Genomic DNA, 72,089 nt, shown 5'->3' on the forward strand with positions numbered 1-72,089 from the left:
CAATTTAGATTAGAAGAACTCGGGCTGCCTTAATTCCAAAGCCTACGTTTTAATCAACCGACCACAGCTGTTCCCTGCATCCATCATCGCATAAATTACAGGGCCAATCACTATTAGAGAACTTAATTCTTGAAAATTTGGGAAGACAGCTGGGAGTTTTTTCACCATTCATGGTCACATTCCACACAACTGGAAAATATGTTTTTGTTTAGTGGTGACTAGGCGGGGACGATATTAGCTTTGTTGAAAGCAGTAAGAATAAAACGTAAAAAAATCATAATTTTCAAGTTAAAAGTGTAGACACTTCATATTGCAGTGCTGTCTGGGCATGTCATGTAAGAACAAGCATTTACAGTTCAATAGGTCTTGCATTATTAAAGTTTAAGCTATTGGCATTGTAAATGACAATGCCTTTTATTCATTTGCATCGGTGGGTAAACAAGCACTTTGTACTTATAGTCAATGCTAATGAGAAGCAAGGCTGGCAGTCTCTTTTACTGCCAGCCTTGCTCATCGTAAGCAAGGACTATATGTTCAAAGTGCGTGTTTATGCACTGATTGCAGGTTTTAAAAACAAATTAATAAAAGGCATTGTCATTTACAATGCAAATAGCTCAACTTTAATAATGCAAGACCTATTGCATTGTAAATGCGTGTTCTCTTTGTGTTCTATATAATAGGATTGCAAAATGTTTTCAATTATGTAAGAAAAGTGCATTTAAAATATTCTACTGGTCGGTTTAGAACCCTGGATAGCAACCACGCAGCTTCTTAGTTCCTGTATTTTGCCTAAAGGATTTTGCATCAAATAACATGAGCGAGGTCAGTTGCTCAGTTGCTGTACGCTATCCCATTGTTTGATTTTATGATGTTCGCTTTTTAACTTTTTAACTGGTGGCTAATTAATGCTTACTTTTGTATTTTTACTTGACAGGCTTCCACCTCCACAATTTCTCTTCCTTCCTGGATCTGCCCCATTCCGCCGCAGCTGTGTGCTGATTGGGAGGAGGGCGTTCCCGAACCAGCTAGACTTGCGTCTCACGGCATTTCTGGGTTTTTCCTATTTAAACCCATGTCATGTGCGCCACTGGTGCGCCAAAGGCGCACCTAAGGCAAGCCCGTCTGCGTCCGGCCGGGGCCAGCGGCCAAACCCCTGATCATTTTTGCTTGCAACCTCAACTCACTTACTCCTCTCAAGATCTTAGGAGTTTTAAACCCACTAATGATGTTTGTCAGGTTCTTGCCCCTGATGCCAGCGTCAGCTTCTGCTCTCTTTGTTTATTTGATAATATCTTCCCCACCTATTCCTGGCCTGGGCCCCACCCTTCTTTCGGAGGAGACACACCTATGCAGAGTTGACAATTCTGGCTCACATTCAACTAAGGTTTTCCGATGTTTCAGTCTCAGTAGTTGCTCCCTTCCCAAACACCAGTTGTACCCATTTCACTTCCTAGTTGACATGGATCCGGATGTTTTGTGGAGACCTGGCTCCACGACTGGTCCATACCAGATGTGATTGCGACATTACCACAGTATTTTGCTCTATTATGTGTAAATAGACCTCTTAAAACTGGTTTAGGAATTGCCATTTAAAAAAAAATCTATAACTGCAAAATTGAGGCATTCACGATTCCCAACTGTGAAGCTCTACTTTTCTCTATCCCATTCTCACCTAATCTTACCTTTTATGGTGCCCGCATTTATCGTCCCCTTGGTACATCTAAAAACTGGGGTTCCCTGTTGACCGAATCACTTGCCCCTCTTATTCTCCGTGCTGTGAATTTTCTGTGCATTGAGACGTGAATATAAATTTTGATGACCCTAGTAATAAATCTGCTCGAGCTCTTGTGGACAATCTGTTGACCCTGACTCTTTCACTCATCAATTCCTCACCTTGCCATGTAGCAGGTCATCTTTTGGACCCTATTTTTCGAATCTCCCTACTGTGTCCACTGCTCCTCCCATTCAGCTAGGCTGGACTGAACAACTTGCCATTCATTTCTTTATTGAATTATCCTTGGTTCATTCACCGCTCCTTCCTGCCTAGCCAAAGAAAACTCAGAACTGGCCTATACTTGATATGAAGGCAATTAATGAGCTGCTTAAGCAGACTGTTCCTTCCATTCCATCTCAACTAGACACAGACCAGCTACTTGTTGATCACTGGTTGTCTGAGGCTGTCGATTCCATTCTTCCCCTTTCGACTAAATCCAAGTCTAGAGTGCTTCCCCCGCTCCGTGCTTTACTGACTTCCTTAGAGCTGTAATGAAAACAATGTAAAGTTTAGGAGAGACTGTAAAGACAGCATTACGCGCCAGAGGCAAAAGCCACTTATCTGGAGGCACCAAAAAATATATCATGCTCTTTGCAGCGCTCTCTGCAGATCTGCTCGTGCCTCCTTCTATACGGATAAAATGATGTCCGCCCAAAATTGTCAGAAAACCCTATTTAAAGTGGTGTCCTAACTTTCTACATCCATTATGTTCTTGCCATCCCCCTACCTTCCATTACATTTTTGCAATGAACTGGCACAGTTTTTTCACATTAAAGTTGTGTCTGTTCATCGTGCGCTTGAGTTGGATTCCTATTCTCATGACAACTTCATCTTTCCCACAACTCAAATTTCTGACCAGGTTGTGACTGTTCACACTGATTTTCCATCTGATGAATCTTGTCAAGTTAAGCTTGGCTCCCAATTGATTTAATTCCTTTGAGAAATATACTTGGAAACATCAAGTCTGGATCCCCACTTGATCCTCTCCTTACTTCCAAGCTCAGATGCCTGGATGACCCTTCCCTTGAGGTGATTTCTCAGCTTCTTAATTCCTCCCTAAATCTGGGACAGTTGCCTTGCAGTAGGAAGCACGCTCTGGTGCATCCACTGTTGAAAACGACTGGTTTAGATCCCCTCTGCTGGTCTAACTACAGGCCTATATCTCTTCTCTCAAAATATTGGAAAACACATTAACTCTCAACTTTCTGCACATGTGACGAAACATAAGCTATTTCATCCATCTCAGTCTGACTTTCGTCCTGTCACATTACCGAATCAGCTCTGTTGGGGGTCATGGAGGACCTCAGGCAGCAGCTTGAATGTGGGGGCCAAGCAGTGCTCAGCCTTTTGAATTTGAACGCTGCTTTTGATTAGAGCTCCCATTCCATTCTGGTGGAGGGCCTCGTAAGCTCTGGTATTGTAGGTGTAGCATTGCAGTGGCTGATTTCTTTTTTGTAGGATCGCTCCTTTCAAGTCTTTTCTCACACCGTGAAATCTAACCCCTTTGCCTTGACATCTGGAGCTTCAAATGGTTCGATCTTGAGTTTACTGCTTTTTAATCTTTATGTTCGCCGTTTGGCAGGCATTGCGGAAAAAAATCTGGGTTGACTGTCTGTTCATACGTTGATGATATGCAGATTATTTTTTGCTCAACATCAAGATCCTTCTTCACTTACAAATGGTATGCATCTCCTTGTGGATGCCCAGCAATTCATTAAGGCTGAATAGTTCTACAACGGAGGTAATCATACTGCGGATCAATCCTGAACTTTGGGGGGGCAAACCACTGACCTTTACCTACCCCGGTTCCTAAGGTTAGGAACCTGGGATTTTCCATCAATAATTTAATATTTGTGGTCCTCAAGATGTGAAAAAAATTATCTGGTTATTTTCACCTGCTGCTCAGTGGACTGTCCTGCAGTCTTTGGTGATCTCAAGGCTTGATTAAGGTAATGTATTGTATCTGGGTGCGGACAAGACCTCTGTGCGCCGTCTCCAGCTCTTTCAGACTGCAGCTGCCCGTCTACTTTACAGGTTGCCTCGCCACTCCTCTGTCTCCCCTTTGCTCTATCAACTCCACTGGCTCACGGTTGGCAAGCTTATCGAATGTAAGGCTCTCTGCTACATGTTTGGAGCTCAGCACGGCCTGGACCCCGCATACATACCATATCTTGTCAAGCCCTATCGACCTTCTTGCAATCTAAGGTCTGCTAATCTTTTCTTTTTCTCATTCCCGAAAGTATGGCTGGCCTGTATGGGTGGGCGTTTGTATTCCTTCCAGGGACCAACATTGTGGAACTTCCTTCCGCTAGAATCCCGGAATGGTCAATCCCTCTTTGCCTTCCGTAAAAAGCTCAAGACTTTTCTTTTTAGCCAGGCCTAATGCCAACTGAGCTTCTATCTTGCTTGTTCTGCTGTCAGCGCCGAAAAAAACTGTTGGGTAGCTGCGCTCTTTATAAATCTTTAAATTAAAAAAATACTGCAGTCCCTTTTCTATTTCAAGTATTAGGGTAATTCATTGATATGCCTTCCTCTATGCCATGTGACACCTCTGTTTAGCTCTAGTTATTTTGTGAGGTTGTTTTCAAATATATTACCAAACAGTGGAATAATCTACCTCATCAACTACCACTTCTACCAGGATTCTGACATAGCCACTCCACATTTTGCCAAAAAGACAAGGTAAGCAGAAGCATGGGCTGGATCAAGGTCTGTGGTGTCTTAAAGATCATTGGTTAAAACCTTCCAAATCACCATGTAGTTTCTGTGTTATATGGCAATGTCCTAAATGTGATCCTATCAAACGAACACTGAAATGTGCTCATCAGTGCTTATTTTAAGTCTGTTGCATAAGGTGTGGCAGAAAGCGACTCTCTTTTTGGTGAAAAGGACAATATTTTTAATTGGTCTTTGGCCCAGAGAGAAAGGTGAAAACCCAAGGAAGGAAGAGAAAGAGAGGAAATAGTGAGAAAGGGATAAAGCAGAAAGGAAATGGAACCTGCAAGAGTGAGACAAAGAAGCATGAAGTGTATGTTGGTATATGACAGATATGACTTACATCAAATAATCATGTGAGAGAATGGACACTGGTAACTATATAACCATAGGTTAGATTGAATCATCCTCATAAACGCTATGTTAATTGTGCGGTGTATATCTTTCTTCCGCCCAACATATGCGTTAAGGCATTATTATTGGGTGTCCAAATTCGTGTTGTATGCCAGCCTCAACCCGAGGCAACCTCTGGTTTAGATAGTAGTGTCCAGAGACGGAGAGGCACCCCCAAAAAAAGAGGTAAAGAGAGTTGTGTCTAAAAGCAAAATTCCACCACCAAAATTTTTTAATATAAAACGGTGAGATTTTGTGGTTAAAAAGATGGTGGGAATAACTACGGATCGAGTTAATGGATCTCTTTATACCACATGGTTGATAAGGGCGACAAGTTTCTGCTCCATTCCGCCCAGCCGGGTCTACGGAGCATTCGTCAGGACAGACAAGACAAACAACAAGTTAATTACTTACACAACTTGTGAAGTATTCATTAGCCTTAATTTTAACACTTAATTTCTAGCTTGCTCAGGTTTCCTAGAGTAAAAGAAACACAACATACATATATAAAAGGGGGTGCAGATTCAGCACTATATAAAATCTACATTTTGAGATTTTGCAAAAGGGTGTGCCAGTATTAAGCACTACATTCAGAAGGGTGGTCACACTAAGGACCAACAGAGTCTGCGCTACAACCGAAACAAAATCTCTTAACACCTTCCATGCTATGGCTTTTCCCCTCCTGTGCTGGAAAAGCTCGAAAGGCATTATTTCATGACGAGCTCACTTTGTCATAAGCACAGCTCCAGTGTGCTTGATGACGAGCTGAGCTCGTCATGAGCTTGGAAGGGGTTAAGTACAAGAGTGCACACAGGTCACATGGTCTTACTGCTTGTTTTGATCCGAATAGTTAAGTCTATGTCAATCGCACCATAAAGTTAGGCTTTATTATGTTGCAACGGTAGTATGGCATGCTATTGTGAATAAATTCTGTGTTTAACAAAACAGCCTCACACTCTCTGTTATGGACCTTTTGCGTGGTGGTTATGGCTCGTTGAAAATTCTGTGTTTTATCAAAATAGCCTCGCACTCTCTGTTTTGTGGCCTATTGCGTGGCGGTTAAGGCTCGTTGAGCTTCGTCAAGGTAACAAATGCTGTTTGAATTAGCGTTCAGTGCACAACGTTGTGAAATACGCTAACATGTTCATAGTTCTTTAAGCCTCTGTAAGGTAATAAAAGCTGTTTGTATCAGCGTACGTTCAGTGTGAAGCGTTATCAATAACGTTAAATCATTACTAATTTATTAAGCATCCATGGTAATGAATGTTGTTCAAGGGGACACATAAAGTATTCCCTGGTTATAGAAAACTTCCTGCTTTAACAGGGGCATTGGGACTCTCTGGTCCCGAGCTGGTGGAAGCGAAAAAACCAATGGTTATAAGGGCATTAATCTTACCGCTCGATGAAGCCGCTGAAAGTGTTTACGGAAGGCGCCATTCTTACCCGCATATGGAACGGTCTCCGCGTCTTGTGCTGGCTCTGCCCCCGGACGTCGGAGACCAGTTTTTTGTTCCTATTTGAAATGTCAAGAGTAGAAAAGGGACTCTGTGTAGTTTTTCATTGAAAAGCAAAAAACGTTATTGTGTGCCGAATTTAAACGGCTGTATTTCGCTAAGATTAGCTGGTTAGAGGCGGCAGACCCGAGAGCAGAGGATGGCCCGGGACCAGGGTTCGATTCCCGGCGCGGCAGGTTTCGGGACCAGGGTCAGCGGACTCGATAATTCTCTCGCCTCGGTGCCCACTCTGATCAGCGATCACACTCGGCAACTCTGGGCATTAGCTTGCCTCATCTTCACTAACGGCCCCACCAGACTGCCGGGGATGCCTGGTCTCACCCTGGAGATACCCATTAAGGGACCATCTCTCAGGGAAGCCAGGAAGGGTTTCGCAGCGGTCGAAGTGCCTTGGGACCCTCCGGGTAAGTAGTGCGCTATATAAATGCCTATACATTTACATTTACATACATTTATTTGCCGCATATATGTAACAGAGATTAACCTCTCCTATTTACGGAGTTCAGTAGAAGATGACAATTTAAAAAAAATCAGTTAACACTCAATATGTGGTTGTAAGTTGCCATAATGCTGGTATTGGTGTCACTGAGTGTGGTTTGACTTACGTTGTTCCATACTCATGGTCTCCGTACAATTGCACATTTGTGGAGGAGGTTACTCAACATATGTTATATATTGAGCAAATAGTGGTAGTAAAGGTGATAGTGTGTGCATGCTTTGAGTCTATACAATTTTAGCGATATTAATAGTAATGCTCCCTTACTTCCTCAGAAGGTGGTGAAGTACCCCCTCGATAATGGTAACATAATAAAGTAGTGAATGTAGACACACGTTCGTAGTAAACAGTCATAGTTACATGGCCAACAGGGATGTGCTACAGTTGGTTATTCCCATGGTCAAGGAGAAATAGACTACAGTTAGTGGTTCCCATATTATTCATTCCCAGAATTTAGATGAATTTCCATCAAAATAATACGTCTATTAGGATGGTGTTAAGTGATCTTTCTCTAGTGACTGGTGGTTCTCAGAGCTAATGTAGCTAACACCTAAGGTTGTTATGGTGTGTGAGTACTTGAAAATGGTTCATTGTCTTTGAAATTCTCAGATTTTTAAGCAAATTGATCCCACAGTATATTGTCATTTATTCCCGACAGGTGTGTTTGTAGACGGTTCACCCATCTCTGCTCTTTCTCAAACAGTATCTTCTCAGCATTCATGGTCTTGTCCGTGAGCATTTCTAATACCGTCCACCTCAAGTCTTCACAGTTATTGCCAATTTCGATGATGTGGAAACATCATTTTGTGGTGTTCTTCTTTAATCTGATATTACTTTTATGTTCTCCAATCCTTGTTTTTATTTTCCTACAGGTCATTCTTATGTATTTTTTGTCACATGGGCAACATATCATATACACTACATGGGTAGAGTTACAGTGTGTATGTTGCCGTTGTGTCCATTTTAGGGACTCTGTTAGTTGTAGTGTTTTGGATGAAGTTGTGAGTTTACATACTAGGCAGGTTCCACACGGGTGGTGGCCAGTGACAGGCATCATGTTCATATTTCTCGTTTATGTAGATTTCTATTTCTTCACTGGGCATGTGTGAACTAGCAGGTCCTTGAGGTTTTTTGTCCGTTTGTTTGCAAATCTGGGTTTAGGCCAGTTGTATTTTCCAGTTGCGAGGATCCGCCAATTTTTATTGACCAGTTTTTGTATATCATATGTCGCTGAACAGTATGTAGTGACACATGTGACCAGATCAGGAATAGGCTCTTTTGCATTTGATTGCAGGAGGCACTCTCTCGGCTTGTGTTTTGCTCTCTTACGGCACTTAGATATTGTTGTGGGTGTGTAGTCTCTGGCTTTTAGTTTGTGGCTCAGTTCCTGTGCTTGCAGTTTATAGTCACTGTCTTTACTGCAATTTCTTTTTAATCTCAAGAATTGGCTGTATGGCAAATTGTCCCGTAGGGGTTTCGGGTGATAACTTTTGTAGGACAGGAGCCTATTCTTTGCCGTAGTTTTGGTGTATGTTTTTGTCTCCATTCTGCCTCCTTCAATAAAGATTGTTAAATCAAGAAAATCCAATTGTTTGTTGTTGGATGTGAATGTGAACTTCAATCATTTGTCTCAGCCGTTGAGCCAATCAATAAATAAATTGAGATCCTTATCAACGTGCCAGATCAATAAGATGTCGTCCCCCGAGAAGGTCTCGCAGGAGTCCTTCAAGCTCTTTAAAATACGAGTTTGGGACAGGGTCAGCTGAATTATGCAGGGTGTACAGGAAACGAGGTAGAGACATCATTTTAAATAAAGCTGATTTGCCCAATAGCAGAGTTTGAGTGACTTCCAGTTTGCTATGTCACTTCTGAGTCTCTACAGTGGGGGGACTAAATTACGGTTGTATCGGACAGGGGAGTCGAGAGAAATGAATATGCCTAAGTATTTGTAGCCTTCTGTGACTATTGGAATTGGGCAATTTAGGGGTAAAGGGGGGGTTTCCCCAGAGGATATACAGAAGCGATTTTTGCCAATTGACGCGAAACCCAGAATACCTGCCAAAAATGTTCAATATGTCAAAGACTGCTATCAGGGATCTCTTTGGGGATGTGAGATAAAGAAGAATATCGTCCACATATAAGGAGATCCGGTCCTCCCAGTCTGCCGACCAGCGCAATCCGCAGATCATTACATCCTTACGGATCCATGCTGCAAGGGGTTCGAGGGCCAAAGCGAACGGTAAGGGAGAAAGGGGGCACCCCGAACGGGTCCCTCGGCTGAGTATGAAGGGCTCTGACTTCCTGTTGTTCACGACTATCTGAGCCATTGATCCGCTATATAACAGTCGCACTCAGCACCAGAAATTTGGCCCATAACCGAGTTTGGAAAGTACTGCGAAAAGATAAGGCCAATCCAGTGTATCAAATGCCATAGTGGCATCAAGGGAGACTATAATTGCATCCTCACGTATTGTTGATATTCTGCCCAGGACCCCGTGCCTTCTGCGCAGGTTAAGAGCAGTGTTTCTTTTAGGCATGTACCCTGATTGATCTGGGTGTGCGAGGTCCCCTATCATCTTTATCAGCCTCGTGGCGAGCACTTTAGCGAAACTTTTTGGTTCCGCATTTAGTAGTGATATAGGCCGATAGGAGGCACACTCCGTTTTGGGTTCCCTTCCTTGTGGATTGTAACAATAGTGGCAATCCTCTGGTCATATGGCAGTGAACCCTGCTTAAGGCTGTCCTCGAACATGGACTTCATATAGGGGGCCAATATATCCGGTCGAAGATTGTAAAGTTCAATTGGAATGCTGTTTGGACCTAGGGCCTTTCCTGAGTGTAGTGCACTTGTAGTTTTCCATAAACGTTCGGTCTGTGTCTGATAGTGTGGGATGAGACACATCTTCAGCACTTTGCGTTCTTATCTCATCAGATTGGTCGGGGGAGGAAGACCTAGAGTTAGCTGGGACACCATGTCCTTACCATATGAGAGAGGTGGTTTTGGGGTCCCCAATCTTCAGATCTACTAATTGGTTGCACAGTGCAGTTTCGCACAATCCTGATATCACCCAGACACGCAGATCCACTACACTAGACCACAGCCTGAGCTGGGGCTCCCGGTGCCCCTATGTACTTTGCTGCCGCAGGGCTTTGCCAGGGATCCTGGGGATATCCAAACAGTTTGCACCACTAGCTGGGCCTGGCATAAGTTGACAAAAGTGTCTGGTGTTGGAGATCTATACTCATCGGAGATCCCTGTCAATGCTAACCCCTGGATCCCCTTTGCGGAATAAAAACTGGCACAGCGTACACTCACTACATATTCAATAATTAAGATTGGGGATCTGTTCCCAGGGAGCTATGTTTTTTCTAGCACAGAGGGTGGGAGGTTCAGTGAGGCAGGATTAATAGATCCATTTGTATTTAGCGGGATATGGAGGGTGCTCGGAGCTAATATTCCGGAGTACCCGTTGGAGCCCAAGTACTTCCCTCCACTTACTCTCTTAATCACAAGTTCCGGGGCAGAACACCTAACCTCGAAGCTATACAAAGCATGTATGTCATTAGTCCCTAGCAGGTAGGACAAGTTACGGGAGGCATGGGAGCGGGACCTTGGGCACCCAATTCAAGACTCTCACTGGTCCTTTTGTTGTGCACAAATGATAGATGTCTCCTTAAACAGCAGACATAAGCTGATACACTTCAAATATTTGTGGAGGGTTTATATGACCCCAGTGAAGGTTCACTCCATTGATCCCAATCAACCACACACTTTTGTCCTAAGTGCGGTTGCCCGCAAGCCGATTTTGCACGCCTGACTTGGAACTGCACTAAGATTGGGGACTTCTGGACATTCATTTTCAGAATAATAACACAAATGACCCACCTTGAGATGGTGCGTACACCTGAGGTTGCCTTGTTGCGCAAATTCACAGCCATTGCCCCTTTGCTTGCAAAAAGGGAAAAGCTCTTATATCAGGAAGTAGGGCATCTCCCACAGTGAAAGATTGGCTCAATAGCCTCACATACTGTAATACTAATTGTGGCCTTAATGCTACGACTCAACCTTCGGCATCCAGGCAAAATTATATTTCGGAGTCTCTTTAAAATTACTTATTGGAGATTAGTGCTGCCCCTTTCTCACAACAGCCTGCTGGGATAGTCCCCACTCAATCAATCAATCAATCAGGACACTTGTAAAGCGCACTACATACACGTGAGAGTCTCAAGGCGCTGGGGGGGGGGGGGGCGGGGGGAGCTGCTACTGATCGAAGAGCCAGGTCTTGAGTAGTCTTCTGAAGGCCAGTAGGTCTTGGGTCTGCCGGAGGTGGGTGGGGAGGGTGTTTCAGGTCTTGGCGGCGAGGTGGGAGAAGGATATGCTTCCGGCTGTTGTTCTTCGGATGCGGGGGACCGCAGCGAGGTCAGTAGAGCGGAGCTTGCGGGTGGGGGTGTAGAAGCTGAGTCATCTGTTGAGGTACGATGGGCCGGTGTCATGGAGGGCCTAGTGTGCGTGGATGAGGAGCTTGAAGGTTATCCAGTGTAGGTCTCTCAGGTGGGTAGTGATGTGGCTGTGGTGGGAGATGTCAAGGATCAGACGTTCCGAGGCGTTCTGGATGCATTGCAACTGTCTTAGGAGCTTGGCCGTAGCTCCAGCGTAGAGGGCGTTACCGTAGTCCAGTCTGCTGGTAACGAGGGCCTGGGTGACTTTTCTTCTTGTTTTAGTGGGGATCCACTTGAAGATCCTACGCAGCATTCGGAGGGTGTTGAAGCAGGAGGGGAGATGGTGTTGACCTGCTTAGTCATGGTGAGGGTGGAGTTGAGGATGCCACCTAGGTTGCGTGCATGGTCTGTGGGAGTCAGAGCAGTTCCCAGTGCGGTCGGCCACCAGGAGTCGTCCCAGGCTGAGGGGGTGGACCCAAGGATGAGGACCTCCATTTTGGCTTCAGTCGGCTGTTCGTCATCCAGTTGGCTATGGCCCTCATTCCTTCGTGGAGGTTGGTTTTGGCTGTGTGAGGGTCTTTGGTGAGGGAGATGATCATCTGGGTGTCATTGGCATAGGAGATGATGTTGAGGTCCTTTTGACGAGCGACGTGGGCGAGGGGTGCCCTGTAGATATTGAACAGCGTCAGGCTGAGGGACGAGCCCTGGGGTACACCGCAGATGATCTTGGTGATATTGGAGTGGTAGAGGGGAGGCGGACACTCTTAGTTCTGCCGGAATGGAAGGATGTGGTCCAGTCCAGGGCCTACCTTTGGATTCCGGTGTCGTGGGGGCTTGTGCAAAGGGTGCGGTGGCAGACCGTGTCGAAGGCGGCTGATAGGTTCAGGAGGATGAGGGCTGCTGTTTCTCCATTGTCTAGCAGGGTTCGGATGTCATCTGTGGTGGCGATGAGGGCCGTTTCGGTGCTGTGGTTGCTGTTGTAACAGGACTGGGATGAGTCCAGGATGTTGTTCTCTTCAAGGTAGCAGGTCAGCTGTTTGTTGACGATTTTCTCGGTGATCTTAGCCAGAAATGAGAGTAGGGAGTTGGGCCAGATAGTCTTGAGGTCCTTGGGGCCCGCTTTTGGTTTCTTGAGTAAGGTGTTGATCTCGGCGTGTTTCCAACTTTCCAGGAAGGTTGCTGTCTCGAAGGAGATGTTGATGGCCTTGCTAAGGGGGGGTGCAATGGATGCGCTGGCTTTGTTGAAGATGTGGTGGGGCATTGTTCTAGCGGTGAGTGGATGGTCTTCATGTTCTCGCTGGTGTCCTTGTCGATGACACTTGTCCAGCAAGAGTAGATGGTTGGTGCGTGTGGTGTGGTGAGGGCGGTGGTCGTCGGGGTGGTCGTGGCGCCAAAGCTGTCATGGATGTCGATGATGTTGCAGTGAAAGAAGGTAGCCAGTGAGTCGCATAGATCTTGCGACAGCGGGATGATGTTGGCGTTGGAGCTGGGGTTGGAGAGTTCCTTCACGATGTTGAAGAGCTCCTTGCTATTGTGTGCGTTGTTGTATAGGCGGTCCTTGAATGAGGCCCTCTTGGCTCTGATGAATTGGTGATGTCTGCGGGTAGCGTTCTTGTGGGCGGTGTAGCTGTCCAGTGATCGTTCGCGGAGAGAGTTCTTCCCCAGTTTTCGGCATGTTCTTTTGGAGGCCTGGAGGTCTTCGATGAACCAGGTGGCTTTCTTTCTGGTGTGGCTGTTGGAAGGTGGCTTGAGCGGGGCGAGGGTGTTGACGCAGTAGTCGGTCCATTGTTTGAGATTGCGGGAGGCGGTGTCGGGGTCAGTGGATCAGCGGGTGGGTTCTGGGCTAGGGTCGTGGTGAGCTGGTCATTGGTGACTTTGCTCCAGCATCGTCGAGGCAGCATTTGGGTGCGGTGGTGCTTAGTGGGCTTCCTGAAGGTGAAGTGGATGCAGTGGTGGTCGGTCCATTGGGGTTTGGTGATGTAGCTGAAGGTGATGTAGGGGTTTGCGGAGAAGATGGGGTCGAGCGAGTGGCCGGCGATGTGGGTGGGTGTTGTCACGAGCTGACTGAGTCCGAGGTTATCGAGGTTGTTGAGCAGGGTGGTGGAGTTGGTGTCATTGTTGTTCTCGAGATGAAAATTCAGGTCTCCTAAGAGGATGTAGTCCATGGAGACGAGGGCGTGCGTTCTGATGAAGTCGACGATGGAGTCGCTGAACTGTGGACGGGATCCGGGGGGTCTGTAGATGAGGATTCCTCAGAGGGTGGTGTTGGGATCAGTGTGAATCTGGAAGTGCATGCGTTCGGCAGGACTGTGGATGTCTTCGGTGTTGGTCGATACTCTAGGGGTATTCCTGTGGACGATGGCGTTTCCTCCTCCTGTTCCATTGGTGTGGTCCCTCCGCGTGATCTGGTATCCTTTCGGAATGGCGATGGCAATGTCAGGTGCGCTTCGGGGTAGCCCGGTTCCAGGTGTGTCCTCGACCGGGGTTGAGTGCGTGGAGGGTGCTGGCGTTGTAGTTTAGTCTGGCGTTGTGGCGTCTCAGGGGTCCAGGGGTCATGTGCTGGCCGTGGTTCAGGCGCGGACAGGCGCAGATGGGCTTGCCTTTGGAGCGCCCATTACGCGCGGCCACCATAAGAAAGGGAGGTTGGAGGGAGGAGCAGCTGGGAGGGGGGAACGTGCGAATGGGAGCGGGCGGGTGGGACTGTAGGGGACGCAGCGGCGGGAAGCGGGACCAACGAGGGAGCGGGGATGGAAAACAGGCACAGGTAAAGGCAAAACAGGCAGCAGGAGAACACAGAATAAGCACAGGCAAAGGCAAAAGAAGCTGCACAAAATTCAAAGCAAGGACAGGCAAAAAGGCTAAACAGGCAATTAGACTACAATACAAGTCACAAGGCACGAATTTCAGAGCACACAAAAAGCGGGCAGAAAACAAGCCTGAGGCCTACCACTGGCCACCAGGGATGAGGCACAGGTAGTAGCCTGCGGGTGGAGGTGGGCCTCGAACTCAGCAGCAGCTGGGTTCTGGGCACAGCTCACTCAGGTTGAGCTACGCGGCGTGGGGAGTGACCTCCCTTCAACAGGGTCAAGGGTCTCTCTCACTGCTGCGCAGCAGCCAACATAAGAAGGGGAGGTGGGAGGGAGCAGCAGCTGGGAGGGGGGAACGGGCAAATGGGAGCAGAGGGCGGGGACGCAGTGGCGGGAAGCGGGACCGGCGAGGGATCGGGGGAGGAAAACAGGCACAGGTAAAGGCAAAACAGGCAACAGGAGAACACAGAACAAGCACAGGCAAAGGCAAAACAAGCGGCACAAAATACAAAGCAAGTACAGGCAAAGAGGCTAAACAGGCAATTAGACTAAAATACAGGTCACAAGGCATGATTATCAGAGCGCACAAAAAACGGGCCACCCCACTGGGGTAGCGGAATTCATGTTCCACCCAACTGCTCAATTGTTGTGTTTATTATGTCAAGGAAAGTACAGGCCGGACAATGAGGATGAGCCAGCTGGTCCAGCCCTTTTAGTCCATGGCGATGGCGATGTCAGGTGTGGAGGCAGAGTCCAGCCAGGTCTCTGTCAGGAAAGTGACGTCAGGGGAGGTAGAGTCGAGGAGGTCCTAGAGCTCGACGGTGTGTTTTCAGGCGGAGTAGATGTTGAGGAGGATGCATTTGAGGTAGTTGGGTTCTTTGGTCGGCGGTTTGGATGGCCAGATGCTGGTGAAGCTGCAGTTCCGGCAGGTGAAGGGTCCTTGGGTGCGCTTTGGGGTAGCCCGGTAGCAGGTGAGTTCTCGACCGGGGTTGAGTGAGTGGAGAGTGCTGCCGTTGTAGTTTAGTCGGGCATCGTGGCGTCTCTGGGGTCCAGGGGTTCTGGTCCTGGGCGTGGTTCTGGTGCTGGGCGCAGTTCAGGGGCGTACGGGCGCTGACGGGCTTGCCTTTGGCATGCCTGCTGCGCGCAGCCACCATAAGAAGGGGAGGTGGGAGGGAGGAGCAGCTGGGAGGGGGGAACGGTCAAATAGGAGTGGGGGGCGGGGCCGCAGGGGGCACAGCGGCGGGAAGCAGGACCGGCGAGGGAGCGGTGGGCGGAAAACAGGCACAGGTAAAGGCAAAATAGGCAGTAGGAGAATACAGAACAAGCACAAGCCAAGGCAAAACAAGCGGCACAAAACACAAAGCAAGTACAGGCAAAAAGGCTAAACAGACAATTACACTACAAAACAGGGCACGAGGCATGATTATCAGAGCACACTAAAAGCGGGCGGGAAACAAATCTAAGGCCTACCACTGTCCACCAGGGATGAAGCGCAGGTGGTAACCTGCGGGTGGAGGTGGGCCTCGAACTCAGCAGCAGCTGGGTCCTGGGCACAGCGCACTCAGGTGGAGCTACACGGCATGGGAGCAACCTCCCTTCAACAGGGTCAAGGGTCGCTCTCACTGCCGCGCAGCAGCCGCCATAAGAAGGGGAGGTGGGAGGGAGGAGCAACAAGTAGGGGGGAAGGGGCGAATGGGAGCGAGGGGCGGGGCTGCAGGGGACGCAGCGGCGGTAAGCGGGACCGACGAGGGACCGTGGCAGAAAACAGGCACAGGTAAAGGCAAAACAGGCAGCAGTAGAACACAGAACAAGCACAGGCAAAGGAAAAACAAGCAGCACAATATTCAAAGCAAGTACAGGCAAAAAGGCTTAACAGACAATTAGCCTACAATACAGGTCACAAGGCACGATTATCAGACCACACAAAAAGCGGGCAGAAAACAAACCTAAGGCTACCACTGGCCACCTCAGAGATGAGGCACAGGTGGTAGCCTGCAGGTGGAGGTGGGCCTCGAACTTAGCAGCAGCTGGGTCCTGGGCACAGCACACTCAGGTGGAGCTACGCGGCGTGGGGGGTGGCCTCCCTTCAACAGGGTCAAGGGTCTCTCTCACTGCTGCACAGCAGCCAACATAAGAAGGGGAGGTGGGAGGGAGGAGCAGCTGGGAGGGGGGAACAGGCGAATGGGAGCGTGGACAGGGACCCAGCGGCGGGAAGCAGGTCCGGCGAGGGATCTTGGGCGGAAAACAGGCACAAGTAAAGGCAAAATAGGCAGCAGGAGAATACAGAACAAGCACAGGCAAAGGCAAAACAAGCGGCACAAAATACAAAGCAAGTACAGGCAAAAAGGCTAAACAGGCAATTAGACTACAATACAGGTCGCAAGGCATGATTATCAGAGCGCACAAAAAATGGGCCACCCCACTGGGGTGGCGTAGTTCATGTTCCACCCAACTGCTCAATTGTTGTATTTATTATGTCAAGGAAAGTACAGGCCGGACAATGAGGAAGAGCCCGCTGGTCCAGCCTTTTTAGTCCGGCCTTTTTAGTAAAGCCAGTGCATGTCAGACATTTGGGACATGCTGTGGCATGTGGAAGGGGGGAAAGGTTTGCGATTAAAGAAATACCTTCATTTGTGAAATGAGACTTTGGGAATGGTTATGTAAGAAAAAGAAATGATTGGGGCAAGTCTGAGAGTGAAAGAAAAGAAGGGCTATATGTATATAAATAACAAAAATCAAGTGTAAATATGTGGCATGTGAAAGCAAAACGACATAAACATAGAAGATGGACAGCACCCTTTTTCAATGACACTAAAGCTTTGGACAATAACTTTTTGTGTAGAACTGGTGGTCTAGTGGTAATTAACAGGGGCTCTCAGTGCTTTTTGACAAGAATTCAAACCCCAGCTAGTAAAATTCGATTTCTATAATTTTTTCTATTTTCTTCTATTTTACCCAAATGAAAGATGCCTTATTGTAAATCAGTATCTGTGAGATTTGTGGCCTTTTTAGTGAAGCCAGGGCATGTCAGACATTTGTGGCATGCTGTGGCATGTGGAAGGGGGGCAAGGCTTGCTATTAAGGAAATCCCTTAATTTGTGGAATGAGACTTTGGGAATGGTTAGGTAAGAAAGAAAAATGCAAGAGGATAGTCTGAGAGTGGAGGAAAAGAGTAGCTATTTGTTTATAAATAACGAAAATCAAGTGTAGATTTGTGGCATGTGAAAGCAAAACAACGGACATAGAACAGGACAGCACTCTTTTTCAATGACACAAAATATTTGGACAAAAATTTTCTGTGCAGAACAGATGGTCCAGGGGTAACAAACAGTGGCTCCCAGTGCTTTTTTGACAAGGGTTCAAACCAGCAGTGGCTCCTCTATATGGGCATAGGGGCTGCACCCCCTTTACTTTCATGACTTCTGGAAACAAAAGCTTAACTCCTGTAAAAAAAATAATTTAAGTTATGGTTACTATACTAGGCATTTTTGAAGGGGTTCCCCTTCGTGACGACGTGCCTTATATTCTGTACTAGCAGGGCTTATCCATGCACAGCCCTGGCATTTTCCTCAGAGCTTGGTGACGTTGCTCTGATTTTTCCACCTTCCTCCAGTGTATCTTGAAAAACAGCCTCGGGCGTTTAGTTGTCGAGCCCGGTCTCCACAAACTTGCATATCAGTCACTAGTGATGTCACAGGGTGAGGTGGGGCAAGCAAGCTTGACTGACCAAACTCCACCCCGTGACAAGATGTGAATAGGTGCGTTTACAATTTTCCAATTCCAACAGCCGCTGCAGACAAAATTATTTTCTTCGGTCTGTGCTGTTGCGCTAGATTTATTGAATGTACGAGCACATTCTTGCTCCATACAGCACATGTGAGACGCCTGAACAGGTCGAGTTCCCGCTATATTAAACTGTAAGAAAACAAAAATTAAATAAATCCTGTTAACTGTGACCTAACTCAACCTTTACAATCAAGAGGAGCAGATCAGCAGCTGCCTCAAAAAAAAGAACGGCAAAAGTAAGTTTGGAGAAAAATAATGTTCCTTCTCTTGCCTTTTTACTTTCCATTCTAATTGCTGACTCATCTGCAGTACTAATTGGGCCAGTGCAAAACATTTTGCTGACACAACTGCATGTTGTTTTTTTTTTCTCCATTGTAGATTATATTTTCCTATTGTGACACTATGTGTAATCTGCAAGGAGAATAACACAAGTAGTTACAAGGTGCAACTGAATGACCGTGTGAATCTTGATGCTTGATGGGTGAATATGAGTGGGTAGGTGAATGGGGGGACACGCCGGGAGGCGTCACCAGGCGCTTTACAAACCCCTTTAATAATAATAATAATAATGATGTAAAGTGGGAGAAAGTGTTTATGTTGTTACACTCCCGCCCAATTGAGGGATCTGAATCCAGGTTTCACCGGTAGACAATGTACAGCTAGGCCCCCCCCACCAATGTGGCCTACACTCCTGCCCCGTGTCCTGGGTCTACCTTTAAACTGCCCCGACCTAGCCTATCTAAGCACTGTACCCCCTGTGCATTGCGTGCCTCTCTCTGCCACAGCTTTGAAGCGCCACACAAGCGCCAATATCGGGCAGCACTTATTAACACGCGCTCTCTTCCCAGTTATAGTTTACAGATTAGGGAATGTATCCTCAGCCAGGACCTGGACATTCTTTTTGTCACGGAAACCTGGGGGGATGCTGCCTCGGGACCAGACTTCTGTCTAGCTAGCCCGGAAGGCGACAGTGTGGCCAGGCATGACAGAACCATAGGAAGAGGCGGTGGATTAGCTATTATTTACAGGGACACATATCGCTCTAAACTTGACCCTATCCAGAGTTCAAACTGTGAAGCTGCTACCTTTGCCATTAACCTCAACCTTAAACAGGCTTTAAAAGGGATCCTTCTGTATCGACCCCCTGACCCCCGCAGCTCTTTCTTAGCCACACTCTCTGAACTTAATGAGCATATCATAGGATCACCCGAGTATGTGATCTTGGGCGATTGTAATTTTCCCCTTGAAGATCAGGATAACAATGACACTGCACAGCTCACTGCCGATTTGCAGATCATGGGACTGCAGCAGTTAGTGAAGGGTTCTACCCATCAAGCCGGGCATACATTGGACGGCATGTTTACCAACAACCCCGATATCACCGTGGTGGATGTACTACCACTAGTATGGTCTGATCATAGGGCCATCATTTTCACCATACAAACCCGTGCCATTAATCCCCCCAACCCAAACATCGAGTTAAGATAGGAACACGGGCATGGAAAAATGCAGACATCCCCCAATTTGCGGATATTTTAGCCTCCTCTCCCTACACAGGATCCGATAATCCTGATGTATTATCCTCTAGATTCCAGGACTGGATCTGGAATGCAGCTAACCAGGTGGCCCCGGAGAAATTTGTTCTCACCAACAGAACCTCTCCCTCAGCACAATGGTACACTGAGGAGCTCAGGCTCCATCGGCAGCATTGCCCGAACCTGGAGAGGTGTTGGCGAAAGCAGTACTGCCCGGTGGCCAAGCAATCCTACAAAGATGCTCTCTCAATCTATAAAAAGGCCATCGTTGCTCAAAAAAGTGCCTTCTTTTCCGCCCAAATTGAGACTGCCGAGAATTCGGCTAGGGAATTGTTCTTAGTGGTGAATACTCTTTCCACCTCCCCTTCAGGTTCAGGGATCGAACCTTCACAAATACTGTGCAATTCACTGGCCTCTTTTTTTTCCACTAAGGTCGCCAACATCTACTCATCCTGCTCTGGGAACCTTAGATGGGAGGCTACAGAGCCAGGCTCTGAATTATCCATCTGTCACACTGCCTTCCCCTCCTTCCATCCCGTCACTAAGGACCAGATCAGCAGGCTCATTGCTGCTACTAAGTCGGGCTCCCCTCTTGACCCCTGTCCCCTGCAATGATGAGTGCTATAAACGAGGCGATCTCCTCTCCTCTCACAGATATCTGCAATATCATCTTTCAAACAGGTATCTACCCAGAGGTCTGGAAGAATGCGGTCATCAAGCCTCTGTTGAAAAAGTCGTTGCTGGATCCCACAGTTTCGGCCAACTATAGACCTATTGCCAGCCTCCCCTTCCCGGCCAAAATATGTGAAACGCTGATGAACCAACAGCTTTCAGAGTTCATTGACTCGCACCATCTTCTTGATGATACTCAGTTTGGGTTCAGGAAGGGCTATGGGACCGAGACTGCACTAATAAAAGCCTCTGATGAGATCAGATCCATCATGGACCAAGGAGGAGCGGCAGTCCTCATCCTTTTGGACTTGTCCGCGGCTTTCGGCACGGTCGATCACGCTATTCTGATCAACCGTGTCACAGCCTTGGGGGTTGTCGGCCTGGCCAGAGATCTCATTTCATCTTTCCTGGCTAGTCGAACGCAGACAGTGAAATTGGGCAACTTCTACTCCCCCGTCTTTACGCTCCCCTGTGGGGTCCCCCAGGGCTCCTTGCTAAGTCCGACGCTATTCAACATCTATGCGACGGACTTAGCGAGGGTGATAAAAGCCCATGGGTTGCGTCTGACATCCTATGCAGACAACACCCAATTAGTCCTGGCGGTGCACAAGGATGGTCCAGTGGTGGCAGCAAAATTCCAGGAAGCAATGCTTGCTGTCTGCTCCTGGATGTCTACGAATTGTCTGAAGCTCAACTCGGATAAGACCGAGGTTATGACCTTTGGCAACCTTGTCCCGGATTGGTCATCCATCTGGTGGCCCAGTCAGATGGGTTCCCCGCCTGTCCCGGTTGCCAAGGTCAGAAACCTGGGAGTTATCTTCGACAATAAGCTGTCTTTCAATCACCACGTAAACACAGTTGTTTCATCTGCCTTTTTTATCTTAAAGAAAATCAAGAAACTCATGCCCTATTTTCCGACTTCTGCAGGAAAAACCCTTATTACCACGTTGGTATTCTCTAAGATGGACTATGGGAGCGCCCTTTTTCTTAACACTCAGAAACAAGTCCTAAATAAACTTCAGTCCATACAGAACGCGGCAGCGAGAATTCTGCTAGGCATTCCAGGACGTCATCCGACCACCACAGCCATTCGTCACCTCCACTGGCTTAAAGTGGAAAATCGCATCAAGTTCAAGGCCCTCTGTATTGCTTACAAGGCTATCCACGACATGGGCCCCAGGTTTCTGATAGAGGCCTTTCAGATTTACAGCCCTAAAAGACAGCTCAGATCCGCAAACATTTGTTTGCTCCCAGTTCCCCGAACCAGAACTGTGACCTGGGGGACCGGCGTTTCATGGCAGCAGCACCTAAACTATGGAATGCCCTCCCTCTGACTATTAAAACAGCTCCGAATCTTGTCAGCTTTCGTAAGCTTCTTAAAACATGGTTATTCAACCAGTAAGGCTTCTGGGTATTGGTCCTGAGACACCTTCGGGCAATTGTCGCGCAATAAAAATCTCAAAAATAAATAAATAAATAATGAATTGAATTAATGCAACCTGTTGCCTCCAATAACATACTTTAATAACTGGAAATACAACAGTGAGCAGGTAAGGCAATGTGAATGAGTGGGAGGATAGTTTGATGAGAATGTATGATTGATTGTGTGAATGAGTATGAGTTAGTGAGTAAACAGCAGACTGGGTGAGGGCGTGGATGGGTGTATATAGTTTAGTGGGGAAATGAGTGTGTATGGCTGGATAGATATATGTGAGTTCATGAGAAATTGGGCTGAACATATGCTGGAAATATTGGTGAAGGTTTGAATAGATTCTTATCAATCTCAGGCCTCTTGCCTCCTAGCTGGGTCCGAAGGCTCATTGGACTAATGCATCCACTAAGCCTTCTGACAAAGCTGATGGGTGATCTGTATTTGACCCCACAGTTTGAACTGCGGCACTTAACTCAGCCTTTCACCCTCATGGTTGATTAAAAAGAAAACTATTGAGTATGTAAAAATGAACATCTCTCCCCCTCCCCCCCTTTCTCAGCCTGGCTCTCGGGGAAATTCAGGCATCAGGTTTGCTCGCTATGCTGAATTGTGTGGTGCAATGCTCTGTATGGACTTCTGCCTTACCACTTTTTCCAATCACCAGCCGCCACTGGTAGACAGAGTGCATGCAGTGTGAGCATGATGGTATTTTGATGTACGGTGTATGAGTGTTAGGGGAATCAGTACAGGTTGAAAGCATGGGGAGTCAGACTTGGGAGTTTGCAGTTGAAAGCGTGTAGAATGGAAGTAGGAGAGAAGATGGGACAGAGAATTAATCTCTGGGTTGAGAAGGCACGAATTTGAAGAAGTGTGATACTTGGGGTAGCATACATCATTAATTGAGCAAAAGTTGCTAATATTGAGAGAACAAAAGGTTTCATTTTGTTTGTAACATTCATTAAGTGACTTTGGGTTAATTATCAAAATATGCACAACACAGATTATTGTATAAATTATTTTACATGTTAAATGAAGGATAATGGAGTAATGTTGACCTTTTTGATATTTGTAGTTACCCCCGAAGAAGGCCTCTTGAAGCCCGAAATGCATTGGGTTTAAATTATGCGTTTCTTTTCGTGTTCTTGACAGAGGCCTGGATTGACACATCCTGAGCATTTAATGCTTTCAGAAAACATGACATGAGTACCTACATGTGGATTATATTATGGAAAAGCAAAACGCAAAAACCGGAGTTAAATACTGTGTAAATTGAGCAAAGTGAATGATGAAATTTGAGTATTATTGTCAACTCAAAATGTGCCTGTGCGACTGGGCTTGGGGTGAAATCTGTCACTCCATATAACATGGTATACCTTGCAAAGGCCAGAGGGGCTGGTATGAGTCAGTCACATGCCAGGCACATACTGACCCGGGAATGAGTCTGCATGACTGACGTAGGCCCATGGCTTTAGGTGCGCCGGGTCCGTCTGGCCGCAGTCTCGGTAGTAATTTAAAATGCATACTGAAATGGATTGCTATGGAACACTATTATTCATCGTCTCACAAACAAACTGATCAGTTTGTGCACAAGGAATGTAAACGGTCATACCAAGCAGTCACTGTTTTTTAATTCACGTTGTTCTTGCATTCCCCAAGAATGGTATTTCCTGTGGTGTTTCAGTATTTTTTCGCGTAGCATATTACTCTTGTATAGTGCCTACTCTGAACGGAGTTGCCTCCAGGTGCTTCTAGTCTTACGGCTGCAGCTGCAGACCTTGGAACTGGGGACACAGGTTTGAGCCTTGGCTTGTTTTTTCAAGTTTCTTGTTTGAATTTGCTTTCAGTAACAATGTGGATCCTACAATGATCTGGGTCGGCGTAAAACGTATAATGGGTGATGCACCTTCCCCCCCCCAAAAAAAAGAAAAGAAAATTAAAGATCAATTACTGACAGGACGACGGATTATCAGCAACCGGTAAACACTAGTAAAATGTAGCATAGCAGGACGGTGGAGGACATTAATTGTCTATCACCGCACATCTAATTGCAATGACTTTCAACCTTTGGATGCTAGGTTTGAAGAAGACGTTTATGCAGTAATTTGAACAAAGAGGTAGATAATATGGAATAAGGTGTTTATGTGGACGAGTAGTAATACCTTATGGCTTAGGATAACTTTAAACCCTTCCACCAGTCTTTGTATTGTTTCTTTTTATCAATTCTTTTAATAATTCTTGAGAGTATTCTCTTTTATATGAGCACAGTGTTGAGGTTATAAGGTGGCACTTACGGGTATGGTATGATAGTTTGATGTGTGTAGTCCGTCTCTTGATTGTCTCACTAGGTTTTCTCAAATTCAGACTAAATTGGGCATACTTGTGAAATTTTTCTTGCAGACTATAAATCCAGGTTACGAGACACCCTGTTGAAATTGCCCCTGGCTGGTCCTAATGAAGGTGGTCTACATCGCAGTTTTTTCCACCGAAACGCGTCGGCTATTCCTTTACTTACATCTAACCTCTTGGTTTTAGTGGACAACTGGTGTAAAACAACATGGTGTGCTTTTGGTTGTAGTTGAGTTGTGTATCAATAGGATGTGTGAATGAGTATATGTGGTTGTGGTTCTGGGCATGGTTTATTAACACTGTTTTGTTTTTTAAAGAAAAGAAAAATCTATGTGTAGACAATGAAATTGTTAGAATGAATTTTTGTACATGCATTTTAAAATAAATTATATGAAATACAGCTAATGATTATCTGTTTTTCAGAAAAAAGAGAAAAAAATTACTTAATGAAGTATGATAAGCTCTCTAAAATAAAAATGAATAAATAAATCAAAAAAATGATGTATATGTAGTTTATGTATGCCTGTCACATTAGAGGTTTCCCAACAGTAAAGTAGTTATAGGTCAAGAGGGAGCTCTTTTTTTGCTAATTCTGGTTGTTTTCCCCTCAACTCCCTGACCTGAAAGTATATTTGGAGGGGGTCCCTATTGTTAATCATTTGATATCGCAGTTTTTTAACTGTGGGATTTCTCTAGAGCGTGCTTTCGCCACTTTGAGACAATTGTGTGCGTCTATTTGTTGGTTGAATGTGTTGTTCACACTTTATATATATTTTTTCGAGAGCACTGGGTGTTTGGGGTTACATTGTCAATTAACAAATCTAGTCTTGTTTCTAGCAGGGTATTTCCTGCCTTTCCTTCTTTCTCTTCCTCCATGGGTTACATCTATTAAAATGGAAGGGATAAAGACATTCGGGTTTACGGATGAAGACTTTACAGCATTGGTAGGTAGAGCCATTACAAATGATAGCGTAGTTCCCCCATAGCATAGTGAAAACACTGAAAGGAACAACCTACTTAACATGAGAAAGAAATTGAAGCGTATGGAGTCACACGCACACTATATGTTGCAGTATCTTTGATCTGGAGTTATTCCATCTGGCTTACGAGTTAGAAATGTCCTAGCTCTATTTATTGAGGTCAGAAAGTTCCTGGAGCGGTGGTCGCTTATAGCTAACCGCTGCTCCAGGGACTGGATGATGTTAATTATTGAAACTGCTAGGGACATGATGGAGGCTCTAAATAAAGACATTCTTGATTTAGATGAAAAACTCAATTCCTCCACGGCTCTTGATGAAGCCAAGGCTAGATTGGATTGAACCAATACAGATATGAAGGATTTTGAGGTGTACCTAACGAATAAGAAAACTGAAAAGCTGAAAAAGGACATTAGGTGGTATACTCATGAGAAGGCATACCCCTACTTACAAACTTCCTTTTATCAGGATAGTAACTATAATCAAGCTCAACAGGTGAACTCTAATAGATACCGAAGACGTGGATATAATTACTCAGATACATTTTCTACTGACTCAGAAAATGATATGGGTCAGGAGAGTAATGATCCACAATACGATGGGCGTCCATTTCGAGGTAGACCAATGGGACACCAACCATATCGAGGACAATCATCTCCTTTTTTAGTAAGAGGTCAGTATTGTGGGAGGAAAAAACGCTGGGAATCAGACAGGAGGGAGCCACAACAGGGGGCCCCTCAACATCAGAAACCTTATGTGAAAACAAGACACAATCAATATTGGCGCTGAACACTGTAGACATGACGAGGGTGGTAAGGGAGGATGACTTACCAATATTCAACTTGTCATCCACACAGTTAAATAAGGAGGAATGTACTATGCTTAGCAGAGGCCTGTCCTATGTCCCTAGCACTCGCCCCAATGCATTTAAACTCTACCAGGATTTGTTTGCCTTCTTCAGAAAGGTGCGACTGAAGAAATGTTTTCAAGAACGTCCATCCTTGCCCAATGAGGAGAATCGCTCTGGTTGCAAACCCCCGTCACAATTTACTCCCACATTAGATATGTTGGGTCCCGAAGTCCAGATTTTTGAACAATCTGTTCTTAAAGAAGTGACCAGATTAACAAGAAATTCTCCATCAGTCCAGAGGAATCTTACCACTATGGAAAATGAGGCCTTACAAAGTTTTAGGACTAACAGAGAGGTGATTGTAAAGCCTTGTGATAAAGGCAGCGGCATTGCCGTTTTAAACAAATCTGAGTGTGACGATAAAGTCAATAGAATGCTGGCAGTGGAACATCATTACAAGAAGGCATACCCCAGGGACTTCGTGAAGTTAAAACAAACTATCGAAGATATGACAGGGAGGGCCTTAGAACGAGGAGATATTTGCCAGCAGGAGTTCAATTTTTTGAACAAATCTTGCCCGGTTACGCCTACACTCTATGGACTTCCCAAAACACATAAATGTGTAACTGATCCACCAATGCAACCTAATATTTCGACGATAGGCTCCAGCACTGAGCCATTGTCGAAATACGTGGATGCATTTTTGTGCCCACTCACTCGTTCATATGTTTCTTTTATTCGTGACACAGGTGACATTATTTCCAAACTAGAAGGCATGCCATTCAATGCTCAGACTGAAATATTGGTAACGCTTGACATTGAGGCGTTGTATACCAACATTCCTCAATGTCAGGCGTTACAGGCAGTGGCGGACCTTCTCTCTAGGACTCCAGGTGACAGACCGGATGGATTTCTGCTGGAGTGCCTCGAGCTAGTTTTATTTAACAATTGTTTTGAGTTCAATGGTGCCCTACATCAGCAAATTAAAGGTACAAGCATGGGAGCTTCCTGTACTCCCAGTGTCGCTAATATTTGTATGGGCGAGTGGGAGAGGAAAAATGTTTTCAATGAGGCGGCTACATTTTTTGACCAGGTCATTACATGGAGACGCTTCATTGATGATATTTTTTTCATTTGAAGAGGTGACAGCAACTCTTTGACTGAATATGTGCTTTGGCTAAATGCAAGTGATTCTAATCTTACCTTCTCAGCCTATAGCAGTACACATAGTGTAGAATTTTTGGATATTCTTATCTCTGGGACTAATGCAGAGTTGGAGGTAAGTCTACACCATAAACCACAGCAAAAAATACAATTCTCCAATACCACAGCTACCACCCCAACATCCAAAAGGATTCAATCCCATTTGGGGAGTTTCTTTGGATTCGAAGAAATTGTACAAACATGGCAGACTTTCACCGAAATGGTGATGCCCTTAAATCTAGACTTTTGGCCAGAGGATATCCGAAACGATTAGTTCGCCATGCCTATAAGAGGGCAAAATATTACAACAGAGATGCTCTATTAGATGGTCACAATCGTACTGTAAAGGAACAGGTTGTCTGCGTTGTCAATCACTCCCCTTTCAATTTCAAACTGAAGAATATTATCTAGAGAAACTGGAAAATACTCAATTCAGGAGAAGAGGACCTCAATTTGGAACAACCGTTGGTAGCATTCCGCAGGAATCGCAACCTTCGGGATATCCTAGTACATACCCGGTCTAGGACGGCAGAGAGAACAGTTCAAACTACCATCTCTGCATTGCCTTTAGTGTTAGGCAATCATAAATGTGGTTGTTGCCATGCGTGTGAGACAGCCATAGTTACCGACTTGTTTGTGTACCCAAACAAACAAATTAAACTCAGAGATCTCACTAACTGCCGTAGCAAGAATATTATCTATTGCATCACCTGCCCTTGTAAAATGGTTTATGTTGGCGAAACGTCTCGTGAGTTTAGAGTTCGCTATAGCGAACATAAATCTGCAATCCGCAACGGTCGGATGGAAGCCCCACTTGTCAATCATTTTCATGACAAGAATCATTCTGAGAAGGATGCCCATTGGTGAATCTTGGAAAAAGTGAAAGGAATGAGTGGCACAAACATGGATATCATCCGCAAAAGACGATTCAGTTAAGCAGGGATTGAATGAAGAAATCCAATGGATGATAATAACAAATCCTTGGTAACTGTTTTGTACTATAGGGGTTTCCACTGTAGAGTATATCTATGAGTAGGACAGCTGTCATCTGTTTGGATGGCTTTTTGAGATGATTGTCTCACTACCATCATACAGAGGTTTTTGTTTTTTGTGTGTGCAAGGAAGCTTACATTATGCCTCCTGCTTCTGAGAATACATTTTTAATGTTGGTTATCAATAAAATATAAAAATATCTTCAAACATAACTATTGCTATTTTAGACCCCACACTTTGGTATTAATTCTGTATGATTCTATACATACTGTTTTATTTTTGCTGAATACATGATGGAGCGTGGTGTGGTGCAGCGCTTTTAACGCCCATTTCTAACTCTAATAGAGCTTTGCTATAGGGCTTCCGTTTCCTTCCATAAATAGAGGAGCGTAATAATTCTTTCTCTTGTCAAGAGATTTCATTGTCCGGGGGCATGCATTTTTGACATCGTGAGTTGTGTTTTCTATGCCCTGTTGCGGCGTCTGACTATAGGATCGCTTCTCTTTGATGTATACATACGGTGGACAAATTGCACCTTCCAGATGGCGGCGTTATATTTGGTCCGTCTTCTATGTTGCTGACACTATCTGAGAGTGATGTTACCGGATATGTGCTATAGGTCACGGGGCTACTGCCGGTCAGGTGTCAATGATTACACCAGTGATTCACTGGGTTTAAAAACGGCGTCCTCCGAAAAAATTTCACTGCGACGATCGAGGATAGCAGGGTTGTCGGTGGACCTCTGGGATGCGTGCCTACTATTGGAATTCGGTAAGATTTCTAGTATAGTCTATCTTGCTGTTACGGTGACGGATAGCTTTACATAACGGGCGCGGTATATACCTCATGGTAACTGTAGGATATCTGTTGGGTTTCCATACAGCGCATGACTTTGTTCTGTTCGGTTGGATACAATACTTGATTAACTATCGGAATTGTGGGATGGCGGTTAGAGATACAATGTCACACACTTATGCTGTGTTGTTGGCTACAGGCTTTGTGTGCTGACATGATGATTGAATCGCTTGTGGGATTCATAAGTAGCTCCTTGATATTTTGTACAAACTGCCGTTAGCCCACTCCTGACTTAGTAACAGGAGTTTGGTTCTCTATTTTGCTTATGACACACTATCACCTAAAGGGACATAATTTAAAATACTGCGTATGGGTCTCAGTAAGCATCAAAAGTAACAGAGCTTTATTAAATGGATCAATGGTATGTCTTGATTTTAGAGTCACCTCATCGGTTGTGCACACCATAGAAATCCTTACCAGAGTTATCGCACATAAAGAAGAGAATCAGACCTTGATAGGATCCGTGGACCACAACTTGAAGTAAGTGCCTTTTTTGTTAATGTGCTACCTGGTCTACGACTAGTAACATACCTGGTGAGGATTAGAACTGTGCATGTTTATCCAATTACAGATTGGGGTACCTCTGGTGAAGAAGAGACCCGTGATGCATCGAAAGGCTTTTATCAAGTGCTCTCTGTTCAATTAAGGTAATTTAAGACTAGGTGGCATTTGAGCGAGTAGTTTCACAAGCCTTTCAGTAAATTGTAGAATAGAATATCTTTAAGGTGCAGACAACAGCTGTGTTATTATACCTCCTGCAGTCTTTATTGTCCGTATCTCCGGAAAGTGACACCTAACAAGAAGTAGGACTTCATCTGTCTGGTCCCTCCTTTATCTGTGATTACGAAGGTAATTGGGAGTCTTATATGTCCCCTGTTTAGTCTTTCTTTCTTTTACATTGGGCATAATCATTAGTGTGAATGATTACCTTATCCTTTTGCAGGACGGTGGAGGACATTAATTGTCTATCACCGCACATCTAATTGCAATGACTTTCAACCTTTGGATGCTAGGTTTGAAGAAGGCGTTTATGCAGTAATTTGAACAAAGAGGTAGATAATATGGAATAAGGTGTTTATTACGCATGGGCGAATTTTGCGAATCTGGCGTTCGCGAATTTTGCGAATTTGCGAACTTGCAATCCGCAAAATCCGCGAATTCTCGTGAATTTGCGGATTTTTTATTTTTTTTGTGTTCGCAAGGATTTCTGCCAGTTCGCAAGAATTTCTGCCAGTTCGCAAGAGTTTTATACCAGTTCGCACTTGCGAACTTACATGTCGGCTCGCAACGGTCACGATTATGTTCTTTCTACATCTGGTTCATCATCACAGGTTCCCAGCACCCTCTGTTTCACCCCTGCCACTCTCTGTTTCACCCATGCCACCCTCTGGTAGATCAATGCCACCCTCTGGTTCATCATCATTGTAGATTATGGGGGGAAAAAGCAAGCACACCTGCCTGCTTCAACTGACATGAATTAATTTGGGGTTGATTTATTAATGTGTCACTGTTTTAAAATTCCAGTCTGGCACCTACTTCCTTATCTGTAACTTGCTTTCTGTTGCAGTGCAATTTTTTTTTCCAGGACCTTTGTGGCCTACTTGTAGCTATTCTATGAGCCTGCTGTGAGGGTCAGAGCAGGGTCATACAATTGTTGCAACTAGCAACTGAACTCTGGAGGGGCCCTTGTCAGGAAGCACTACAGGAATGGTTACTAATGATGAGTTTGAACTTTTGAACCTGCTGAATGCTTTCACTATTGCAAAACTCGTTTTTCTGCAGAACAGCATTACAGCAACTGTAATGCCCCAAACAAGCTTATATGAGAAAGTTGATTTCTAATCCAAAAGTTATCCAAAGAAAATCAAAAGGCCTCAAATCCAAAATAGTGCAGGCAAAGTCAACCTGAGGAGTTATTCTGATAAAAATCATCATTTTCAGAAGGTCTATGCTGCTTGCTAGAAGATTTTGTGTGCAGAATTGCAATTTTTGTAATTTCGCGAGTGCGAGATTGTTGCTGCCCGCCGCACCTACATGTTCGCAATTGCGAACTTACACCGCACGCCGCAAAATTGTATCACCAAGAAAAAAAAAATCCGTTGCGTGCGAATTTGCGGATTTTCGGTAAATTCGCGAGCTTTCGCGGATTGCGAATTTACTGAAAATCCGCAAAATCCGCGAGCGGAACGGATTTTCCGCCCATGCTTAGTGTTTATGTGGACGAGTAGTAATACCTTATGGCTTAGGATAACTTTAACCCCTTCCACCAGTCTTTGTATTGTCTCTTTTTATCAATTCATTTAATAATTCTTGAGAGTATTCTCTTTTATATGTGCACAGTGTTGAGGTTATAAGGTGGCACTTACGGGTATGGTATGATAGTTTGATGTGTGTAGTCCATCTCTTGATTGTCTCACTAGGTTTTCTCAAATTCCGACTAAATTGGGTATACTTGTGAAATTTTTCTTGCAGACTATAAATCCAGGTTACGAGACACCCTCTTGAAATTGCCCCTGGCTGGTCCTGATGAAGGTGGTCTACATCGCAGTTTTTTTCCACCGAAACGCGTCGGCCATTCCTTTACTTACATCTAACCTCTTGGTTTTAGTGGACAACTGGTGTAAAACAACATGGTGTGCTTTTGGTTGTAGTTGAGTTGTGTATGAATAGGATGTGTGAATGAGTATATGTGGTTGTTGTTCTCGGCCTGGTTTATTAACACTGTTTTGTTTTTTAAAGAAAAGAAAAATCTTTGTGTAGACAATGAAATTGTTAGAATGAATTTTAATTTTTGTACATGCATTTTAAAAGAAATTATATGAAATACAGCTAATTATTATCTATTTTTCAGAAAAAAATGACTTAATGAAGTATGATAAGATCTCTAAAATAAAAATGAATAAATAAATAAAAAAATGATGTATATGTAGTTTATGTATGCCTTTCACATTAGAGGTTTCCCAACAGTAAAGTAGTTATAGGTCAAGAGGGAGCTTTTTTTTTGCTAATTCAGGTCACTGACCAATACCTTTTTATCATGCTCGATGCACATAGCAGCTATTGTAGCAAAGTGTTGTTCCTGCTGTGTACCCTCTGCTAGAGAAAGATTTTGGACTGGGTCTGAATATGTTGAATGACAGTAGCATCCTTCCAAAAAATACACATGCAAAAAAATCCGTATTTGTAAAACGCGAACTGCTTAACCTTACGTGTCTCAAGGCACTGGGGGCCATAGTGGAAATTCAGTGAGCTATTACCCAGATTAATATGGTGCTGGGCTGAGCTGCCACTGTAGCCGGGTATTGAATCGTGAACCATGTGCTCTGAAGGCAGCTGCCCTGGCCGCTGCGCCACACCTCTCCACATGCAGATCCGCAGTGATGATTGGCTGTGGTAAGGGGCCCTAGAATGTGCGGTTGGGCACCATTCTCCGTGCACTTGCAATGGCTCAAGGTGGAAGAGGTGTGGCACAGCGGCCAGGGCGACTGACTCTGGGGATCATGGTTCGATCCCCAGCTCCAGTGGAAGGGGATCTGCCCTGCACCATGTGACTCTGGGCAATAGCTCGCTTAATCTTCCCGACGGCCCCCAGCGCCTTGACACCTTCGGGTAATTGTTCGCGCTTTTCAAATACTGGAAATTTACATTTATATGCACTAGCTCCATTGGCAACTCTGGACATTAGCCACATCCTCTGCCCACTTTCATGGTTAGTAATTTGTTCTGTTGTAGACGCCTAACAGGAGAGAGAATGGCGGACTTGAGGTTGTCCACCCGAGAAAGAGGGTAAGAGTGTGTGTGTGTGTGTGTGTGCAGACTGAAATAACACGTTATCTCCCAACTGCTCCTTTAACCTGGGGTCCTCTTACTGAAAAATAACAATTGCTAAAACTACACAAAACAGTGTTATTTTAATGCATTGTCTGTGAACAAGCTAAGTTAAAGACCTGAAGTACATTGTTTCTGCTGCCTAAGTTCAGCGTGACAATAACAGAAAGCAGCCCATGGCCTTTTAAACCTTGGTCTGCAGCCGCACTGACCCCGATACATCACATCTATAGTCATACTGCTATTATTGCTTTCCTAATACTGAGTTTTTTCTTGTCCCAATGCTGTTATTGCTATCCTGCTAATTCTGCTGTTCTCGTGTCCTGCTAATTGTATTGTCTCTGTTATCCTACTAACTCTAATGTAGCAGTTATCCTGCATATATTGTTATTAATGCTGTCCTGGTAACTATGCTGTAACTGCTACACCACTAAACTCATTAATATGCTGGGACCAATTGGCATGGCCAGTGTTTGTTTAGTTTGAGTACAAAAAGTAAGAGAGGAGTCCATCCACACCCCCAAGTTCTTTACTTCCTTCTTAGGTTCAGGTGCCCCCTACCAGAGCGTTCGGCCATCAGTGCTCACTCCACAGGCTAGCATTCTTACCGACTAGCAAAACCTCAGTTTTGTTTGCATTTAGTTGCAAATAATTAGAAGGCATCCAATCCGCCATGGCTGTTCTGCCGCTTCTGAACCTACAGGCATTCAGGGTAGAACCTTCCACCAATGCAACCACTAGCTGCGTGTTGTCCGCATATGAGATCATTGAAAGATCCCACTGCCTGGCGACCGCCGCCAGTAGCTGAACATAAAGGTTAAACAATGTGGGTCTCAGAGCCGAGCCCTGAGGAACCCCCTGCTCAATGGAACGTACCCGGGATAGAAATGGGGGAGTAGAGACACGGAAGTATCTTCCAGTCAAAAAGGATCTAAACCATTCCAAATCCAGGCCTGAAATTCCTGCCTACTCCCGGCGTTGGAGCAGAACACCTTGAGAGACCGTGTCAAAGGTGGCACTGAGATCCAGCAGGATCAGTGCCGCTGTTTGACCAGAATCGAGAATGGTCCGCAGTTGTTCAGTCATGGCTAGAAGCGCTGTCTCTGTGCTATGGCCAGAGCGGTAGCCGCGTTGCGTTGCATCCAGAATGTTATTGGAGAGCAAAAAGTTGGTGAGTGTGATTTTAACATGCGCCTCCGCAGCCTTCGCCACCGAGAGAAGAAGAAAAATAGGCCTAAAATTCTCAGGTTTAGTTGAGTCTAAAGTAGGTTTTTTAAGAATGGGGGAGACCCAAGCCTGTTTTCAATGCGCCGGCACAATGGCGGACGAGAAGGAGGAGTTAATTATCTGATGAAGAGGCGTCAGAAAAAGCAAGGAGGACTCCCTAAACTGAATCGGCAATAGAGGGTCGGCAGGAGAGCCATATTTAATTTTCGCATTCAGCCTACTAAGCTCCTCATAAGAAATCTCAGGAATGACCGTAAGGCTAGAGGTCGGTTCTGGTCTGGAAGGAGTATAAGTACGGGACGGGGTCATGGAAGGGAAGGAACTATAGATCGCACGTATTTTCTCCACAAAAAAGGAGGCCAGTTCTTCACAATGGAGTTTGGAGGTGGTTATAGGCGCCCAAGTTTTGCTGCCACTGAGATCTTTTGAGATTTTAAAAATACATTTAGCAGGATTAAGCAGGATTAAGACTAATCTTAATCTCATTGGCATAGTCTTACAGATGGCTCTATGATAAGATTTCCTCCAGGCACGCTCTGTTCTTTTGCTCAACTTCCTCAGTATAGTCAGGGCATCGTTATACCAAGGACTAGACTCCTGAGAGTGACCCTTAAAACCAGCTCGCCGGAATAAAAGAGTCTAGCACCGTATAATCCAGGCGCAGAACATCTCATAGCTGACTCGACATTGTTAAAAGGGCCCAAGGGGTCCTCCCTAAGAAGTGCATGAAAATCTTCTAGTATTAATTTCCGCCAATGTCGTTTATAACAGGTCGATGCGTGGCTTACGTAGCGGAAAAATGGTCCGACCAAGCCACAGGGGTAGGGGTCGCCACGGTTGCAGACTCATTGTTAGAAAACATGAGGTCTAACAGATGGCCCCCTCAATGTGAGGGACTTGTGACCAGTTGAAAAAGTTGAAATGCTGCTAAATCTGCAAGCAAGCTACTATTGGTCTTGTCTTGTGCAAGATCAAAGTGAAGATTTGGATCACCAAAAAAACTAAAATTAGCAGTCCCCATGGCAAGCGTCCCTACTACTTCCAGAAGTGCCTTTTTAAAGCTGATAGCTTGCCCCAGTGGCCTATACACAAGAATCCCAGAAAGGGTCAAGTGAGTGCCCACTGAAATGCTAAAAAGTGCACATTCGCATCCCTCTACTATAACCTTAGTAAAGAGGCAGGAGTAGCAGGATTTAAAAATCACTGCAATGCCACCTCCCGTGGTCTCTCTATTTATTATGCAGATAGAGTAATCTGAAGATAGAGCTAAATTAGGCTCAGCTGTCATGCCCCCATTAAGCCACGTCTCTGTCAGAAAAAATATATCTGGAGTTTCATCAATGATGAGGTCATAAATTTCGGTACAAAAGGGGGTGGTGATGGACGGAGCATCTGAATCAATCAAACACTCACACCCAGTCAAAAGATCTGGGTTTAATCCATCACCGTTCTTTAGCCCACTCTGCCACCCCAGTTCAGACATGACTATATGCAAATCAGTCTGACCCTGTGCCTCATGGGAACAGTCCAGCCTGAACTGCCAAGTCATGTCTTCCCTGGACCGGAAACAAGCTTCCGAGGACCGGTTTCTGGCATTCCAGCCGTCTTCAGCCCGGCTTGCTTGAATCCAGTGGCAAAGTGAGCAAGGGACTCACGTCTGAGCATACCCTGCCGCACTTATGGCGGCCAAAAGCGGTACAAAAGGGGGTGGTGATGGACAGAGCATCTGAATCAATCAAACACTCACACCCAGTCAAAAGATCTGGGTTTAAACCATCACCGTTCTTTAGCCCACTCTGCCACCTCGGTTCAGACATGGCTATATGCAAATCAGTCTTAACTGTGTTTTTTGCAATTTTCACCCCGAGTGGGCTGGGTATGCTCAGACATGAATCCCAGGCTCTCCACATCACTGGAGTTAAGCTATCCAGGCTGAAGAAGGCTGATAGCCAGAAACTGGTCTTTGGATGCTTGATTCCGGTCTAGGAAAGACATGGCTTGGTAGTTCCGGCTGGACTGTTCCCATGAGGCACAGGGTCAAGGCTGATTTGCATATAGCCAGTGTCTGACCTAGGGTGGTGTAGAGAGCAAAAAAATGAAGGATTTAGGCCCAGATCTTTGTACTGGGGTGTATGTAAGACATTGTTCTGCATTCTGCCCATCAACTGTGTTTTTTGCAATTTTTACCCCGAGTGGGCTGGGTATGCTCAGACGTGAGTCCCAGGCTCTCCACATCACTGGAGTTAAGCTATCCAGGCTGAAGAAGGCTGATAGCCAGAAACCGGTCCTTGGATGCTTCATTCCGGTCTAGGAAAGACATGGCTTGGTAGTTCGGGCTGGACTGTTCCCATGAAGCACAGGGTTAAGGCTGATTTGCATATAGCCAGTGTATGATCTAGGGTGGTGTGGAGAGCAAAACAACGATAGATTTAGGCCCAGATCGTTGTACTGGGGTGAATGTAAAAAATTGTTCTACATTCTGTCCATCAACTGTGTTTTTTGCAGAGGTCATAAATTTCAGCATGATGTTTAGCTTATGATCTCACATTCAGCTGCAAAGATTTTAGCCATAGTTGGGGAGATGTGGCGGGAGGGGGTGGAAGAGACAAAGGTGTGGGGAGTGCAAACATACAGCACAAGCAGCTGGTAGGGTCACTCAAAGGATGTAGTGAGGATTTCTTGCGTTAATCAAAGAAGGGGGCCCCTGCCTCATAAGGATAAACCCTGGCAAGGAATATAATTTTTAGAAAAAGAAGCTCAGCATCGGGTTCTATGCATTATTCTTAAGAAATATCAAATTGACGTCAACCTATGACACTATAAAAGTACCATAATGTATTTATCCTTTATATTATTTTTATTTTCATCTTATTATATCATGAACATTGTATCATACAGTTATTTTTTTGTATATTTTAAATAAACATTTTTCTGTATAAAAATATATAATTCACAATTTGTTAAATACAGTATACAAGTGGATATAAATTAATATTTAAAATCACAATTCCGTTCACTCAACGCGTTTCGGCTTGCGCCTTTATCAGGAATTCTGTGTTTCTTTTCTCATACATTGGAACTATAAATTAAAGAAAATGTATTTCAGTTGATTAGTCATATTTTCCTAGATCAAAAGTTAACATCAAACAGATTACAATATTTACATATACAGACATGCATGTTTACTTTCTTTTTTACTGACTCTACTCTTGACACCAGCAGATCAGAGTTTCTGCAGTGACCCTCACTATTGCTACTCCGTTCTACATGATCTAAACATGCAATTAAGACATGATTATTCATCTTGCTGTAACAAACTATACATTATTTACATTATTTACATTTCTATATACATAAAAATACAGCTACTCATTTTTATACAACAATGGCCCAAACATGATAGTTACATGCATTGTTTCCTGGCTTCCGAAGAGCAACACCACAATGTGGGGTATCCCTTGTAGATTATATAAAAAACTTGGGGGAAAGAAATGTTGGGAGTACGTGTCCTATTGGAGGAAAATTGAATTCTATTGGTGACTACGGATCGTCTATTTATTCTTTCCGGACCGATTCTAACATATACAACCAGACTGGGTGATGGCAGTTGTGCATTTACCTGTCTTGATATAGTAGTTGCTTAAGCTTGATAACAGAGAAGACTTTGCATTTCTGGTGTAAGTCTTGCACCAGTTGCCTAGAGGATTCATAGCTAGCAGAGCTTCCCTAGAGTAAGTACGACCTCCAGGCCCAACTCGACCAGCATTTCTGGCGAGAGGCGATGTACTGGCACGGACGGGCGCAGACGGGCTTGCCTTTGACACGCCTGCTGCGCGCGTCCACTGCGCTCACGCATCATATCACGCTTAAGTAGGAAAAAATCCTTCGTTGGTGATGAAGGCTATCAGGTGCTTTGAAGATTCATGCAAACGTATCTGATGATAATCATGACGAAGGTCAAGCTTGGAAAAGTATTTGGCCCCTCTAAGCAACACCATAAGTTCATTTATGTTTGGCAGAGGAAAAGTGTCAGGAATAATGTTCTGCTTCAAAATTCTCAGATCAACACAGAAGCGCAAATTTTCATCTGCCTTCTCTGAAATGACAACTGGAGAAACCCAAGGTGAGCACTCAATTGGCTCTATGACTCCACTAGATAATATTTCATCTAACATTTTCTTCACCTCCACTCTTACCATGATGGGAACTTTTCTCAGTTTGTGTTGAACAGGAACAGCGTTATGTTTAAGCTTTATTTTGGTGACCTACCCCTCCAGGTTGCCAAGCTGGTCTCTGAAAACACTTTTACCACCCTCCAAGATGTCTTCCACTGAAAGGTTGTCCACCACCATGACTTGTTCAACAGCGTGTGGGTCAATACTAATGTGGAGGTCATATTGGTGGTACCATCCCAAAATAGGGGGCCCGGTTTCTGCTATGTACACTTTACCTTTTACAGACCTATTTTTGAAAAAAATGACAGTAGGCATGTAACCTAGTATATCTATCTGTTCGCCTTGATACCCCCGGGGTTAATATCCTTGGGTAATATTTTATTTATGCCACTCCCGCTTGAACATTATTTTAGGTATGATGGTATACAATGACCCAGTATCAACCATAAGATCAACTTTCTTCTTTTCAATGACAAATTCTGCTTTTGGTCTGCTTTTCCTTCTATCATTTAAGTTATGAGGTTCTGTGAGAATAATTTCTCTATTCTCAACCTTATCATGTAAAGAAGGTTCAACACACAGGATTCTATCAGGTCTGTAAGACCACTCAATAACATTAGATTCTTCCGATAACATTGCTTCCTTTCCTTTGTTAGCATCTCTACACATTCTTGCTAAATGGCTCTTATGGCCGCACTTTCTTCACTCTTTCCTAATGGCCCAACACTGTTTGGAGTCAGACGTGTGATAAGTACTACCGCACTTCCTGCATGTCTTACTGCCAAACCTACTGGGATATACTCTACCACCCAATGTACTCTTTCCACCCTTGAATTTAGTAGAGGCAGCTACCTCCCCTTCACAACCCTCCATGATAGAAGTTTCACCCTCATTTGACAAGTTAACTTTAAAATCCCTACAATCCATTTCTTTCATGCAAAAATCTGACTCTTCAATTATTTTGACAATGTCAATTGCATCCTTAAGAGAGGGATCCTTGGCAGCCCATAAGTGTTCCTGTGTCTTTCTGCTCCTACATTGAACAATTAGTTGATCCCTAATAATTTCTTCAGTCATGGGACCAAATTTAAATTTTAAGAAGAGTTTACAAAGTCTAGTGACAAAGTCATCAATGGACTCCCCTACTTTTTTGAGACTGGGTATAACATTTGTATCTTCTCAACACTATATATGTTTCTTTTGCAAACCTTAATTCTAATCTTTTCCGTGCATCTTCAGAAACATTCTCAAAGGGTTGACCACTTTAATTGTTTGCAACTGGTAAGTACCTAAATTGGTGAGTAAAATTGCTTTTTTCCTATTACTACTGTAATCCTGCACATCCAATGCTTCCAAGTAGTTATTAAACATCTCAATTCACTAATCCCATTCTATGCTAGGACTCCCTGTGTCAGGATTTCAGCTCCTAGACGCTGTATGCGGAGTGGACATGTGTCTCAGTTATCTTGGAGACAGTTGGTGGCTTACCGTTTCCTGAAGACCTGTTAGATTGTGTTGCCGTTTTCTTTTACTTTATCCAACATGGCGGCTACACGATCAAGCCGTTAGCGTTCTAGTGTTTTTTCCATTCCTTAGGTGAAGGCAGTTCGTGCGCGAGCGCCTATGCTCTGCGCACTTCAACTGTCATTTTCCCGGGAGTAGCAGCGTATCTCCAGTGCTCCGAACTTTTCCTGTCAGAACTTTGCGAGGGAATTATCTCTGCTCGCCATTTGCCTCGTACCTCTTCCCGAAGAGTTGGTGTAAGGTTGGAAGCAGTTTGTCTCAGTCTTCGTGGGAGTACCCAGGTATTGCGGTGGCTGGTCCTAGGAGAGCGTCTCTCTTCTCCCAGCGTGCCGCGGACTTTGATTATCTATTTCTTGTTTACCTTGAGACTTTGGGTCCAGTCTACATTTGTTATATTTCCTGAGGGAAACCTTGGAGTTACGTCAGATTCCAGTATCCATTATAGTAGCGTGTTAAGTGTCCAGTGGATTACTACGATACTAGAGACTTTCCGAAGTAAATCTCCAGTGATAGAGCTTCATCTACAAGTAGGTGAAAATATATATATATTTGTCCTTACCAACTTACCAGCTAATCATCATTGCTCTACACAGCATTCACGAAGAAAAGGAAACAGAAGGACAGTTACATAAACTTTATCAGCTCAATAAGACTACAAGAGAGAGGCAATTACCACTGTTAGTTCAGGTAAACTTATGAGGAGATTTAGAACCCAATGTGAGCACTAGTTGGTAAACTACACAGAGTAGGGAACGAGTAATCTTGTGCTTTGTAATTTCAGGTGTGGAAGATCCTCACGGAAGTAACCTTCCAGCAAGACACCGCAGTGGCAGTCTCTCTTTCTCTCCACTTCCCCTTTCCCCTTCTTTACTGCTAGTTAAAAGAGATTTTGACTGCAGTGGAGTTAGGGAGTTGGGAGCCTGGTTCTAGAGTTCGGCGCTCGACACCCTGGTTGACTGAGAAAGTGAGGAGGAGTAGATACCGCTGAGATATCAAGGGCTGTTACATCCATTATGAATCACCAAATAAAAAAGAATTCAATGCTATGCTGTAAATGTCTACTTACTCCTCTCTGTTCCAAAGTCTTTTGATGAAATGTTTCTTCCCAAATACATATATTGCATAAGAAAAAAATAAATAAAGTGAAATGAAATGAAAATGAAATGAAAACAAATTTATATAGCGCTACTAAGTCCAGTGGGCGTCAAGACGCCTAACCAAAAAGAAGCTAGCTATAGCAAATATGCTCTCATTGTGGGTAGGCCTTGATAAAGCACCAAGTTTTGAGCGCTTTTTTAAAAAGGGACAGGGACGGTTGGGCCTTAATCTGCAGTGGGAGAGAATTCCACAGCCTAGGGGCAACATTGGAAATTGCTCTACTGCCCCAACGAGCCTTCCTGGCACGGGGAACCACAAGCAGATTCATCTCCGATGATCTAAGGGTTCTACTGGGCACATGGCGAATTAGCAGGGCACCTAGAGGGTCCAACGGACCAGCTGCCAGAGCTCTATAGGCCAGGCACAGGATCTTAAAAGAGATCCTCAGTTGTATAGGGAGCCAATGCAGGCTCTTTCTGGCCATTGTAGCAGAGGATATATTAGGTAGAGCCAGGACAAATCATGCAGCCGCATTCTGTACGACCTGAAGGCGCTGGATGAGTCCATTGTTGGAGTCTGCATAGAGAGCATTACAGTAGTCCAGCCTGGAACCCACTAATGCAACCACCGTCTGCTTACGAGCTAGGGGAGAAAGATAATGCAAGATTCTTTTAAGAATCTTAATGACCCCCCAGCAAGTGGCCACTGTTCGATTGACCTGTAGAGTCATGGACAATGATGTGTCAAATATTACGCCGAGATTTCTGGCTGATTGGGAAGGAGATGGACAAGTTCCCAAAGATGGAGGCCACCACTCACCAGACCAGATATCCTGGTCCTTGCCAAAGACCAGGATCTCTGTTTTATCGCCATTCAACTTTAGGGAGTTCTGGATCATCCAGTCCGAGACTGTCTGCATACAAGTCCTAAAGTTGACGGTGGAAGTGGTAACAGAGTGAGCCAGGGACACCATGATTTGGGTGTCATCGACGTATGACACAACCTCCATCCCCTGCGATTTTACTAACCTAGCAAGGGGGGCCACATAGATATTAAATAGGGTCGGACTCAAGGCCGACCCCTGTGGTACCCCATACTGCAAGGATTTAGCAGGGGAGAGGAACTCTCCGAGCATGACTCTCTGCTCTCTTAGATGTAAAAAAGAGTGCAGAAGGCTCAGGGCCGGACCCGCAATCCCTGCCTCCCTCAAACGCGATGTTAAAGTGGAGGGAGACAGGGTATCAAACGCTGCTGTGAGGTCAAGTAAGACCAACACAGTGGTTTGGCCCAGATCCACCTTCAGGCGAATATTGTTCACCACCATAGTAAGTGCTGACTCCGTACTATGGGCCTTTCTGAATCCATGCTGGGAGCTATCTAAGAACCCAGAGGAATCCAGAAAGGTAGAAAGATGAAAATTCAGGTGTGATTCGAGCATTTTTGCAGGAGCCGGTAACAGGGAGATAGGTCTAAAATTCTTGAGCTGTTCTGGGTCCAGGGTGGGTTTCTTCAAAAGGGGCTTCACTATCGCCCTTTTCCAAACTGAGGGGAAGGTGCCTTGAGCCATGGCGCCATTCATCACTTCAAGAAGGGGCGGAAGAAGCGTGCGCCTACAATCCTTCAGAATCTTCAAGGGACATGGGTCCAGAGGTGAGGCCGACTTAGTCCGATCCAACAGGAGCTCAAGCCCGTCAAGGGAAAGCGGCTGGAAATGAGTGAGGATCTTGGTGAAATCTCTCGACCAGGACTCTAGATTAGCTAGAGTTTGGAAGGAAAGGTCCCATAGGGTGTTCCTCTGAGTTTCCAGAGCAAGATATATATCCTCAATTTTTTTTATGGAAAAACTCAGAGATGTTGTTGCACAGCTCCTGTGAGCCCACAACTGGATCAGGCACTTGAAGGGAGCAAAGAGAATCCACGATCTTAAAAAGTTCCCTAGAAGAGGTAAGAAAAGTAGTGAGGTTTGAGAAAAACTCCTGTTTTTCCCTGATTACACTAGCCTTATATTCTCTCAACAAACACTTGTGTGCATCCCTTTCTATTGGATCCCAAGCCTTCCTCCATCTTCTCTCCTGTCTTCTGCAACTTTGTCTCAGAAGTCTTAACGGCTCTGTGAACCAGGGGGCAGAAGGTTTACGCCGTGCCGAGTATCGATATGATGCAGGGGCTAATTCATCAACAGCTATGGTGATGGAATTAGCAAGCTCTTGGGCTGCCTCGTCAGCTTCTCTCAAAGAAGAGTGCTCGCTGGTCTTTATATAGGGAGCAAGGGCTTCATTGGTAATGTTCCTGTAACTCCTTTTGGGACCTCTAGTACCAGCAGTCAGAACAGGCAGCTGTGCCGGGCCAGATGCTAATTCAAGGGGTACTGCCAGATGGTCTGACCAAACTAAAGGCACCGGAAGACCAGCTGAAAGTCTAGGGTCATTGGTGAACACACCATCTAAGATGTGACCCGCCCTATGGGTCGAGCTATTCACCAATTGAGTACACTCACAAGCTCCGAGTAAGTCCACCAACATAGCGGTGTCAGTGTCCCTCAAATTTTCCAAATGGAAATTAAGGTCCCCTAGTATGGTGAGGTGGGGTTTGCCAAAATAAGGTTCAAGAATCCTCAGAAGATCCCTGCTAAAGGCAGCTCTCGGGCCAGGCGGTCTGTAAACAAGGATACCAGTAAAAGAGACCGAGGGAGCACATAGAATGGAGAAATACAATGCCTCAAAAGGATCCGAGGCCATAGACAGAGCTTTTATCATACAGGGTAAATAGGTTTTACAGAGAACGGCCAACCCCCCTCCTCTGCGTCTAAATCTATCCTGTCTAAGCAGTTTAAAGCCTTCAGGAATTGCCAATAATAGATCATGGCCCGCCGACTCAGAAGCCCACGTTTCCGTCACAAACATCCAGTCGGGTTGTCTATCCGACACGAACTCATGAAACGCGATATTATTTTTAACGAGAGACCTAGCGTTAACCAGGTATCCCTTTCTAGATGGAATGGCCCCAGGAGGCATCGAGGCATTCTGAGAAGTGCTCTCAAGGGTAGCAGGTGGCAGAAGAGCCGATTTGCAGGTGTGGCAGAAGGGTGAGTGTATTAAACCCTCCGAAGTCAAATTAAACTAATATATTTTTTTAATGAAAAGCAGTTTACTTTTCTTACTATAACACCTACGTTTCCAAAGCAAACCTTTTTCCAGTGCAGTAAATAACTCTAGTACCGCATTAAAACACAAGATAGCAGTGATTCTCCACAGAATATTTCACAGCCTTGCAGTCAAAATCACAAATTTGACCGGATCACGCTTTGTTTTCTCTCAACGCCTGTCAATTTCAGTCAGCTGTTGCACACTCTGCCACTTAGTCCCCCGCAGTGCTATTCTTCTCCTTTATTGCCTCAAAGATTGTCGCAGAAGATAACTTCAATATATCATTGACACCACAATACACTTATTTTCTCTGCCACATCTATGCGATCTCTTCCCCGCAGCCTCGTTCCTCCCCTTAATCGCCTCACAACTCGGACAGAAGATAACTTCAACGTATCAATATCACTTCAGCTGTTGCACACTCTGCCACTTAGTCCCCCGCAGTGCTATTCTTCTCCTTTATTGCCTCAAAGATTGTCGCAGAAGATAACTTCAATAGATCATTGACACCACAATGCACTTATTTTCTCTGCCACATCTATGCGATCTCTTCCCCGCAGCCTCGTTCCTCTCCTTAATCGCCTCACAACTCGGACAGAAGATAACTTCAACGTATCAGTATCACTTCTACGCTCTCGTTTTCTCTGTCTCTTTTATGTGATCTCCGTCATTTTCACACATCTAATGCTGGATACCTTAATGCAGACGTGTGGCTAACGCTTTCCTCACACTTTTTAAAGTTCATGCACTCTTCCACGATGCCTACTGAGCCGAGATGACTATGTGGCAAACCTTCACTGCCATAATACGTTGCGCTTAATTTGAGGCTGCTGTACATGCGTTTACTCTGTCATGCTGTCTGAATTCTCAGGTGGCGAAGCGCTATTCACTCACTTCAGGAAGCAACAATACCTCTTTGATTTTCTCTGAACTGGTGACATGCAGTCTGTCATACCAGATGATAGTTTGCCTCACTAAAACTCCGATCCTTTCTACATGCTGATTCCGTGTTGTACGCCATGTCGCCTGCTGACTAAAGAACCCCTCGTCACCAAAAACATGTTGTAATGTACTACATGAGGCGGAGGCAGAGAAAGGTTTAAAGGCTTTAATAAGATCAGCGACACAGCTTCAGCGCACCCGTCATCTTCAGCCAGCAACTGCCAACTGATTCTCGGCGTGCACCTCTCGCAATAGAATGGCGGGACAGCAACATTCCACCGTGGCACGAGGAGCGTCGCCACGGTGCGGACAAGATCACAACACCATACCAGGTATAAATACTCTTTGGTCAGGGTGGATAACCTCTTTAATGACCTTGTCAACTCGTGATGCCACAATTCCTGAAAAAAAATTATAATCCATATTTAAAAGATATATAGGTCTCCAAAAATCTATCTTCTGTGGATATTTATTGGGGTTTAAAATTAATGTAACCGTGGCTTCTGCCCATGAGCTAGGTGGATTTTCCTCATTCATATACATTTTATTAAACAAAGTTTATAGAACTGGCTCCACTCTATCTATAATACATATGTACACTTCCACCGGCATACCATCCGGTCCAGCTGCCTTTCCCCTTATACGTTTTTTACACTGTGCCCTAACTTCTTCTTCTGTGATGTATACTTCTAGGGCTTTCTTCTGATTCATTGTTAATTGGGGGAGTGTTATCAATTTGAGCCAGTTCTCTATACTCTCTCGATCTGGTGTTATATCTTCACTATACAAATCGCTCATAAAGCTTCGGGCTACTCTCCGAATATCTGTATTGGCATAGAGCACTTCTCCTGACCTTCTTCTGATTAGATTTCTTATTGTTTTACTGGCCCTATCTGCTTTTGCTTTCCAGGCCAACAACAAGCTAACTTCTCTCCATATGTGAAATGCCGAAGCTTACCCTCTCTCCATATGTCCTGTAGCTTTTAATCTAGCTACGCCTGGAACTCAGCCTGTCGACTCTCCAATTCCTTCACTAACAATGGTATATTACTTAAGCCTTCCATTGATGCTTTCTGCAATTCCCCTTTTTTTTCATTAATCTCTCTAATTTTCCTCTCTTCATCTAGTTTTCCTCCACTCCTTCCCCCCCCCCACCATTATAGACCTAAGTAACCCCCTTAAATATGCTTTAAAAGCATCCCAGACTATCTGGTCTTTTGCTGAGCCCATATTAAATCGGACGTACTCTGCTGTTTATTCTCCCAAATCACATATCACTTCCCCATTTAATAAAATAGTCCTGTCTAATGTCCACCTCTTCTGTCCCACTTTTTTGCTGAAATCTCAGCATCATGGCCACTGCCAAGTGATCCGATAAAATTGCAGGAATAGGATTTACTGTCTCCACATCAGTATATAGCTCCTGATCTAAAAGGAAATAATCTATATGGCAATGGTGTCTGTACTTTTTACTATAAAAGTTAACCGTCTAGCTTCCCCCATCTTACTGAGCCAAATTTCCACCAAGTTAAATTCCCTTATCATATTCTTTAAGCTCACAAATATTTTTGGGGGGCTGATATATTTTACTCGTGAAGTATGGTCTTTATTTGGATTTAAATTAAAATCACCTCCCATAATAATCGTTGCTGTTGTCTCTAATAGGTAAAATTTGCGCTTTGATAGGGCCTCCGGGTTATCTTCTTTTGACCCGTAGTAGACTGTAAGCATGGGTGGAAAATCCGTTCCGCTCGCGGATTTTGCGGATTTTCAGTAAATTCGCAATCCGCAAACGTTCGCGAATTTACTGAAAATCCGCAAATTCGCACGCAGCGGATTTTTTTTTCTTGGTGATACAATTTTGCGGCGCGCGGCGTTCACTTACCGTCCTTCAGCGGTTGCCGAGTTGTTTTTCTCGATATTTTGCGAGTGCTGCGCCATTTTGGATCTTGCTGCGGGATCCCGCGGGAGTTTGGCGACCGCGATTACGTCATCGCGGCTTGCCACCTTGCACAGCAAGAGTTTGTCAACGCGAGTACGCCGTGATCACATATCGCGGGAGTTCGCAATTGCGAACAGGTAGATGCGGCGGGCAGCAACAATCTCGCACTCGCGAAAATACTAAATTTGCAATTCTGCACAAGAAATCCACCAGCAAGCAGCATAAACCTTCTGGAAATTATGTTTTTTATCAGACTAACTTCTCAAGTTGACATTTGCCTGCACTTTGTTTTGCAAGAAGTCCATTTTGGGGGGGGAGGGGGGGAGGAAGTGCCCCACAGTCTCCAACTTCCTGTTCCTGTCCAGCAGGCTCCTCACAGTGCATTCTTCATGTGCTGGTCACTTTCATTCGGATTCTTCACTTGGAAGGATTACTTTTTGTGGATGCTGCTGGATATTTGGATTTGAGGCCTTTTTGACTTTCTTTGGATCACTTTGGATTAGAAATTTCACAAGTAAGTTTGTTTGGGGCATTACAGTTGCTGCAACTACAATTTTGGAATTTTCGATTTTTGGGCTGTTTTGGGGCCTTTTGCCCAGGGGTACTCAGTGGTGGGTGGACTGAGTCTTTCTGTGGGGTGTCTTGAATTTACACATCATGGAGGGCCTGGATGGCTTGGGATTGTGCTGATTTTTCTGTGATTTTTGTTTTTTTGGGCGGTTGTGGCCTTTTCACCAGGGGTAGTGAGTGGTGCATGAGCCTAGTCTTTCTGTGGGGTGTCTTGAATTTATACATCATGGAGGGCATGGGTGGCATGGGATTGTGCTGATTTTTCTGTGTTTTTCGATTTTTTGGGGTGTTCATAGGGACAGGCCATGTGGGTGGGGGCCATTTTGAGTGCTGCTACAGGCAGGACCTGTCCATGTGCTGGGAGGCAGGGGGCCATTTTGAATGCAGGCAGTGTTCTTAGGTCTGCAACCATTTTGCCTAGCTTTCAATCTTTATGCCCAGGGGTAGTGAGTGATGCATGGGCCTAGTCTTTCTGTGGGGTGTCTTGAATAAACATCATGGAGGGCCTGGATGGCTTGGGATTGTGCTGATTTTTCTGTGATTTTCGTTTTTTTGGGCTGTTGTTGTGGCCTTTTCACCAGGGATAGTGAGTGGTGCATGAGCCTAGTCTTTCTGTGGGGTGTCTTGAATTTATACATCATGGAGGGCATGGATGGCATGGGATTGTGCTGAATTTTCTTTGTTTTTCGATTTTTTGGGGTGTTCATGGGGACAGGCCATGTGGGTGGGGGCCATTTTGAGTGCTGCTACAGGCAGGCCCTGGCCATGTGCTGGGAGGCAGGGGGCCATTTTGAATGCAGGTAGTGTTCTTAGGTCTGCAACCATTTTGCCTATCTTTCAACCTTTATGCCCAGGGGTAGTGAGTGATGCATGGGCCTAGTCTTTCTGTGGGGTGTCTTGAATTTAAACATCATGGAGGGCCTGGATGGCTTGGGATTGTGCTGATTTTTCTGTGATTTTCATTTTTTTGGGCTGTTGTTGTGGCCTTTTCACCCGGGGTAGTGAGTGTTGCATGAGCCTAGTCTTTATTTGGGGTGTCTTGAATTTAAACATCATGGAGGGCATGGATGGCATGGGATTGTGCTGATTTTTCTGTGTTTTTCGATTTTTTGGGGTCTTCATGGGGACAGGCGATGTGGGTGGGGGGCATTTTGAGTGCTGCTACAGGCAGGCCCTGGCCATGTGCTGGGAGGCAGGTGGCCATTTTGAATGCAGGCAGTGTTCTTAGGTCTGCAACCATTTTGCCTAGCTTTCCACCTTTATGCCCAGGGGTAGTGAGTGATGCATGGGCCTAGTCTTTCTGTGGGGTGTCTTGAATTTAAACATCATGGAGGGCCTGGATTGGTTGGGATTGTGCAGATTTTTCTGTGATTTTCGTTTTTTTGGGCTGTTGTTGTGGCCTTTTCACCAGGGGTAGTGAGTGGTGCATGAGCCTAGTCTTTCTGTGGGGTGTCTTGAATTTAAACATCATGGAGGGCATGGATGGCATGGGATTGTACTGATTTTTCTGTGTTTTTCGATTTTTTGGGGTGTTCATGGGGACAGGCGATGTGGGTGGGGGCCATTTTGAGTGCTGCTACAGGCAGGCCCTGGCCATGTGCTGGGAGGCAGGGGGCCATTTTGAATGCAGGCAGTGTTCTTAGGTCTGCAACCATTTTGCCTAGCTTTCAACCTTTATGCCCAGGGGTAGTGAGTGATGCATGGGCCTAGTCTTTCTGTGGGGTGTCTTGAATTTAAACATCATGGAGGGCCTGGATGGCTTGGGATTGTGCTGATTTTTCTGTGATTTTCGTTTTTTGGGCTGTTGTTGTGGCCTTTTCACCAGGGGTAGTGAGTGGTGCATGAGCCTAGACTTTCTGTGGGGTGTCTTGAATTTAAACATCATGGAGGGCATGGGATTGTGCTGCTTTTTCTGTGTTTTTTTATTTTTTGGGGTGTTCATGGGGACAGGCCATGTGGGTGGGGGCCATTTTGAGTGCTGCTACAGGCAGGCCCTGGCCATGTGCTGGGAGGCGGGGGGCCATTTTGAATGCAGGCAGTGTTCTTAGGTCTGCAACCATTTTGCCTAGCTTTCAACCTTTATGCCCAGGGGTAGTGAGTGGTGCATGGGCCTAGTCTTTCTGTGGGGTGTCTTGAATTTAAACATCATGGAAGGCCTGGATGGCTTGGGATTGTGCTGATTTTTCTGTGATTTTAGTTTTTTTTGGACTGTTGTTGTGGCCTTTTCACCAGGGGTAGTGAGTGGTGCATGGGCCTAGTCTTTCTGTGGGGTGTCTTGAATTTAAACATTATGGAGGGCATGGATGGCATGGGATTGTGCTGATTTTTCTGTGTCTTTCGATTTTTTGGGGTGTTCATGGGGACAGGCCATGTGGGTGGGGGCCATTTTGAGTGCTGTTACAGGCAGGCCCTGGGCATTTTCTGGGAGGCAGGGGGCCATTTTGAATGCAGGCAGTGTTCTTAGGTCTGCAACCATTTTGCCTAGCTTTCAACCTTTATACCCAGGGGTAGTGAGTGGTGCATGGGCCTAGTCTTTCTGTGGGGTGTCTTGAATTTAAACATCATGGAGGGCCTGGATGGCTTGGGATTGTGTTGATTTTTCTGTGATTTACGTTATTTTGGGGTGTATACCTGAACTGATGTTCCTCTGTCTTCCATTGCTTTTAGGTGCACAAGACTCAAGAGAACCACCAGTGCCAGGAAGAAGTCCTGCAGCGGTGTGTGTGTGCAGCATAACGTCACACGACATCACGTCTGGCCACAGACAACTCTGCAACTCGTGCAACTACGGCCTGCTGTTCTGACCTGCTCTGAAGAAGATGGCCCCAAAAAAAGTTCCCCGTAGCTCCTCTAGCAAGAAAGTTGCTAGTAAGGAGCAGAAGAAGCAAGTTACCAAGGAGACTGGTGTGCCGCCCGCCACATTTTTTGGGAGTAAAAAAAAAAGTACGCCTGCAGCAGCAGCGGGATCTGCTGGGGACCAATCTGGGAGCAGCACCCCCGCTCCATTGGGCTCAGTGCCACCACCACCACCACACCAACTTAAGTCCAAGCCCTTGAGTGCTGCAGAGGCACTTAGTCTAGTTGTTCAATCACCATCGACCAGTGATGTTGGCTCATCGCAAAAAAGTAGCAGCAATGTCCCTCAATCAACACAGGTTGTTGTAACTCATCTGACGAGTGTTGAACAACCAAAGCCGCAACAACAACCACATGTGCAAGTACAAGCCCAAGTACAAGTGGAAGGAGAGGCAGCGCAAGGAGATCTGCAAGCAGAGGTGCATGGAGGGTCACAAGTGCCCACAATAGTTGTTCCTCCTGAAGTAGGGGCACATCAGGAAATCGACAATGAAGGCGAGGTATCATTTGAGGAAGCCACTCCTCCTGATGATCATTCATTGTCTTCCACACCCCTAGCAAGGAAGAGATCAAGGGTGGTGTCTACATCTTCTTCAAGCACACCTCCTTCTGATGATATGGATCAAAATTGGGAACCAGCACCATTGCCGTCTGAGAGTGAGGCACACCATGATCTGACAAAGGTAGTTAAGCGTGAAAGGAAGCTCGTCCAAAGTCTCATACTTATGGAGTGTGATGAGGCTCAACAAGAAGTGGTGGATACTGCTGCTGATGAAGACTCTCACGACGACGACCCAGTCATCATAAAGGTCACTGCAGCCCCAGCCGGCATGCAGCAAACAGACATTTTGACCCTAGCCCGAGAAGCTGCTGAGCGTGATGATGATGTTGTCGACGAGGAGGCAATGGAAACACAACAATCATTGGAGTTAACTAGTACACCAACACGTACCGCTTCCATATTTCTTCCTCGCCAGAAGGGACCTCCATCCACCTCAACCTCAATTAGTGGTGGTGAAAGTGCAAAACGTACTAAAGTTCGGCAATCCACATCCTCCACTTCATCTGGCATTAGCAGCATGACCAGACAATTCAAGTCCCCAGCTTGGGACTTCTTTAGTGTTTGCCCAAAAAGGGAAAACTTCGCCATTTGTAGCATTTGTAAGCCTGCGGTTAGTTGTGGTAAGTTTGGTACCAACTATGGTACCGGAGGCCAGAGAGGTCATCTTAAGAGACAGCACGCTGTCCAATGGTTTGCGCACCTAAAGGCGATCAAGGAAGCCCAAATTGCACGTCAAGAAAACGTTGATGTTTCATCTGATGATGACGAGGAGGAAGAAGAAGTGTCAAACACTTCACTTACACCAAGTACCCCTGTCAGCAGCACACCCCATGTGAGCCACACTCAGAGTGTGGGGGAGAGTGAGACACCAATGCGAAAAAGTTCATCAGCGAGCGTAACTGGGTCGAAGAAGTCATCATCATCATCCCGTAAATGCTTGGTCCAGGGTAACATTGGAACCATGTTGTTTACAGAAGCGCCATATGAACGCAACCACCCACTGACGCGTCTGTATAACACTAAGCTGGCTAAAATGCTTTTGTAGAAGGGGTTCTGTACGAGCAGTATACAGTACTCTATCACTATTTCTTAACACTGGGTACAGCTCAGAAGGACCTGAGGATAGATGCGGCGCAATGGGACCTAGTTAAAAGCCTGACAGACATGCTTCGTCCTTTTGAGGTCTTCACGCGTGCAGTCAGCAAGGAGGACTGTATTTTGGGAAAAGCTATCCCATTGTTGTGCATGCTGGAGCACCAACTGAAGGCGGTGTCTTCTGTGTTTCAAAAAGATGAAAGTAACCAAGACCCTTTTGCTTTGGCGGAGAAATTATTAGAGCGCCTACGTGGTGATGAACGTCTTAAAATGGTCAACTCAGAACAGCATTACATTTGTGCTACTATTCTGGATCGACGCTACAAAAAGGCGCTGGCAGGCCGAGCATTCTTTCCTTTAGCTGATGAAGATGTTACAAAGTACAAACGTTGGCTAGCCTTGTCAGCCAAGAGGTTTGAAAGAGAACGGCAGCTCATTGAAGGAAAACGCAGTACATCAGCATCAGCAGGCCATCCCCAGTCAAAACAATCCACTTCTGCACCTGTGGCTGTGGCACAAGTGACCTCTCAGCCGTTAAAGACACCGGCAACCGGATCATCTGCACCAGACACAACAGTAACATTGGATGCAGAAGAGGATTGGCTAACTTGGCTAGGGTTTGGTTCTCAAAAGGTAACAGCAAAAAGTAAGCAAAGTGGAGGAACCTTGGAGGACCTTGAGTCGATGGTGCTGGACTATCTGAATGACTCAACAGAGGTCTATGTTCATGCTGACCCATTGGCGTATTGGCATGGGAAAAAAGACCTGGGTATAAACTACTTGTCTTGCCCACTTGCAGGCATGTCTTCTGAACGTGTTTTCAGTGCTGCTGGTGGCATTGTAACTCCCAAACAGAGCCATCTCTTGCCCAAAAATGTGGAGAGGTTAACAATGATCAAGATGAATCAGCACCTCATACCACCAGATTACAAAGTACGAGAAAGCATGCCGCATGAAGACGAGGAGGACAGCAACGTAGATGAGGGAATTTGTTCTCTGTTCGGTGACACTGACCCTGCCTGAATTCGCAGAGTATGATGACGAACTCTTATTCTTATTCCCTGACACCGAGCCCTGAAAATGAGACAATGAATCAATAACTTTCTTTTTCGTCCTTATTCACTTTTATTCCTGTGTGTCTGTCTTTCTTTGTTTTGCACAGTTAATTTAATTCAAACTTTAATCACCTAATCACAAAAACAAGCCCATCAGCAGAACTGTCTTCACTTGTTTGCTTATTGATTTGAAGGTGCCGCAGTCTGCATTCCTCAGGTTCACAAGTTCAGAATAACATGCTACTCTACCCTCCGCCTCCAGACTCCTATTTCCCTCAAAGCAGAGGGCTGGATTACGCCCAATGAAGAAAGACTCAGCACTTGTGGGGGTGCTCTACTTCTTTGCGGGTGAGTTGACGGCTCTGGGCCATTGCTGGGAAGCTCTAATACCGGATAAAAGTGGTTTGAACCAAATCGGAGGCGGAAATTTGTTTGCGTTTTTGCTGACCTGCTTGCCTTTGAGGTGCTCTTTGGGGGCTTTCCGGGTGTTTGTGGGTGAGTTTTGGGGTCTGGGAGCACTGCTGGGACAGTCTAATCTTGATTGCATTTGCTTTTCAGGAAATCCGTGGTGGAAAACGGGAGTTATGACCTAGCTGCAAAGCGCTTTTGGACCGAAGGCCGAGAAATATTGTAAGTATGAGATTTTCCTTTTTGGCTGTTTGGGGGTGTTGTGCTTTTTTGTGGGTGGGTTGGCGGGTCTTGGGGCATTCCTGGGAAGGTCTAATACAGGATAAAAGTGGTTTGGACAAAATCCATGCAGAATTTGTTTTGCTATTTCTGACATTTTGCTCAATGTAGCGTTTTTGGAGGCCTGTTTGGGGGGCTTCCTGGTGTTTGTGGGTGGATTTCGGGGTCTGGGAGCACTGCTGGCTATTGGTACTTTAGTTTGCAAGAGGTTTGAAGCAAATCCATGGTGGCAGAGGGGAGTTAGGGCCTAGCTGCAGAGCGCACGCAGAGTGATTTTGGAAATTGGCAAGAAAATGACTAAGTCCCCATTTTTGTACTTTTGCTTTTTGGCTGTTTGGGGGTCTTCTACTAGTTTTCTCCTGAGTCGACTGCTCTGGGGCCATTGCTGGGAAGCTCTAATACCGGATAAAAGTGGTTTGGACCAAATCTGAGGCGGATTTTTTTTGCGTTTTTGCTGACTTGCTTGCCTTTGAGGTGCTCTTTGGGGGGGTTCCGGGTGTTTGTGGGTGAGGTTTGGGGTCTGGGAGCACTGCTGGGACAGTCTAATCTTGATTGCATTTGCTTTTCAGGAAATCCGTGGTGGAAAACGGGAGTTATGACCTAGCTGCACAGCGCGTTTGGACCAGAGGCCGAGAAATATTGTAAGTATGAGATTTTCCTTTTTGGCTGTTTGGGAGTGTTGTGTTGTGCTTCTTTGCGGGTGGGTTGGCGGGTCTTGGGTCATTCATGGGAAGGTCTAATACCGGATAGAAGTGGTTTGGACAAAATCCATAAGGAAACGCCTTTTGGCACTTTTTGTAACTTAGGGTTCATTAGGGTTAGCCCTAGTAGCAGGATTGCATGTGTTTCGGGGTGTTCTAGATTTTTGCAACTGAGTTCTGGGGTCTTAGAGCACTCGTGAGAATGTGTAATTTTGGTTGCAAGTCATTTGAAGAAAATCCATGGTGGGAAAGGGGGGATTTGGCATAGTTAAAGAAAGCCTTTGCCACTATTCTTAACTTAGGGCTCGTTAGGGTTAGCAGTATTTCTATTGCATGTGTTTGGGTGGGGGGGGTTTTCGAGTCTTGGAGCGATGCTGGCTATGGATACTTTTGCTTGCTTGCAAGTGGTTCGAATACAATCCATGGAGGGTAAGGGGGTATTTGGGCCTACTTTTACTTTCAAAGTACGTTTTGTCACCAGTTTTCTGCTAGGCCTCGTTTTTTTAGATCTGATTGGGGGTCTTCTACATTTTTGCGACTGGCTTTAGTAAGGGTCTGGGTGGGAGCACTGCTGGGAAGGTCTAATTTTGTTCTAAAACACAGTTTACAGTACACCTAGCTTGAGGGGAAAGATCCGCTAAATGAATTTGCCCATACTTATTTATCCTTCAAAAGGTGACTCAGACAGACATTTGCAATCTTTTTTCAGTGAACAGCACTTCACGGTTAATGTTTTCTAATCCTCGATGGGTCAAGCGCCGGTGATTAAATAAAAGCGTGTGTAAAACTGCATTTTCATAAACTGACGTTTCTGCATTTGTTTGATTTTAATAATCGTTTATGAAAAGTTTTAGTAACTTTTAGTTGCTTTGTTCTAAAATGCTAGCCTTGTCTGTAAAATACTTCAATAATTTACTTTATTACACCTAGCTGTAAAGTCAAGAACCTCGCACACTCCTGAGGCGGAAGCCGGGAGCTGAACTGTGTTTTTAAAATTTGTTATTTCTTGTGTCACGCAATACTTGAACGCTAGATTTTAACCAGCACTCACCCTTCTGGCACCACTAGAGCTTGATCTAGAATCGCCTACACAGCGGATTTATCGCTGTAGCGATCACCCCCAAAAACAAACAAATCCAGCCGCCATTGACGGCGAGGGACGAGGCCACGCCTACCCTTAGGCCACGCCCACACGCCCACCTGAGTATAAAGCGCTGATTGAAAGCGCGCTGTACCAGAACCTCGCACACTCCTGAGGCGGAAGCCGGGAGCTGAACTGTGTTTTTAAAATTTGTTATTTCTTGTGTCACGCAATACTTGAACGCTAGATTTTAACCAGCACTCACCCTTCTGGCACCACTAGAGCTTGATCTAGAATCGCCTACACAGCGGATTTATCGCTGTAGCGATCACCCCCAAAAACAAACAAATCCAGCCGCCATTGACGGCGAGGGACGAGGCCACGCCTACCCTTAGGCCATGCCCACACACCCACCTGAGTATAAAGCGCTGATTGAAAGCGCGCTGTACTAGAACCTCGCACACTCCTGAGGCGGAAGCCGGGAGCTGAACTGTGTTTTTAAAATTTGTTATTTCTTGTGTCACGCAATACTTGAACGCTAGATTTTAACCAGCACTCACCCTTCTGGCACCACTAGAGCTTGATCTAGAATCGCCTACACAGCGGATTTATCGCTGTAGCGATCACCCCCAAAAACAAACAAATCCAGCCGCCATTGACGGCGAGGGACGAGCCTACGCCTACCCTTAGGCCACGCCCACACGCCCACCTGAGTATAAAGCGCAGATTGAAAGCGCGCTGTACCAGAACCTCGCACACTCCTGAGGTGGAAGCCGGGAGCTGAACTGTGTTTTTAAAATTTGTTATTTCTTGTGTCACGCAATACTTGATTGCTAGATTTTAACCAGCACTCACCCTTCTGGCACCACTAGAGCTTGATCTAGAATCGCCTACACAGCGGATTTATCGCTGTAGCGATCACCCTCAAAAACAAACAAATCCAGCCGCCATTGACGGCGAGGGACGAGGCCACGCCTACCCTTAGGCCATGCCCACACGCCCACCTGAGTATAAAGCGCTGATTGAAAGCGCACTGTACCAGAACCTCGCACACTCCTGAGGCGGAAGCCGGGAGCTGAACTGTGTTTTTAAAATTTGTTATTTCTTGTGTCACGCAATACTTGAACACTAGATTTTAACCAGCACTCACCCTTCTGGCACCACTAGAGCTTGATCTAGAATCGCCTACACAGCGGATTTATCGCTGTAGCGATCACCCCCAAAAACAAACAAATCCAGCCGCCATTGACGGCGAGGGACGAGGCCACGCCTACCCTTAGGCCACGCCCACACGCCCCTTTTTCATCCCCAAAAAGATGTGCAACCACCGGACGCGCAGCGGACGGGCGCAGCGGGCGCGCCGTCAGCGTGCCGAAGGCGCGCCAAAGGCGAGCCCGTCTGAGCCCGTCCGGGCCCAGACGGCCTTAGGCCTAGTAACTATGCCCGACTCTCAAAGGCGCATAAGCTATACCCAAGATACGCTTCGAGCTTGGAACACGAATAAACATCCCAAGTGTAAGTTCATCCTCAAAGAAGACACCCCTTACACAGGCTGCACCCTCTGCAATCCGACAGAGGAAACGGAACGCGGCCAAGCACTTCGATTCGGCCTTTTGAATTGCAGGTCTCTTGTAAGACACGCTCACGAGATAAACATCCTCGTCCAGAACTCTATGCTGGACATACTGTTTCTGACAGAGACATGGATGACACCAAGCAGCGACTTCGACATGGTCAATGCAGTCCCACCAGGTTATCAAATTTGCTCTTTGAATAGACCGGTCGGCAGAGGCGGCGAGCTAGCCATACTGCACAAAGATTACATCACCTGCAGGACCGACAGTGGAATGGTCAAAGACTGTGAAAATTGCAACTTCATTTTCCAGATCTCGCCAGCAATCTCACTGTCGGGACTACTAGTGTACCGACCGCCAGGCCCACTAGGGGAATTCTCCAGCACCTTGATGGATCACATCACACTAAAAGCAATCACCGCCTCCAATTTTCTCCTCCTAGGGGATCTCAACCTGCATTTCCTCGACCCTGCGGATAACGCCGCAGCTAACCTACTAGCAGAGCTCGCGTCAGTCGACCTACATCTCCTGAACTCAAAAGCTACCCATGAGAAAGGCCAGCTTTTAGACCCGATCTGTACGAACATCAGGAACTTTGAAACCCAGGATCCTACCCCTCTCCCATGGACAGACCACTTACTGGTCCCCATGTACTGGTACATCCAAATTGCCCCGGCTCAAACACAGAAAACCAGGACACTCAGGAGACGCTGGCACAAGCTGATACCAGAGGAATGGGAAGCTAAGTTAGTAGAATCCATCGCACCTCTCTCCTCGGATCCCAACACGGCGGATAGAGAATTTAATGGTTGGCTCACCCAATCCCTAGACAGCCTAATCCCACTAACCAGCACCCTTAAACACATCAAAAGGATCAACCCAGCTCCTTGGTATACACCTTCACTGAACACATTAAGGAAGGAGTGCAAAAGGAGAGAACGCATTTGGAGGAAAGATAAGTCTGTGAAGAATAAAGACACCTTTCAGTCATCCATGAAAGCGTACAAACTAGCACTTCGTAATGCTAAAAGTGCCTTCTACGAGGAAAAAATAAAGAATTCATCCTGCTCAGCTAAGGAGACCTTCCTTATCCTCAAAGAGCTCCTTCATGTCCCTGACCCCCCACAAAAACCTATGGACCCCAAAGCAGCGGAAGAAAAATGTGTCAATCTAGCCACCTTCTTTGACGAAAAAATAAAAAAAATCCTTGCCTCCATTCCCGCTGCTAAAACAGACACCCCTGAAAAAGTTAAGGACCTACCTCCCTTACAGAGGAATTCCCCCGCGGAACCCGACACACCTCTCCTGGCGTTATTCAACCCGGTCACTATGGAGGAGGTTGCAGCAACATTTGCTTCAGTCAACAGTGGCGCCCCCAGTGACCCAGTACCCATAAGATTCCTCAAAGATATCACCCATACCATAGTGCCCCCGTTGACCGCCCTAATCAACACCTCATTAGCCCAAGGTGAAGTCCCCTCGAGTTGGAAGGAGGCGGTCGTGAAAGGACTTCTTAAGAAACCATCACTAGACCCTGAGGATCTATCAAATTATAGACTGATCTCTCTCCTCCCCTGGATTGGTAAGGTCGCGGAGAAACTTGTAAATAAAAAACTGTCTCACTTCCTGGAAACCAACCATCTCCTTAAAAACTCCCAGACGGGTTTTCGACCAGGTCAGGGCACCGACACCGCTCTCCTTGCAGCAGTGGAGAAGACCAGAGAAATTCTCGATACAGCAGGATCAGTGGCAGTGGTCCTCCTGAATTTGAGCGCGGCCTTCGACACTGTCAGCCACTAGGTCCTAACCCAACGCCCAGAAAACAGCGGAGTGAAAGATACGGCGCTGAAATGGCTCTCGTCCTTTCTTCGCCAACGCTCCTTCCAAGTCTGGGAAGGTGAAGGCCGCTCCCCCGCCATCCCCCTCCGGTGTGGTGTGCCACAGGGCTCATCACTAAGCCCCACGTTATTTAACGTTTACATGGCCTCACTGGAGGGGTTGGTCTCCCTATTTGGAGTCACCATCGTCAGTTATGCTGACGATACACAGCTGGTGGTAACTCTTTCCCACCCCAAGCAAGAGCCCTCCAATCTTCATGACTGCCTCTCCAATATACATCAATGGATGAGCGACTCAGCCCTGAAATTAAATGGGTCAAAAACAGAGATCCTTCTCCTAGGTCAAAAAACACTGAATGTACCCCCAAACATCTGGCCCGTCTGTCTGGGTGAACCTCCCACCCCTAAGACGGAAGTTAGGAGTTTGGGAGTATGGTTAGAGAAAGATCTCACCTTCAGAACGCAGGCAAGGAAAACGGCCGGCATCTGTTACGGCCTACTAAGATCATGTAGAAAGGTGCTCTCCCTACTCCCCTTCCAGTCCCGACTACTGCTGATCCAAGGCCTAATTGTGTCCAGGTTGGACTTCAGCAACGCCATTTACTTAGGAGCCCCGGAAACCACTCTCCAAATACTACAGAAAACCCAGAATGCCGCTGCCATGCTGCTCACGAATACCCCAGCCAGAACATCAGCCAAACCCGCACTGAAAAAACTACACTGGCTTCCGATCAGGGAAAGAGTGATATTCAAGGCACTTTGCCTGGCTCACAAAGTACTTCACAACGCAGGTCCACCAATCCTCAACAACTGTATCGTACCTTACAGACCTACTAGAGAGCTTCGATCGGACCATGAAAACCTTATTGTGATTCCCAGGGTGAAAAAGGCCCGAGCAGGAGGCCGCCGCTTCTCGGTCCACACAGCGAAACAATGGAACGCGCTCCCCCTGAAACTTAGATCAGAACCAAACCTCCTGCGTTTCTGGAAATCTCTCAAAACCTTTCTTTTCCCTTAATTCACTTCCACCCCCGCACTTTCATCCATCAGGAACACGAGGTTTAGCGCTGGGATACTCTTGGGTGACTACGCGCTCTATAAAAACCTAAAATAAAAAATAAAATAAACAGAGTACGCACTTTCAAAAATATTGTACTGTCTATTAGGAAAATCAAAGTGTGACTTTTTGCACTACACAGCGTACATACCTTATATTTATTTATCAGTGGTGTTCTAATATCGCTTCCTGTTTTTCGTTCAATAATTACAGGCCGGGTTTCAGGCTGTGCAATGGGGAAAAAAGGATGGAGTCAGGCTTCACATTAGCGAGCCGCAATTCAGCATCCGCCAGGCAGGCAGTGGACAGGGTGTCTTCTGGTCACCAACATTGATGGACGAAGCGTCAGCTGAATGGAGGAGTGCCGCTAATAAGAGGAATTGTTTGCTGCATGCAACTTACTTACCAAATTCAACAGAACAACTACAACAACATACAGATACAGTATCCATTGTTTTCTTCTATGAGTGTGACTGCATTTCTTGGATCTCTCTCTGCTTCTGAATTGATCCCTACAGCCATTCTATAGGTTTTACTTCGGCTATTTTTCAAACCTAATTTAATGTAAGAAGTGTTTCTCTGAGTGCAGAGATAGGCAAGTGATAACACGCTGCAGCCCTGTACTGTCGCATTCTAGTACTACTTACTTTTCAGTAACAATGCATGCAGTAGTGCATGCACTTCCTTTATGTCACTTAAAAGATTTATGGTTAGCTTTGTACCCAAAGATTTCTTTATCTTCAATTATTGTTTGTCCATGCTGTGCTTTTTTTTTCTTCTCTCAACAAAACCTACCCAAAAAGAAACCCCCAATCCCATCCATTTTCCAAACCCTAACCCTCTTCCCCCTGGCTGTGTGGTTTTGCTTGATGTGTGACTAAATGACATCAATAATTCCACACACTTGCTGGGGAGGATAAGGTCATAGCAACAGGCTGGTGAAGGAATCCGAGGATATATTCTAGACTTACTCAGCTTCAGTACTATTTCTTGTAGTAGTAGCCAATGTCAAAGAAATCCAACACAAGTACAAGTTATACTTTCAATACTTTACCATTTGTTAGGCTACATTGTGGCACTGTTCTAGTGTACTGTCACCTGCTATATTCTCTATCGTACCGTTGTAATGCTACAGTAAGGACAAACCAGGTTTCATTTTCTTTTTTTCCATAGGCATGCAACTGCCACTGTGTCACACCACTAGTACCACCGCAATGAGGAGGACATTTCATCCGCCCAGGATTGCCAACCTTAATCGCCATTTCCCGTGGAGCCAGCCCTGGGCCTAGCCCTACTTTCAAACACAAATTACAGGTAAGATAAGCGTTTGGTGGGAGGTAGTATAATGGAGTATTAGGAGAGACGAGAGATTGACGGTAGTACTTCTAAAGTCCTAGAACTCTTCAGGAAAACAAACTTACTGTTAAACCCCCACCCACCAGACTCAAAAGCAGTAAAAAACAGGTAGGGTCAGATAAAGTTTCAAAAAGTATATTTTTGTAGCCCTAACAAAATAATCTCCTGCAAGACCCTCCCTAACCTCAAAGATTGTCCTTCAAAAGTCCCAAAAACAACCCAACTCCCAATTCCCACCCCCCAAAAGTCTCTAAAAAAGGGGCAAGGGACACTACGGCAGAGTGCTGTTGACTTTAGCGGCCAGGGCATCATACTCCTTGCGGAGGGTGGCATGGTCGAAGCGGAGCCCTCCACCAAGTTCTTATATGTTAGGACCTCCTGCTCCAGGTAGGACACTCTGAGGCATAAGCGGCGCTGGCGTGCCTTGCAACTCCTGTGGGGGGCAGCTGCTGTCTTTGCTGCTCGGCGGTGGCGGTTGGCTTTGGTAGCCCGGCTCCGTACCGCTGGAGCACTGCGCTGGCTGGCAGACCGTGGGGGCACGGAGGAGGATGCAACTGTCCCAGTGGATGTTGTACCGGTAGACTGTGTGTCCTCCTCCTCCAGGGCCACCAGCCGCCGATATTCAGTGACAGTGGCATCCAGCCTCCGTTGCCGGGCCATTCGGGCCAGCTCCCTCCTTGATGGTCTGTTTGATTTGGAAGGAGCAACTATATGAAGAAAGAAAGACATAGTCTGTAACCAATGCTCCTTAATCTATCTAACCTCCCACTTCTTCATCCTTGCTCTAACATTAGTGGGAGTTTAAGGAACAAATTCTACGAGCACTATGGACTTCCATTACATTCGACTATGACAGTACACTAGTCTTATTCTTCTTCTTCTCTCTTGTTTAGGAAAATTGGTACGTTATCTTATGCAAGCCGGCATAATGCCAGCGCAGTGAACTTGCACCCTAGAAAAACAGACGCACACCATGATGAGTGAGACAGACTTGCGTTACTGTACCGGTCCAGTACATGCAGGTGGTGAAGCTCTTACTTTTCTATTATGGGTGGCACTAAGAATACTCTGTTAAAAGGGCTACTGCTTAATTAATTTAGCTTTCACCCTACAGTGCAAATGAGTACTAGAAAAGGAAAATGAAGAAGCTAAATAATCTGATTATCTATCACTTCACATGGGATGTATTTGATTACATATGGGATGACTGTAGGTGCTTTGCTTATCATTGAGTGAACAATGATACACCCACACATGAATGACGTACTACTACTAAACTAAAGTTATTAAGAGAGGTAGGGAGTGTCCACCGTAATAACCGGATATATGCTGTGCTTGCAGTTGCAATACAAACTACTGCTACTATTCATGATAGTATTTAGACAAAATTACAACTTCTTTTCCTTGCCTTTCCTACACTGGAACGGACGTGCAGGTGCGGTGTTACATGCTCAAAGTAACACTTAGTTCATCCAGTGACCGTCTACTCTCTCTAGATACACATATGCTATCTAAGAGTCAGATAGTACCATGATCCAGGCATCCATCCATTCAAAGTATATGCACACATACAGTTTCTGTTTCACCCACCCAGGCTGTTCTTCTTTTACCCATCCTTGCTTCATCATTTACCCAGCCATGCACCATACCATATTCTTTCCTTCCCAGCCATCTCGGGGACCACGCAAACACATATCATTCTTCTTTGCCAGTCATCATTAAATTTCTCGTCCTTCCACACTTACTTACACCCTTCTTTCGCTTTTCGTTCATCCCATCCATCAAGTTCATCTCAGATCTGATTGGGATTCTTCTCGCCAAAAACTTCACAGCTAAGTCGAAGTACATTTAGAGGAGGCTACTACCTGGTTGATTTATAATACACCCGTGCAGAAAGCACACTCTGCAGTCTTCAATCTCAATAACTAAGGAATATATAGCTTACCTCTGCCCGCCACCACCGTGTTAACCCTCACAGGCACATTGGTGTGTTCCGGCACTTGCACCGCAACCTCCCCAGAGTTGTTCCCCTCGTCCAATACCACCACCTCCGCGCTGGCCCCGCCACCAGATGTTCCACCTACAAAGTACATTTAAGAATGTTAGAATACACCACTCACTACTATATAATATTTGGTCTCGGAGGAATAAAGAAATGTGAAAAAAACAGAATACAATGTAATAATTTGTGACTGTCTACTCTAAAGTAAAAATGTCCCTTTTTCCAGGGAAGGCTGTTGTCTTGCTGCACTTTTTGGCACAACTGATGAATGCTTGCTTTTTATTTTTAACACGCAACACTTTTTCTCCTAACAGTCAGAAGCTTGACTTCTAAGAACACGAGCAGGATCAAGTTCAAACCAGGTGAGAGCTCGGCTCGACCACAAGAAATGTGTCCAATTAATTGTCAGCACTAAGCACTTTTCCATTTTCAGTTAAACATTTAGTTTTATCACAAACTTGATTTTAATAAATGTGTTTACTTTTAATAAAGCTTTTAAACTTAAATAGACTCTGTGGTTTTTGGTCCTCCAGACTAGAGTGGATGACCTAAAGGTTTTGGAATTTTTGCAAGCATGTGTCCGTGCCTCTGACACTTCTTGACTCTGACTCCGTACTCTTGTCCTGCGTTGGATAATCTAATCATCATTGGGGATCAATCATCGGTGACTTTGGGAGCTAAATGACCCTGCCACACTATCTAGTCAGTAAGGAGATTGGGGGTTCAACTACAAAGTCTGTTATCACTGAGGTATGTGGAAAGTCTAACAGCGCCTATTATAATTGATAAGCTAAGCAATGCAATATTTAGTGTCCATAGTTCTGTTTGCGCAGATTTGTCCCTGCAACAGTAGTAGAATGGAGTGTCCTCCTATCCAAACCAAAAGTAAAGTAGTATCTTATTCTTTCTTGGTGGTCATTCATCTCTTTATTGTTGGCAATTGTCAAAGCATAAACATTTAGAAGACTTGAAAAGACATTATGGACAATCCCAGAGGACTGCACTCAGTGCATAGAGCTATTGCTGACTAGAATGGGAGTCCAATGGAATTGCCAAATGTGCAATCTTAGTTAGCTACACAGACAGACTAATAAGAATAATCTAGTAATACCACAGGGAGTCATAGTCGAGGCAGGATAAGAATTTAGATCCAGTCTACAAGAAGATCAAAGACGATTTAGAAAAAATCGAATGAGGAACGCTAGGAAAAAATAGGTACTCTATATTAAAATTAAAACTTACTGTGGCCAGCAAAGGAGCCCTCGCCTGCCTGATCCTGGCCTGCATCCTGTTGAACAGCACCCTCCTCCTCCTCCTGTGTCCTCTTGCCCCTGGGGGGAGCAGATGTACAACATGAAAGAAAGAAAGACCAGAAAACATGGATGATATTTGTCAACCAAATCAAACATTTCAAAAGAACAATAACAACATATTTTGGCGAAATAGCAAATAGATAACTATTCCATGGGATATATTGACCGATCTCATGTGGCCTACTACATTATTAGTATTGCTTGATTTGCGGACCGTCGACTTGGAAAGTTCTTATGTAACTCACTAAACAAAGTACTAAAAAGGTTTGCCTAGGATTGGCAGGCGATTCAGAAAAGGGGGTGGTCATGAACAGAGTGTCTGAATTAAGCAGACCACTCTTACCCAGTCCAAAGATCAGGGCTTGATCCATCACCGGTATTAATCTCACTGCACTTGCCCCATGACCTCTGCAAAATGCAGATTCAGCGCCTCGAGGAAGCTGGAGTTGCAGGAACCGCTCTTTAATGGTTTCGATCTTTCCTTTCAGATCGAACCTTTAAAGTGGCTATACCACCCTGCCAATCCACCATCCATCCCTTGGAGCTGGGGGTCCCACAGGGCTCCTCGTTGAGCCCCATATTGTTCAACCTCTATGTGAAACCGCTAGCTGCAGTCGTCAAACAGTGGGGTTTGACGATGACCTCATATGCTGACGATACGCAGCTGGCGGTGACACTGAGTGGAGACCCTGAAGTGGAGCCCCCCAGATTCCAAGCTGGACTTGTGGCAGTAGCGAGTTGGCTACATACCAATTGCTTACAGTTGAATGCCACTAAAACTGAAGTGTTGATCTTGGGGAAACATGTTGAGCTATGGGGAGACCAGTGGCATTACTCCCATCCCAGCTTCCGAGGTGAAAAACTTAGGGATCTGGCTAGATCCTGCGCTCACCTTCACAGGTCACATGAAGAAGGTTGCAGCCACCTGCTGCGGTATCTTGCGAGGCATAAGGCCGGTCCTGAAATACTTCGACCCTCCTACCCGGCAGCTCGTGGTCCAAGCCTCGGTGTTATCCCGGCTGGACTACGGAAGTGCGCTGATGTTAGGGGTAAACCAAGCTGAGGCATCCAGGCTTCAAAGGGTGCAAAATGCCACGGCACGGGCTATTGTTGGTCTTCCCAGACATTGTTCTGTGTCGGGCACCATCTCTGCCCTTCATTGGTTACCGGTCAGACAGAGAATTAAGTTCAAAGCGCTCTGTCTGGCCTTTAAAATCATGAAACTTTCTTCGCCGCCGGCTCTTGCCAACTTGCTTATTCCCTACATCCCTTCGAGATCGTTAAGATCAGAGGCTCATCATCTAGCAGTCTGCCCCCGTTTTAAACTTAGTAGAATGGGTGGCCGCTCCCACGGGGTGCTTGCTGCAGGGCTGTGGAACTTGCTCCCGGTGCACATCCGAGCTTTGAACGACCTGTCCGCCTTCAGGCGTGCTATTAAAACTTTTTTGTTCCCTGTTTCTGAGTAGCCGCTTCCCCCTCTTTTCTTTTGTGTGTTATGTTATAGTACCTGTCTAAGCGCCAGGACGCCCCTTTGCTGGGGCAGCTGTGCGCTATAAAAATAATATTAACATAACATAACATAACATAACATAAATTCAGCCTAGGTAAGAATTCCTTTTATTTATTGGGGCCCGTTCTGCCCGTTAATTTTATCCTTTTTTTGGCTGAATCTCCCTTAAATTCAGGCCTCTCGTTGTTCAGGGAGCTCCAGGGACGGGCTTCAGCCTGCCGCCATGTTTGCTGAAAAAAGGTATTGGCATTGGGATTTGATGTATCCTGATTGTTAACATGATTATCGGTTTTTGTATTGCATTGCGAAATATGAAAATAACAATAATGAACAACTGTTAAAACAAAATTTATGTTTCAATGCCTTCAAAAGTTATTGGAAATCAAGTTTTACAATTATACATTTAAATAATCATATTGGAGTTTAACAGTTATTCTATCATATCACACTTCAAGTCTATGAAGAGGACACAGCTCAAGCACTATGTTATATCAGGCTTCATTGCAATGCAACCTCAGACATTCAAGCCCCTTTCAAGAAGTGAAGCTGAACATTATTTTGTATAGAGTATGCAGAAACGTAGTGTCAGAATTGACTAATGTTTCCTTTAAAAATGCTTGCAAATGTAATTTAATCTTTACTTAAATGTTCAATTATGCTTTTTTGGTGATGCCTGTCAGAAAATCAGATCATTTGTCTATCGTAGCCCTCCTGACAGTGATTAAAAGTTTTACTACAGAAGCTTCTCAAAAACTTGCTAGCATAAGTGAATACAAAATCTAAAGAGCACAGTAATACATGAATGATTGTACCTATGGCATACATTCACTAAAGCCTTTGTCATATAGTTACTGCTTTTCTATATACTCTGTTAAGTTAGCATGAGTTTATTAAATGTTTAAACGACATATTTTCCTTCGGCTTCAGTTTGCACACGACACATAATTGTTATTGTAGCATTCAATTTAGACGAAAAATGTGATTTATTTGAGAATAATATGTTATTGCTCTGATATCAGTCGTGCTTGGTACACTTGGTACACTGTATGCACACTGAGTGCTGAACCCTCTAAGAATAACCTAGCACAAGGTTGCTGGGAGGCCTGATCCTCGCACCACATTAGACATAACACAAATACAGTTGCTGCCAACAGTGGGCTCTAAGCGGGTTTAAGATAGAGTTACTGAGAATGCAAAAACACACTTGATGATGCTTTGCATGCAGAGAGCAGGCAGCAGATGATGTGATCCTCTCCTCCTGACATTTAGAGGTATGGGCCCGCCCTGCTAAAACCAAAATGAGACCTTCCTACATATAATATAGTATGCTAATTAGAGAGTGCGAGAAATAGGTGTTATTAATTTCTATTGATTTTAGCATTATAATATGCTATCACCGTTTGCTTATTATGGACTAGTAACTATGCTGATAACTCTGATTCTTATAATATGTCTTTTTGTATTATATAAGATACTGCGTTTGAGAACCTTGCATTGAATAATAAATATTTCAAAAGTGCACGTGTCCTCTGTTACTCCACGTTCTGGTTTGAAATGATTATAGAAGCAAAAGAGTGTTCATGTGTTCCACGACACCAGAGGTAACCTAAGTACATGTTCTGGTTTGTCTAAGTCATTGGGAGTTTGTTATGACCAATGAGACACTGTAGCTAGCTCGGTAAGGGGATTTTGGATACTGTGGTGAGTTTTGGGTCACCCTAATTCACTGAGGTTCCTGATCTCTATGCACAGTTCTGTAAGAGAACGGAATCCCTGCTACACCTTTAAAACCATCACATGGGAAAAGTCATCATGAACAAGACATTTTATGCCTCTCTGAACAACCAGATTTTCAGATGACCCATATAAGAGGATAGTGAATGACATGACTATATGATAGATAACTGTTTAACTAAAAGTCCCAGCTCTCCCGTGCTGCTGCATCGCAATTGCTCATGTCTTCCTTTTGCTTCTTCCCCATTTTCTGAGCTCTATCTCCTTGCTTTTCCATAATTAGGTTTCGCCTAGCACTGCAGCGTTTTTATTGCTATCAACTTCCTTTTCCCATTTTTTGAGTGCTTTCTCCTTGCTTTTCCCTCACTGCTTTTTCATTTCCTTTGCCCCATTTTCTGAGTGCTTTCTCCTTGCTTCCCCCCTTTTTGAGTGTCTTTTTCTTTGCTGTCCCTCGTTTTCACAGCTGACTCCTTGCTTTTCCATAATTTTTCACAGCTTTTTCTTTTCCTTTCCCCCATTTTCTATGTGTTGTTTCCTCACTTTTCCCGTTTTTTAGTGCCTTCTTGCTTTTCTCTCAATTTTAGGTCTCACCTAGTCTTGTTGAGACATGCTGTATACACTATAGTGTGGAAGCCTTATGGAAGCTCTGCTCACTTTCCATCCATCACTTTCATTGGCATGTGTCTTAAATGCTTCCTCCTGATTGGTTGTAGGCTTGTTAGTCCCTCCTTATGATGGATATGTCTTCATTTGTGTTTTTCCACGACTACTGGCCCCTTTACTGCATAGACTACTTTCTTCCCCTGCCCCCACCCCCTTCCTTCCAGAGTCTGATACCTTCTAACACCCCCTATTGCATTACCAATGCTTGTTTTATTTGTCCCTCCCTACCCCATCTGAGATCTCTGTTTATTTATTTATGAATAATACAGCCCATGCTGAGGCTCAACCCTGTTCTCCAGCTCCAAAGTCGGCAGCAGTTGTATGTTGAGCAACCTCCTCCTTTCCATTCTCTGCACCATCTGTTTCAGATGCTACATTTAACTGTGTTTTTTTTTTTATCGGTCTCACACCTCCACGTGTGTTGTGTTTTTTTATTTGTCTCTTCCCACGCCCCTCCGCGATCGCTGTTTATTTATTTACGATTAGGTGATGCAGCCCAAAAGCTGAGGCTCGAACCCTGCTCTCCAGCTCCAAAGTCGGCAGCTTTATATTTTGTAGCCACCTCCTCGCTTAAAGAGAAGCCTCTTAACCCCTCCCCTGCTGGGCTAATTCCCCTGCTGTGCTGGGGGGAGGGGGGCTCGTCATGACCACACCCCTTCCAATGGAACGCACAGCAGGAGAATTATCCCCGAGTGAGGGCGGCGCAATGGTCATTACGAGCTCAGCTCGTCATGAGCACAGCGCAACCGTGCCTCACGACGAGCTGAGCTCGTCATGAGCACGGAACGGGTTAAAGGGGTTTATCTTTGTTTCCCTCACTGAGTCACCCTTCCACCATGCACCCACCTTTAACCCCTTCCTCCCTCTCGCTCTCCCTGATTTCCCCCCTAACTGTATAGGAAACAGTGCATGAAGTTGATAATGCTTAGTTGTTCTTCCGATCAGAGTTCCTAAGATGGTTTCCACATTGGTCCTGAACAGCCACATTTTGATGGGACGGGCCAGCTTTGTTGACGTATGGTGTCCAGGTCTGCGCGGTGACGTTCAAGTGAAGCGAGTTTATCTGCATTACAAATCAGCCACATTCAGTACCAAGCAACAGCGCACGCCACCTCAGAGGACAACAATCAACAAGCCTCTGAACAATAGAAGCAACAACCATTGTGAGCAGGAAGAGGTTTCCAGGGCAGAGCGGCTGCACCCGAGCACTGCCAACGCCGAATGGGTTAGGGCGCTGGCTCAAATGCTGCCATGTCTCAGAATTGAGGTCAAAGAGAAACGGATAAAAAATGTAATACTAGCACCCAGCAGTTGCACCCAAGATGACAAAATACACATGTGCAACCCCCTCCCCCTTTTGCATCTACCCCCTTCCCCCCCCGCACACATGCACGCCCCAGTCACCAAGCCAAGATACTTTAATAATTCTGAGTCAAGCCACTGGTTTGGTTCCGTATCAGAAACATCACTGATTCACTCACAAATGTTTTACTTTTTCAGTGAAGCTCTTTAAGTGGCCTCCCGCTAAGGACCCCTCAATCCACCCAGAGGAGTTTTTCCCATCAAACCCGAAAGAGGTTAACACTTCACAACCGAACAGTAAGGGCCCCATTAGGATGGCGGGTGGATTGCCCCGCCAGGCTGGTGGTAGCCACCGCCGGCCAGGCGGGGGCAATCCAGCCACCATCCTTGCTGCATAGACCCCCGCCATATTAACATGGCTGGGGGGTCCGCGGCAGACGGAAAGACCGTCCGCTGCATTTCCGCGCAGGTCGCCTTGCGACCGGGGTGGAAAAGGGTTTATATGGTGGCGGTGTCTATCAGACACCGCAAGCCATATTACAATGGGCTTTTCCAGATGCCTTTCCGTGGCGGCAATGCTGGCCACGGGACCCCCGCCTTCATGGCGGGCGGTCCCTTTCACCGCTAGTATGACGGGCGGACAAAGTCCGCCTGTCATCCGAATGACCCGAGAAGTGTTGACAGTTTCTATGTTCTGTGTACTAGTAGAGGACTGTCTGGCATCTGTTTGTGGGTCCCATGGGGGCCACAGGCGCTGTGAGAAATGGGTGAGTTTACCAATGTCTTGTGCTGGAGAATTGGGGTACAGTGATAAATTGCAGTAGTTTGCAAGAGCTTCTGACCTTAAAATTTAGCACTCAGGTTCGAGTCTGTGGCTCAAATTCCTGTGAGTTTGTCCAAATCACTTGATATACTGGCCTGTGACTGGAAAAAAATAATCTGTGATAAAAATAAAAAAAATATGGCCTTGTGTGATGTAACTGTTGGTAATGTAAAGCGCTTAAATACCCTTGGTTCGCGTTCGCACTATATGAACGTGCAAAAGAAATTATTTGATGGAGGTAAGGAAACAACCTCTTGGCATTTCTGTGTCTCAGGCTTGTTCTCTCTGTCGGCACCAAGCAGAAGCAGCTCCTCCCTACAAGTAGGTGGATAGCCCCCACAGCCCCCACTCCTTCGTACAAAGTGCACATATTCTTCAGTCCTGCTCCCTTCACTTCCACATGAGGCAACCCTGTGCATCTTTCCCATCACCACTGACAGGATTACAATTTTGAGAGAATACACTACTCCGTGCTCTGCGCTGATAGGGATTGTGGTCAAACTAAGTATGGGCGAAATGTGCAAATTTGCGTTCTGCGAATTCGTGCGAAATTGAATTTGCAATCCACAAAATCCGTGAATTTGTGCGAATTTGCGGATTTTTGTTTTTTTGCGTGATCGCGGGTCTTTTTGCGTGTTCGGGGACCGCTTGCATGGCGAAGTTACCCATGGGGTCGTGTATGGGCACAGCACCCTCTGGTTCACCACTGCCACCCTCTGGTTCATCACTGCCACCCTCTGGTTCACCACTACCACCCTCTGGTTCACCCCTGCCACCCTCTGGTTCACCCCTGCCACCCTCTGGTTCAGCACTGCCACCCTCTGGTTCAGCACTTCCACTCTCTGGTTCACCCCTGCCACTCTCTGGTTAAGCACTGTCACCCTGATGGTTCACCACTGCCACCCTCTGGTTCACAACTGCCACCCTCTGGTTCATCACAGCACCTCTGGTTCACCACTGCCACCCTCTGGTTAACCACGTTCACCCTCTGGTTCACCACTGCCACCCTCTGGTTCACCCCTGCCACCCTCTGGTTCACCACTGCCACCCTCTGGTTCATCACAGCACCCTATGGTTCACCCCTGCCACCCTCTGGTTCAGCACTGTCACCGTCTGGTTCACCACTGCCACCCTCTGGTTCACGACTGCCACCCTCTGGTTCATCACAGCACCTCTGGTTCACCACTGCTACCCTCTGGTTAACCACTGTCACCCTCTGGTTCAGCACTGCCACCCTCTGGTTAACCCCTGCCACTCTCTGGTTCACCACTGCCACCCTCTGGTTCACCCCTGCCACCCTCTGGGTCACCACTGCCACCCTCTGGTTCACCCCTGCCACCCTCTGGGTCATCACTGTCACCCTCTGGTTCATCACTGCTACCCTCTGGTTCACCACTGCCACCCTCTACCGAGACCTTTTGTAATGCAGCGGCAGCACAAAAGATGCGCCATGGTGCTGGGTGTTAACAACATGACACATCTGAGAAATGTGTCACGTTGTAGAGCCCTGCACCATCAGGAGGCGTTCCAGCGCAGGGGAGGGCGTTCCTGCTCAACAACGCTTCCTAAAAGTGTCTGAGTGAAATCTACAAGATTTCTCTCAGTCACTTTTAGGCCAATGCTGCGTCAAAACCCTTCAG

This window comes from Lissotriton vulgaris, chromosome 7 (genome assembly GCF_964263255.1).
Source record: "Lissotriton vulgaris chromosome 7, aLisVul1.2, whole genome shotgun sequence".
Taxonomy (NCBI): Eukaryota; Metazoa; Chordata; class Amphibia; order Caudata; family Salamandridae; genus Lissotriton; species Lissotriton vulgaris.